A 72,089-nucleotide genomic window follows, 5' to 3' on the forward strand; every position below is an offset into this window, starting at 1 on the left:
GTCTTCCAGATGATCCTCAGGTTCTTTGGTCTTCACGACCATGTCATCTATGTATACCTCCACTGTTCTGCCTATTAGATGCCTGAACATCTTGGTCACCAGTCTCTGATAAGTTGCTTCTGCATTTTTCAACCCGAAAGGCATCATTTTGTAGCAATACAGGCCTTTTGGGGTAATAAATGCAGTCTTCTCCTCATCTGGGGGGTACATAGCTATCTGATGGTACCCCCTGTAAGCATCTAGGAAGCTCATCCTTCCATGTCCTGAGGTGGCATCCACCAATTGGTCAATTTTGGGGAGTGGGAAACTATCTTTGGGACAAGCTTTGCTCAGGTTGGTGAAGTCCACACAGACCCTCCACTTTCCATTCTTTTTCTTCACGATGACCGTGTTTGATAGCCATGTTGGGTAGTTCACCTCTCGAATGGCCCTGGTCTCTAGAAGTTTATCCACTTACTCTTTTACTGCCTCAACATGCATCAATATCGGCCTTCTTGCTCGCTGGGTGACAGGTTTAGCCGTCCTGTCCACATTCAGTTTATGGCAAGTGACCTCGGGGTCAATGCCAAACATCTCGTACGGCGTCCAGGCAAATACCTCAATGTTTGCTCTCAAGAACGCCTCTAGCTCTTTTTTCTCTTCCTTGGCCAAGCTCGAGCTGAGAAGGAAGAAACGCTCTTCATCTCTTTGCTGGACAATGATTTTCTTCAAGGCTTTCTTACTCTTTTTGGCTGGCTCTTTGCTGACGTCATCCAAGACTTCCATGTCCTCATCCTCGATCTTTGCTGCTTCTGTTTCTTGTATGTTGCAGGTGGATTTCATTACTGCCATGGAACAATTCTTCGTCTGCACCTAATCCCCTCTGACCTCCTTAATTCCATGTTCTGTTAGGAACCGCAACAGTTGGTGCAATGTTGAGGGAACAACCCCTATTGCATGCAGCTATGGCCTTCCCATGATAACATTGTAAAGGGAGGGAGTGTCAATTATTGTGAACTCAATTTTTACCTTCTTGGTGCCAGCCTGCACCTCCAAACTTACTGCTCCCAGGGGCCACGTCAGCGTTCCATTGAACCCGACCATTGGACCATTGGATTACTCCAGATCATCTTGGTGAAGGCCAAGCTCCTTGTAACACCTGACATACATGATGTCATAAGAGCTGCCTTGGTTAATTAAGATGCGCTTCACTTGGCATTCTCCAATCTGGAGGGATATTACCAAGGCATTGTTGTGTGGATGCTGCACCATCTCTAGGTCGTCTTCAGTAAAGGACACCACTGGTCCCTGGCACTCGTCTGCCCTAGGTCTTTTCTGTCGGACCTGGTACACATGCTGCAAGTGTTTTACTTTCTGAGTCTCCCCACGTATTTCATTCTCATTGACCTTCGAGTGAATCACATTGATCACTCGAGGTCTGCCTGCCTGTGGTTGTGGTGTTGGAGAAGGCGGTGTTGCCGGTGCCTGAGGTAGTCTTGCTTGCTCTTCCCTTGTCCTGGCCTCGTCTACAAGGTCTCTTAAATAACCTTGTCTTACCAGGTCTTCCAGATATGCCTTTAGGGTTCTGCACCCTTGAGTTAGATGCCCATCCTCGTTGTGGTAAGCACAATGCTAGCCAAGGCTTCTTCCCATAAATTCGCCCAGAACCCTTACTAGTGCTCTGTAATAGGGCTAATTTCGAATTTTCTCTAAGACTTTGTAAAACGAAATTCGGAATACGGTTGTGATTGCCTGGGCAACCCTTAGTCCTGTCTCTGGCTTATTGTGTCCGCCATTACCTCGACCTCGCTTCAACGAGCCGTTTCTCTTCTCTTGTTTTGACGCCTTTGTCCTCGATGTGTCCTCATCGGCTCTGGCATACTTCTCTATTATGGCCATTAATTCCTCCATACCTTTTGGCAGTGCCTTTGCGAATGATTTTCAAAGCAGACAATCATCGTTCTGGCCGTTCTTAAAAGACACAACCGCCACCTCTTGGTTGCACCCTGGTATTCGGTTGAACACCTCATAGTACCTCTTGGCATAGGCTCTAAGGCTTTCATCCTCACTGATTCTCAGAGCCATTAGGAAGTCCACCCTTAATAGCTGTAGTTTGTTTGTCACAAACCTGGCCACGAATATCTCGGCCAGGCCTTCCCAGCTTTTCACAGTTCCTTTCGGCAACTTGTGAAACCAGTCTTATGCAATTTCCCCAAAGGATGAGGGGAACACCTTGCAGAGCAACGGCTCGTTCTCGGTGTATAACGCCATTGAGTTCAGGTACAAGCTGAAGTGAAAGTTAGGGTTAGACTTACCGTCGTATATTTGGAATCTCGCCATGTGGAACCTTTTCGGGGCCTCAAATTTGCCCAATTCAACAGAGAACGGCATTCTCGGCTTGACTGGTGAGGTTACCTCGGCATCTTGTCGCTTCCTCTAGAGGTAATCCCTCAAATCCTCCTTGGTTTGTCCAGGAGCTCGGCTATCAATGGATTTCAGCCTTTTCGGCGCACTACTCCCAGTATCGTTATGGGTCCTCTTGGACCTCTCTCCATTAATTACATCGAAACAAAGTTCCTTTGCCTGAACATCCAGATGTTCTTTGATGTAGGCTTCTTTGGTTCGACGTGTGTTCTGGGATTCTCTCATCGTTGATTCTTCATGCCTGACCTCCTGTGAAGGCTGGTGAGAATATCCCTTAATCTTGTCGTGCTGAGGGACTGCAGGAACTGTTTTTTGCCCTCCCTTCTGGGCATTGTTCCTGGTCGCTGGAATCGACGTGTCTTGTAACGAAAATAGTGGCTGCATGACATTGCTCTGCATTATGAAATTGACGATTGATTGTAGGTCTGCCAATTTGTTCGCCATTCCCTTCATCTCGATGTCCCTCCGTAAGCATCTATCTTTCCATACTTAGAGGTCGTCCTCGTTATAATACCCGCCTCAGTCTGACTTCTTTGGTACGTAGTCTTCCTTGCCGACGTATTTCTCTCCGGGATTCTGATCCCGAGTTTCTTCGTTGCAATTATCCTCCTCCACGTTAGGGTCAATCTGCTTACCACTCCCAGTAGGGATGTCGTCCCCAATTTTTTCTTTCTGTCCGTCGTTGGCCATCTATTCTCCTTTTTTTCCTACAGATGGTGCCAAATTGTGTGTGTTGTTTTCTGATCACACTGCCAAACAGGTACTCAGCTGGAGAACACCGGCATAATAGATTGCGCCTAAACGACCTGCAACAGAAAGATGAGACTCCGGCGGTGGTTCGTCCACCCAGAGGCACTCCGACGATCAAGTCAGTTATCTCTCAAAGATAGCAAAAGTGCTTAACTCACTATTCAGAATACAAAAAGCGTACCTTAGACCCACGAGGGTGCCTCTCTTTTGTAGCCAACACTGACCGAACCCCAATAAAAGCCTAGCTTTAATGGACTTTGGCTCAATGCTAATCCTGGACTCTCAGTTAGATTGGGATAAACTCTCTAAGAGTCTTATCTTCATCCAAACTGTAGTCCTCTCTCATTCTAGGACTCTTGTCCCTTATCCGCTTATCCCAGATTCTGGCATCTCCGCAGATAACCTCGGCCTAGCCAAGATTACCTCAGCGTCATGTGCAGGACACGTGGCACCTCGGCTGGCACTTCGGTGCCACTTTGGCCACGTGTTGTCATTCAAAAATTATGTCCCCCCAGACAAAAAGATATAATATTTTCTTACCACAAAATATATTTCGTTTAATGGTACACACCACTAAATCAACCATCAAATATTTATTATAATCATATATAATAAATAATAACAACTCTCGAAGTGGTTATTACCAATCACATTTTAAAAGGACCAAACAGTTAAACGTGAGTCATTAAACAAACTCAATTTTAATAAGTCATGGGTCTCACCCATAAGTCAAATATGGTCCAATTATATACCAAAATAGACCTAACAAATTTATCTCAAATCATGGTCCGAGCACCCAAAACTCAATTTTAAATTCTGCTATAAATTAAACTGAACACCAATCAGTCCGTGAATTTTCATAAAATAAATACTTATCATTAAATTTTGAAATTTTTATCTAACGTGCTAGACTCATATGGAAACAACATATAACAATTTCACAATTTTCTGAGATCGGAAACTATTTTTAAAAAATACAAAACCGAATTATTTTCGCATAGAATTTACACGACAATCAAATTCAAAAATTTGTTCAATTAAATTATGCGCTGCCTATTTAAAAAAAAATTTGGGTCATTACAAAATTGTTAATATTAGCAAAATAATTACTCAAACTGATTACATTTAACTCATGATAAAAACTAATAATATTAAGGCATTACTCAACATTACATATCTATATCATCCTAATATCATTAAAATTACAAAAAACCAATTAATAAAAATAAAACTTGATATGATAATATTAAATATTATATATATATATATATCTTATTAAATAATACCTATGCATGGTTCAAGGACGTCTGCTATTTATTAAATATTATATATATATATCTTTTAAAATTTGGTTTGGTTCGGTTCGAACCGTGATTTTTTCATAAAATCCACTAACCGAACCGTTTTAATTGTTCTCAATATTTCTTGAACCGAAACCGAACTAGTTCTTAATAGAACCGAACCAAATCATACGATTCGGTCTAGATTACCAGTTTGAGCAGATTTTTGAACAGCCCTACTCCACACCACTTTCAAAACTCTATACTTAAATCGCAACCAAACACATAACAAACAAAAAATTAAAATATTTAAAAATATATTTATAAAAATTCAAAGCCACTTAAAATTTTCAACAATGGATATCTGGTTTTGCATCTCCAATTTATCCTCAACCCCCATTTTTTAGATATTTTGGGGAGTCTTCCTACATAAAACCAACAACAGCAGCTTCTCTACAGGGGCTACTATTATAGGAATTGCTACAGTTGCTCCTCAATTGTGGGGGGTAAAGCAGAACCCCTAAGAATATAAAACTATTTTTTTATTCAACTGCTCTCGGTCTCTTCACTAAACAACTCCAAATGATGAATGGAACAAACAACACAAGATTTTTTAACAGCTCTTTTATATTTTTTCAATTTTCATTTTTTATGATATGTATTCTCTCATATATATATATATACTAGGAATAACCCGTGCATGAAGGCACTGCAAATAAATTTTTTTTTGGATACCACACATGCTACGAAATTCAATTATAATAAATCAATTCAAAATGATAATATAAAGAGAACTAAAATAAATTTCAAATCTTTTATTTCCTAATGAATTTATCATGAATGTAAGCTTCCCACCTCATTCACATAATTAGGGTGGTGCCTTCAAGAGTTCCCACCTCATTCTCTAACATATTATCAAAATTAGCACTGTTTAAGGAATAGTTCAAATCAGTTTACTAAAACATCAAATATCAATAGGAATAGTTCAAATCCTCCCAACTTTTTCACAGTTTCAACTAACTACTTATAAATAAATGAAATAAAACTAACCCAAGTTACTTTGAAGGCTAACTTTATTGTTGATACCAGAATATCAGGGATGATACAACAAACCGAAGCTACTTTCACAACCAGCTGTGTTGGAATGTTAGAGGTCTTGAAAAGAGAAATGAATTCAGAAACAAACCATGAAAATAGTGCATCAAAATACATTGGTCTTTCTTAATCAAGAAACATAAAATTCATAACCATGATCAATTTTTGTTTTTTTTTTTTGGGGGGGGGGATGGAGGGGAATTGAAGTCTGGTATATAAAAATTAAGAGGCAACAATACTATAACATCCTCCTCCTTCAACCCACTAATAAATTATTCTTTTTTAATGTAACTTTAACATTCTGCACAACAGACACTAAATTTATACAAAAATCCATGTCAAGCATATGTGACTTCCACCAAAATATGCAAAGATACTAAATTAAATTGTTGCACTTAATTAAATTTAGTGAATTTTCAAGGGCACTTTACGGTCCACACTCAATAACCATTCATAAGATCCAATCTTTTATATTGATAAGAGACTTTACAGAAATATTAGAAATCCATTGAAGTACATATCAGTAGGAAGCTTTACAAAAGTACTTTTTGTCAACTTTACAAAATGTGTGCCATATAATGTCTTCAAACTTAGACGCCTCTACAAAATGTACTTGGACGCCTCTATAAAAACTTGGACGTCTTTTGAAAAAGTACTTGGACCCCTTCAAACTTGTTCTCCATCACATTTTGAAATGTCCATATATAAACTTCTGTGTACTTTTTCTAGTGAGGAGCATGCACAACAATCTAGTATTTAAAAAACAATAACATTAGCCTATTGAAACAATACGGAAAATAGATATTGAAACAATATGGACTAAGGATACCTTATTACAATTCCATCGGAGTAATGTAGTCTTATTTATTCTGTTGAGCTCCATAGCTTTTTCCACCTAATCCTACAAAAGTTTGACTTGATCATAATTTAAACAAAATTTTAATTAAAATACACTTTCAATTTATTTCCTTCTTTCATCATTTGTATTCTTTTTTAAACTTTAGTTACCTTCCTCTTCTATTTGGAAAATTTTATATATCTTTGTAAAAGATCCTTTATAATTTTTTCTAATGTATTGTTTTTTAAGGATGCATAGTTTAGTTTGGAAATTAGTAATATTATGGATTAAAAGCACCATGCCCATCTTCACAAACTTTACAGTAAAAAAAAAAAATTACATAGAAATTATGCATGCTTCAAAATATCATAGTCCCCGATGATTTTCTTTACACATGCTCCAAAACAAACTTGAAAAGAACCATACCACTTGTGTATTTTTTATTCCCTTTCTTGAGTAGTTTTCCTTTCCTTTTCCTTTAAGCTTCTCATTTTTCTTTGCCCTTACCTATGCCTTTGCCTTTCCAAAAATAAGCAAAAATTATTAAGAAAAAAATATGAGAAGTAAATAAATTTGATTAGTGGGCTTACCCCATGAACACAGAGGACATTGAAGTCCTGTTCATTATGGCGCACAACACTGGCATTTCTGTTTTGAAGAAACTGAAATTGTGTATATATAGAAATGCATTTGAAAGGTAAAAGAAAAATTATATTAAGGGATGATTAAATAAAAAAATGAGTACAGAGATCTAATATTACTGTTTCCTCTAACATATCATCCATCTGTAAAGAATAACACAAAAGCATTTGATTATGAGAAAAATTATAAATAATAAGTAAGAAATTAAGCCTCGATTCATAAACTATAAACTAAACATACATAACCAAAAAATATGAATGTTGTCCATAATTTGAATTAAAATGAACTCTAAGGTTGTTGAAGAGGTTAAAACACCACAGACCTGCAATGAGAAAATAACTCATTTATTAGTGCTATAAATAGAATGGGTTTAAATAACAATGGGCTGTACATGACTATTTGATTACTTAATTGTGCCATAAGTTAAGTAAAATCAAATAAAAGGAAACCCAATTCTAATTTTTAACAATCAAATAAAAGTAACGCCCTCAAAATAAGACATAATCCAACCATTCAATAAATCCATAAAGCATAATAGTAACATCATCTTTTCATTCATCAGAGTTTGTACTACAATAGATATTACATGTTAGCAACAGAATGAATGCCTTACGGGCTTACAGCTTTCCAAGTCATCTCTTGGTTACAACAAAAAGAGTCCTAGCTCTATACATAGAAAGCCCTAGGCTTGAATATACAGTTAACATCAAAATGAATAACAAAAGGGAGTCTTTAACTCCAAAACCTCCCAAGCTAAGATCTTGGAGGCAGTATGTCACCTGTACCTGAAAATGGTGTCCCAAGTACAGTGAGCCAATGCCCAGTAGAGATATGCTAAAACAACATATGAGAATTAACTAAAACATTAGCATCCGATAAATGTTTAACACTTAAGAACCCAGTTACACTCTTTTCATAACTAGTCAACATTGACATCCATATTTCAATCCACTTTCATTTATTTATCCAAAACAATTCATTAACATGGTTCATTTTCATCCAATCAATTCAAAATGAGACTACAACTCATATCACCAACACTTCAATCATCAACATCATTCAGATGTATATAAGGTTTCGAGACTTTCACCCTGGACACTCCGGCCAACTTAATTATTAATGGAGTCCATCCCCTATCTCCTCCCAAACAATGGAGTACATCCTCTTTCTTCTCCCAAACAAAGATACATATGCAATGTATTTAAGCATGTTGTCACATACAATGAGCAATTAAATCACATATTCAACGTATTAATCCAACCGTCATATTCAAGACATAATCCAATTGATTAGTTTCAATTTACCTAATCATCATGCATTTTCTACAACAATCATGGCTATCCTCCACCAATAGCCCAGAACAACTATTTCTAAACAGATAAATAAATCTATCAAACAGATAAATTATTAATTTTTCCATAGGTGAGTATAGATTCGACTTTCTTCACGTGCCCCCTTTCGGAGAGGCGCGAATTGGTTCTACAGTTCGGACTCTTCTCACGGTTTTGAATCTAATCTCACAAAGTGCAATATGAGACTGATAAGCATCAAAGCGTCCAATCTGGCAAATTATTTTTGAAAAATCAGATTTTAAATCAAATAATGCCAAAACTAGACTGCTTTGCCAGATTACAAAGTCGCCACCTAAATATTTTATTTTTAGAAAATTTAGGAAACCCTGACTCATGCCAAAGGCCACGTGTCCGTCATCACCAAAGTTGCCTCGGCTCGAGAACTTGGGTACGAGAGGGAAAGGTCCTTAAACGAGCACCCCCACTCGCCCGATCAAAAGATCGACCTTTACTAAGCATGATATGTTGTTTTATAAACACATGTGTTCTTATTTTGATTATTAGCTAACTTTGCTATGTGACTCACACATACAAGTATAGACTAAGTCACAAGACTTAGAACGAATTCAACTGATGTTTGTTTTCGAAAATGATTTGAAGGTGCCACTCGCAAGTGGGCTAAAGTACGGATTTGCCACCCTCAAGTGGACTTAAAACATGATAATTTGCCACTTTACAAAACTCGCATTTATTGAATTGTTCCAATTCAAGCAATAAAGCCTTCATCCACAGGCATTCATGCAGTTAAGCATTTAAGCAAATAGCCTCGTAGCAAGCATGCTATCATGGCAACACCCACACTCATGCAAGTATGCTAAAGCATAAAACTTACAGTGCACTCCAAGCCAAAACAGAAGTTAGTTAGAAATATGCATGATCCTAACTATATAAAATGCCTAATGCAACACATGCAATAATGTAACTAAATAGGCTTAACTACCTATGATGGCATATGAATGCGACAATTTGATACACATATTCAAAGAAGTGTATTGAAATACGATGCAGTTTGAATGATGCGCCGAGCCCTGTGCATGCAAGACAAACGAATGATGCAAACATGCAAGCATAAGGTATGCTAATCAAAACGTGCCCTAATCTAACCATCAAAAGTAGTTAAATAAAAGGGAGAAAGACGTGGGGTTGGAAGACATGCACACACATGCACACTTATTATAACATTGTGCCCTTTCGAAGGAGGGTCTGAATAAATAAGCTAAGCTATACTAAGCTAAGCTAATTATTACAAAACAAAACTAATTAACTATGCTAAGCTAATTAAAATATTACAAAATGGATTAAACTAATTAATTACAAAACATGTATTAATCAGCTACAACTAGCTAATAAAGCAATAAAGTGGCCTCGCGGGCGAGGGAGACACGCATGCTCGGTTGCGTTCTCCCGAAAATCCATCACTGTGGCACCAGTTGCCCCTGTTTACACTTGCTGTGATTTCTGAACATCGAACCAACATTCCAAACTGCTTCTACTCCAACACAGGAACAATTGGCACAAAAATGGACTGGTGGCCGGTCGGCCACAAAAGGTGGCTGTCGGCCACCTTAACTAGTCGGTCGGCTAGTCTAGGTGGCCGGTCGGCTACTTCATGTGGCCGGTTGGCCACTGCTTTTTCCAGGCTTCTGGTTTTGCTGCAACAGAGAGAAACTGAGGCAAAGCAATGTATTTGCAAGGAAATGTGTGTACTGCCACCCTCCTCATCATTTCTCAAGCTCAAAGGAGTATGGCATTTGGCTCTCAAGCCACCAATCAAGCATTTTCATACATGATGGCCAAAGAACCAAGCTTGTACAAGCTTAATGAATGCGCACATAAGACTCAAATGGCCACCACCCTATCATGCATGATCAAGGGTGACGATAATCAAGAAGCGTGACATGTTTCATCACTTTGAGTATGAAACGTCCCACATTTCTTGTGTTTGGATTAACGTCTGATCCAAACACATGCAATGCAACACACATGTTTATCTTGCTCAAGTTTTACTTGATTCAATTTTGTTTACTCATTTTAGCATTACCAAACCATTCTTTAATTGGTTAAGTTCAAGATGAGTATCCTCTAATGAGAGAGGGGTCAACCAAAGGATGGTTTAAGACATGAGAGAGATCATGCCTTTGGCTAGGAGGAGCCTTCAAAAGAGAGTTAAAGCCATTGAGCACAAGCTCTATCTCAAGCTTAAACACAATCATAAGGTTAACCACTCCTCAAAACAAATAGAAAAATGAAGAAATGAGGGAGGTTGCAGAATTTTTAGTGCTGAAATGGCATAAAAAATAATGCTAAAACATGCAAGCAACACATGCACAACATGTTAAAAGCCAAAAACATCAAAGCTAGTGAAGAGTATTACACTAGAGGCATGCAATACTAAGCTTAAATGACCAAACTAGCTCTAGACAGAGCTTAAACATGCCAAATCAGTAACCAAAACATGCTAAAATTTAGACACGAAAGGCAAGAAAAACATGCTCACATGTTGGATCACAAACAAAACATAAAGCACAACTCAAAAAAATGAAATAGTGGAACATGTGAGAGTGTGATAGAGCTACATGCATTGAAATTACATGTTAAATGATGCTATAGCATGCAATCATCTCAAGCAATGCATGTTAGAGGCCTTGAAACACAAAGCTAGTGAAGCTATTTACACTACAACTATGCAAGACTAAGCTCATATGACCAAGACCACCAAAAACAGAGCTAAAACATGCTAAATTAGTAGCTAAAACATGCTAAGATCAAGTCATAAAGAGGTAGAAAAACATGCTCACATCTTAGGCCATCTACACATGCAAACAAGATACAAGGAGGGGAGACCACCTCCTCCTATTTTGGACCTCAAAACCAACTTTTTACCACTGAAATTTCCCTGGAATTCAGTGGTAAAAAGGCCAAGAAAAGGGTGTTAGAAAAGCTTTAAAAGATGGCACAATACTTAGCAAACAAGCCACAAAAGAGGGTGAACCACCCCTAACTCCAAAAAGGCCTTAAACCACCATTTTTAAACCTTAAAAATAGAGGTTTTTGTAATTGAAAACTAGACCAAAAACAGCATGCAAAGGTGGCCAAACAAGTGTGCAAAAATAAGCTTAAAAGGGGTGAGCCTTATACCTTTGAAGCACAGCAACAAACAAACATTTTTTGAGCCAAAACCAGCTTTGAGAGCTCAAATAAGACCTCCAAGAACCTCAGTTCCAAGTAGGCCTGTCAACGGATCGGGTATAACCCGAATCCGATCTGAATCCGATCCGATTAATCCGGTCCATTTATGCAAATCCGAATCCGAATATCTGTTTAACCCGTATCTGTGTAGCCCGATTTTAAACGGGTCGGACTCGGATAAATCCGATCCAATCCGTTTGTTTGCCTAATCCGATTCCATTGAAATCAGATCTCTCATAAACAGATCTCTCTCATCGTCTGAAAAGTGCGTTCTGTTGTTGAAGTTCATCGTCTGAAGATCAAATCTCTCTCTCATCATCTGAAAATGCTCCGATTGATGACGATGAACCTAGCCAAATCGATCTCTCTGCTCCGATTGGATTCATAACGCTCAATTTCAAAGAACGAAGTCCAAATCTTGTCAGATCGGAGCTACGAACTGTAAGAGATCATCTCTCTGCTCCTTTTTATTTTTTATTTTTTTTGTTGGGTCTCTGTCCCGTTTCTGTTTTTGTTGCCGATCTGATGTTTTTGTTGCCGATCTGATGCTTGAAAGCAAATCTTGCCGATCTGATGCATTTTGTGTCTTTATCACAGACTATACTCATCTTTGTCTCTATCTTTTGTCATACGATTCTCTCTTCTCTCTCTCTCTGTCTACGACTCTCCCTTCTCTCTTCCTCCATCAAGGAGAGTTGGGTTTGGGCTTTCCCCTCTTCCTCTGTTATTCTATTCGTCGGCTTCCTCTCTTCCTCTGTCAATGAGAGTTGGGTTTTGTTACAATATTGAACAAGATCAAAGGAGACCGTGAATTTATTGTTTCTTTTTATGGATTTTTGCTAAATAGATTCATGATTAATTCTTCATTGATCAAAGTGAAGAACTTTTGGTTCAATTTTTTGAAGGATTTTAAAGTATTTTATTAGTTAAAATCAATTTTTTTTGCTGAATAATTTTTCAAAGTGAGCAATTTGAAGAGATATATATATATATATATATATATTTTGTGGACTTGCGCTTGTAAGACATCCCACTATCATCTCTTCACTTTTGTTGATTTGCAGAATAATTATTTACACTTGAATCTAATAACAAAATCAAACAAAAACCTTTTGATTTTCATCTCTGTTGTTTATTGTTTGTAATATATAAATGGTGACTTTTCCTTAATTTTCTTTATAAATTTATATATTTAATTTGTTTGTTGCTGGTGATTGAGGTGAAATCAGTAAACTCTTACATTGTTTAAACGTTTAAACGTTAAATTCAGGGGAGATTCTAATATACATACATTTGAAAAGGAGGTGCCATATGCACCTTTTAGTAATGCCATTTTTTTTTAATAAGGTTATTGATTTTAAATGTTTTATCAATATTTTTACCAAATATCTCACATGGATATCGGACCTACATGGGACCAATATGGTGTGGATTTCAAACTCATGTGAGATATTTAGTAGAAATATTAGTAAAACATTTGGAATTTCTATCGTTTTTCTCTTTTTTTAGTTATAATCAATTTTATATTTTAATCTATTTTCATAAATTCATCTTGATTCTGAAATTTCTCTTCTATGTTAGATTCATGGGATAGCTTATCTTTTCACTACAATCCTCTACAAACATGTCTGCTTATCTTTTCACTACAATCGTCTGCAAAGGCTTAGTAATGGGATAGCTGCTTATTAGTTTTTTTGTTTTTAAATGAATTCCACATGCCTTTATAGTAGATAGATCACATGCACACAAATCTATATAATTTCCAAATTGGTGCACACTATTTTTAAATGAACTCCTGCTCCTTTATGTTTGATTTCTTGTGTAGTGCATATTTGAGTTTTAGAACCAAAGATGTCTTCGGATTATAGCGAACCTATTACTGCTGATGATGCCGAGTTGGATGACGATGTATCTCAAGGACCCACAAAGAGGATTCCAAAACTAACTTCAAAGGTATGGGATGACTTTGTCAAATTTAAAGGACCTAATGGAAATGACATAGCTAGATGTAAGCATTGCAATAGGGAATTTGTTGGAGAGAGTAGGAAAGGGACTAGTCATTTAAAAAATCATTTGTCGAAGACATGTCCAGTACTTAAAGGGCCAAATGCCCCTAGGATTGCTAGTAAGGCTGCTTCTGAATCTACTCCTAAGGCTGCAAATTTTAAATTCGATCAAGAGAGAAGTCGTATGGATTTTTCTAGGATGGTAATCAAGCACAATTATCCTTTTAACATGGTTGAGCATGAATTTTTTGAAATATTTTGTAATAATCTTCAACCAATGTTCAAACTTGTTTCTCGTAACACTGTTAGGGCGGATGTCCTTGATGTTTATGAAATAGAAAAGGCCAAGTTATATCAATTTTTGGATGAACTCTCTTCTAAGATCACCTTGACAACTGATATATGGACTTCAGACCATCAGAATTTTGCCTATACATGTTTGACTGCTCATTATGTGACTAATGATTGGGAGTTGAAGAAGAAAATCCTTGCTTATAGACGCATTGATTACCCGCATGATGGAGACCATTTGTTTAGTTTTATCAAAGATCTAATTTTAGAGTGGAACATAGATAAGAAGTTATTTTCAATGGTAGTCGATAATGCAACGAGTAATGATGTCATGGTGAGACTCTTAAAGCGATGGCTACATGACCAAGGATTACTACATTTGGGTGGACAATTGTTTCATGTGCGTTGTAGCGCGCACATATTGAATTTAGTTGTTTAGGATGGTTTGAAGGTGATTGGTAGTCTTATTTCAAAAATCTGAGAAAGTGTGAGATATTTAGGGAGGTCTCCTTATGGAAAACAAAAATTTGATGTTGCAGTGAATCATGTTAAGTTACATCATAAAAAGAAAGTCCCCATGGATGTTCCTACCAGATGGAACTCCACTAATTCAATGCTTGAAGCTGCATTAGATTTGAAAAGTGCATTCCACCGCTTAGGGCAAATTGACAAACAATATAAGCACAATCCTTCTGAGGATGAGTGGAATGTAGCAAATGTGATTTGTGGGTGCTTGAAGATTTTTTTTGATGCTACATCTCACTTTAGTGGTACCACTTTTCCGACTTCAAATGTGTTTTTTCTCGATATTTGTCTTATTCAACTTGAAATGAAAAAATGGGAGCAAAGTGAGTATGATTGCATTCGATTGATGGCCGGTCCAATGAGAGTGAAATTTCAAAAATATTGGGAAGAATGTTCTTTGGTGTTAGCAATTGCAGTGGTTCTTGATCCGAGATTTAAAATGAACTTGGTGGAATACTACTTTGGGCTTATTTATGGTGTTGATGCTAATAAGCATATTCAGAGGGTCCGCAATGGTTTTGTTGATCTTTTTATGAGTATAGGAGTGATTCTTCTGATTCTATGAGTAGCATTGCACTTGTTTCTGAAAATAGTGGCTCAAGTGGTAGTCAGTTGCTTGTCGGTTCTTCGAAACAAGAAAGTTTGGCTGCTTTTCATGCGTGGTATGCCCAAGAACGTGCTTCTAACATTCATGCCTATCAAAAATCAGAGGTGGAGCAATACTTGGAGGAGTTGGTGTTTCCAAGTAATGAGAGCTTCAATATTCTACATTGGTGGAAAGTGAATAAAGCAAAATTTCCTACTTTGGCAAGGATAGCTCGTGATGTTTTAAGTGTTCCTGCTACTACAGTTGCATCAGAGGCGGCGTTTAGTGTAGGAGGTAGGGTGATTGATGAGACACGTGCTTCATTACTTCCAGATATTGTGGAGGCCTTGATCACTTGCAATGATTGGATTGAATCAACCAAAAATAGAAGTAAGTGAAATATTGAAATTTTTAAATAATTAGATGTTATTTAGTTTAGTTCTATGAATATCTTAATGTCACATTATTTTCAAATTGCAGATGTAGAAGAATGCAGACATGAGTAGATGGATTGAATTGAATCGAATCACTTGAAGTAGATGGGTAAATATGGTTCAGATTATGGGGCTTGTCCCATGCCTTTATAGTGATCTATGAAATTCGTATCTGACATAATTTGATAATCTGTTTGCATATTAAGGTAATAGCTTTCTTGATTTGCAGGTTTGATAATGAGCTTAACAAAGTGGTTGCTATTAAAGTTATTGACTTGGAAGAATCGTGAGTATATAGCTTTAATTATCTCTTACTAGAACTGCTTGTGGTGAAATGTGGTTACATAACTTTTATTCTTGGAGCTTGATATTCTTGGATTGAGCTGTGAATAAGTATTGGATGAGTGGCAAATTGATTGAGAATTTTAGAGGCCTATAAATTTGTAGGATTAATTATTGTTATCAAGATTTACATTGAAAAGTTTTTATGTTGAAAACAAGTCTATAAATTTGGATTAGCTTTCAAGCAATGTGCAATTTTTGTCTATAAATGGATAGTATACTTCTGCAGAGGTTTAAATATTAATAGTGCTTATGTGAACTGCTCTGGTTATTGGTACTTTTTACAATTACCATGTACATGTGTTGGATCGTCTGAATATATATTCTCTGTGATGCATCTCTTTAATCTTGTCGAAGATGTGGGCTCTGGCTTGGTACATAATTAGACTTTGTGGTTCTCTTTCAGTATGTATTTAGTAAAACAGACAATAAGAAAAAGAAGAATCATAGACTCTCTGAGCTTGAAAATGTGTTTGCTTCATCCTTTCTTTAGTTGTAAAATATTTTGTTAAGATGGTAGAGGGTTGTGCTGATTTTGCCTACTTCCAAATCTGTTGGGTGCCTGCATATTGAAGGTACAAGAGTCAAAATCTATACCCCATTTCAGTCGATTTCCTGTGATTTTGAAATGGAGTTATTTTTGTTATGCTTGGGTTCGAGTCTTACTGCTATGCAGCTTTCCCATTTCTATTCCCCTCCTACCAATTGTCAAAATATATATATATATATATAACAAAATAAGTCTCCTCCCTGATTGGTGACTTTACTTGGGTCCACTGCTCTTTATCAACAAAATTGTTTTCATTATTGTTTTTATCTTCTCTTACACTTGCTGATACATTGATAAAATTACTTTTGCAGATGTTTTGGTGGCTGATGTTATCGTAGTAGAAGCAAAGAACAAGAGAAGATACTGAAGAACTAATAGAGAAGACCAAAAGAGACACAAACATGTTTGAGAAACTATTGTTAGCTCTCAGATAGTATAGCATAGCTTGTTCTTCATAGGAGTCTTTCATGAGTTTTTTCTGGTTTTACTTTTGTGCCAAAAGTGTGTCATAAAATTCTGACCTCTTGTAAGTTAGAGAATGCAGTGGCAATGTTTTGGTGGCTGATGTTACTTTTTTTTTTTGTCAATGATGGAATTATTCTTTTTGAGTTGGATATGATTGGTGATAGTGAAACTGAATCACATCACCGTTTAATTTGCAACCGAGTGATTGGTTTGTTGCTTTGTAATGATGCTCCATTGTCTCTCAAAACCTGGTGACATCTTTTGAGTTGTTTTTACACCATGAATGCAACAGTGACTTTTGTACTCTATCTGGGATATGATCAGGTTGAGTTATTGAGCTGGGTTAGGCTTCTAAGCTTTGAATTAGACTGCTCAGCTTAGTATTGTTTGATTTGATTTGTATGTTCAAAATCCGAGAACATATGTTTAGTATGTGTAATGAAATAGACTTGTTTCCAATTTTGATGTTGCTAGTCAAACATGCTAGATATCTTTCAATTTCACTTTTAGTTTGCTGGAATTGAATATTTTTTTAAAAAAAGTTTTTCTTTGTTGTTACTTCATGCTACATTGTGAAAGCCCTCATTTATGTATTTTTGATTGTATCACAAGGGGAGAAATTGTGATGTTTTGTTTTGGAAAGATGCTTTGAAATGATGTTATGTTTTGCATTGGTGATGATTTGCCTAAATGTTTTGCCTTAGGAAAGTCAGAACATCAAGATGAACTTTTCATTATAAAAAGCTGCTATGTTTTTTTTATAATTGGTATTTTCTTGACTTTATGGCTGGCTTAAAAAAAAAAAACGGATCGGATCGGATTATTCAGATCGGATATCCGTGTAAAACGGATCGGATCGGATCACGTATAATCGGATTTTCAATAATCGGATTCGGATTCGGATTCGGATTAATAGTTAATCGGATCGGATTGGATTTTGGCAGATCCGACCCGGATCCGACCCGTTGACAGGCCTAGTTCCAAGGTAGTCTAATTTGGTTAAGGGGTTGTATGCAAATATGTAGAGAATTTCTACTTTCAAACACAAAATAGGAAGAGAGAGAGAGGATTCTAGAGAGAGAGGCAGAAATTTTGCTCACAAAACTTTTGTAAGCCTCAAAATGGGGGAGAGACCCCCCAATTATATAGAAAAACAAGCCAAAAGCTTGGCTTCATCCCTCTATGCACGTGTGTAGAGGATATATTCAGTGATCAACAGCTAGCACAGCTGGCAAAGAAAATATCTGAAAAAGGAGAAAAATGGCCGTCGGCCACTTCAGGTGGCCGGCCGGCCACCTCCCCTAGCCGACTGACCACTTCAAGTGGTTGACAAAAAGGAAAAGTGGCCGACAAGTGCCAAAAGTGGCCGACAAGGCCTTCTCCCCTCCCCTTCAAGCAAGAGGCACCAAGGTTTAGCCCAAAAACAAGGCCAAAACAAAGAGAGTTTAGAGGCTCAAAGACAAGGCACTCAGCCGAGAACTTCTGGCACTCAAAACGAGCACAAACATGCACAATCATTGAGTGCACAAATGATGACGTCTGAGTCTTAAGGTCGGTCAAAATGGGGTGTCTACAGTGAGTGATTTATCAATCCAACTACACCATTTAATCACAATTTTTCCCAATTTCATGATTCTCAAACCAATTTCATGTTTCCACAATGATTTCACTATTTAAACTTCACTATTTAAACAAATAACTTGTATAATACAAATTAGGGCATTCTCCCTCTTTTCTCAAACATTACACCGAAGGCCAAATTTTCCCCATTATACACAAACAACTCCATTTTCAAGGTCTCACATACATATAGAACCCCAAAATAGGAAACCCCTCTTTCAAATATCAAACCCTAACCTTAACTTTACCCAAATCTTCCACAAACCCACCATTTATACAAAATGACTAATACTTATGTTAAAACCCATATAGGAGAGTAGAATATCCCTAGCTCAAAAAGAGAAGATGAGCCAAGCAAGAGATGAGCTCCAAAGATGACGAAATCGACTTCTACTCGGATGAAAAGGTAGATCTTGAAGAGCTCAAACTTTTTATCAAAGGAATGAGGGTGAGAAGATCACTAGATCTCAGTCAAAATGTAGAGAGAGTGTATTTTAGAGAGAAAAGCTCTCAACTTAGGGTTTTGGAAAATTTTTGAGAGAGAAATGACAGAAAAAGTGATTTAAAAAGTCACTTTCGCGATCTGATATACGTACAGTCCGCTCGAGCGGATAGTTTGACGCTCAAGCGTCAGATACAAAAATTTGACCCACTCGAGCGCAAGAAAGGCCGCTCGAGCACCAAGACACAATAATAAAGCACTACCCGCTCGAGTGCAATGAGACCCGCTCGAGCATAGAATACACACTTCTAGTATTTTACAAACTTCAGACAGACGCTCGAGCGCCAGAGGGGCTGCTCGAGCTCAAACCCGCTCGAGTGTGAAAAACATTTTCGCAGTATTTTTGTAGGCGCACAAAGTATTGAATGATTGCAAACCCCGCTCGAGCGCAAGAAGGCCCGCTCGAGCGGAAGACCAAAATTCTGGGCAACAAGTTTCTAGACCAACTACTAGCCAACTTGTTCTAAACACGCCCAAGACATCTCAAAACTCAAATTCAAAAGGTAAGAAGAGGGAAAGACATAAACAACAACATTAAACCACGAGACCCGAGTCTGAAACACCATAAAGGTCGAGTTAGAAACCAGGATCGCTATACAAAAGATCATAGAACATTACTTTTCATGTTAAAAAATGAAACCCAATTCACACATTTATTTAAAGCACCCAAATCATTTATCAGAACACTAATCATATTTGAAACACTTAATTCTCATTTATGTTATCCAAGCCTATTGAAAGTTTATTTAGTAAAGTTGAGAGCTCCATCTACTATACAACAAGTTCTAGACGGTAGAGGATAACTTGTTTATATAAAACACATCTTTAGGAACTTAAATCTCATTATATTTGAGACCCATTATCATACACATATTAAATACATTATATTTGAAACGCATTATCATAAACTGAAATCCCGTTGTATCTCATAAACTTCAATCTCATCCCATTTAGACTATAAATCCATATAAATATAACAAATGGCTGAAAATTTTAGAGGTTGTTGCAGCTTAGTATTGCCAAAACCTGTAATACAAAAGTTAACTTCTCTAAATACATATTAATCGAAGCAATACAAAAGTTATTTTTGTTCGTGGAAAGGTAGCAATACATAGCAAACAATAGATACTTAACATATCGATGGCTCCTACATTATTGTTAGGAATCAAACATATCGATAACTTAAGCTTTCTTGAATTTTATTGAACTAAAAGAGGTTTAAATGAAATTGCAAATGTTATGAAGCTAATTCATATACCATGAATAAAATATCTCATTCAATGAATTAATAAAAAATCACATAGATATGCAGACACCAAACTAAGAACCTACCAATCATTTTCTGCCACCAAATTTTAATAAAATTAAACAATATATCAAAATGAGTCGTGTTTCCAACGGAATCTATCAATAGAACACATCAATCACTTAGGACTTTGCTTCCAAGAATCTATTTATTAAAATTAACAAATAACAAAAGATTTGCATGTCTACATAGTTTTAAAATAATAATTTGACTCCAAACATTAAATAAAAATAATGAATCAGTCTAATATGAGGAATTTTCAGGTATTGGTAACACAACCTTACTCCAAACAACATGAAAAGAAAATATTAATGAATCTTACCATTTTTCTTACAAATTAATAAATCCTAAAATTTTTAGATATGTCACATTACCCTAACCTAGCAAAGGGTGCAAATGAGTAGAAATATATATAGTAGTAAAGTCAACAAATATATACTTCTACACCTAAAGTGGACAAATCGATAGAAAAGCAACAAATATATACTTCTACTTCACACAGCCAACAAATAATTTCATCAAAAATAATTCATCCACCGGGTGGTCAACCGCTAAAACGTCTCCAAGATATAACTAAGCTATCCTTTTTTTTGACAAAAGATAGATATGATAAAGAAATATTATGAGAATTGAATTATAAACATTAAGTTTTTTTTTTTAAAATTTTTGGGAGGAAAAAAAAAAAGAAAAAAGAAAAAGAGGAGGAAAAGATTAAAAAAAATGTGGTTGAAGAGTAAGTACTTGTTTTAGGTGTATTATGTACAGACACTAAAAATTCTTAGCTCAAAAGATTGGTATTACTTAACTTATTTTTTTCTTCTATAAATTGGTTTTGCTTCCTCTTTTATCCCTAATATTCAAACTATCTGCCATTCAATTTAAGAAAAGTTATGATACACTGCTTTAGGCATTGATAAATTGCAAATAATGTCTTGGTCATTATGATCTTGTGTGAGAAACTAAACAGAAACAATTTAATTCTTTTAAACTTTGTTTGGATCATGAACTTGAATATGGATTTGAAAAAGAAAATAAAAATGAAAAAGAAGAAAAAATTTACATTATATTACATTTATATTTTACTCACTTTTTTTCTTTTATCTTTCCAAATCTCTACTTAAAACCATGATTCAATACCCTTAATAGATTCATAGAAAAGAACTATTGTACTGAACTTTAGATTACATTTTCAATACCCTTAATAGATCCTCATAGATTACATTTTCTTAAACAAAACCAAGAAAATATAGAGTAGGGATGAGGTTGCCAATTAAAATATTATTAAAGTCTAAGCATATGAAACCAAACAAACAAACAAACAAACAAAAGGAAGCTCATCATACTGCAAGGTTTTATCATAAGTTGAATTTTTTAATTTAGAAATTGTTGATCAATCATGCATTCAAATGCTTTGATTAAGGCAAGAAAAGTGATGTCCTCAACTTTGACTATGTTCACAGATTAAACCTGCAAATTAGTTATTGTTCAATCACTCGTCTTCGACAATAATGGATAAACAAAAATGATGACAGGTTATCTAAAAAGGATATACATAACAAAGAAAAGCACAAGAATGATGATTCTTAAATTTTTTAAATTCATTTAGTTTGGTTTGTAATGGGTAATAAATTATAAATACCACCTCATTACATAGGTTATCTACTCAATGCTCTATCTAATCAGCCATATTTGCTCTTGTTTCCATTGGCATTATGGCCAAAGCAGAGGAGAAGAATGGTGTTATCTATCCAACAAACTTGCTTTGCCATGTTCATACAATTTTATATAATGTTCCAGCTAATAGATTGTAGGTTAAATTCGTAAAGTTTTCTTAACATCTTTTCACTACTCTATAAGTTCACCAACTAGGCAACCTCATACGTATTTACATGGCAAGACATGATTTTCAGGGGAGAAGAGACGAGAGAGAGAGAGAGAGAGAGAGAGAGAGAGAGAGAGAGAGAAATCTGAGAAATATATAACTGAAGCTAAAGGAAGACAAAGATGAGGCAATTGAAACCATATAAATCACCAACGATATCTTATAGTTACCATAGGAAAACGTCTTAACCATGAACAACAATAAATAAAGCCATTCCCCAAAGATATCTTGTCTTTACCATGGGTATTAATGGTACTTCCAAACACAATCAGAAAATTGAGTGAATTCCTGTAACAAAGCTAATTAATTCTAAAACTTGACACATTTCAATCAAGCATCTTCTGAAAGCTAATTGAGATCCAACTTGCGTTATCTAAGACCTGGAACACACCAATAGAAACCAAACAAGATAGAAAATTTTTCAAACCAATATTGTGGATACAAACAATAGAAACCAATACGGTGGATACAAACTAAACGGGGAAAAAAATGTAGTGAAACTGTCTGATTTCTTGAGCTGATAAGTAAAATATAAAATAATAGATTTCCTGGGTTTCTTACCAAACTGGATAGAAAAAATTTCAAACCCTTAAAACCACAAACACAAACACATATGAAGGCCATTATTGGCCAAAAACAACCCTTTATTTGCCAAAAACTATCCGATTTCTTGATTAATCCCCAAAAACTGTCTGACCCAAAATGTCCGAGTTCTTGATTAATCCATTTCATGAGATGAGATAAAACAACAAATAAAATCAATCAATTTATAAAGAAAATTTCCATAATGATTTAAGAAACAAGAAGAAAGTGAGAGTGGGGAGGAAGATGGAGGGACTGAGACCTTGAGGGGAATGGAGAGGTGTTACCTGAAGGTGAACAATCTTGCTACTACCGACAACAACTACCGAAGCAATGAAGAGCCGATAAAGCAACGAAGAACCACCGAAGCAGTGATGATGAATGGGTTTGAATACAACCACTGTAGCAATGAAAGAGAGAGAAACAGTGATGATGAAATGGGTTTGAAATTTTGGCCGGTGAAAGGAGAGTACCACTGAAATGGGTTTGAAATGTTTTCAACTTTCAAGCTTATATCCAACGCTGAAGATAAAAAGACACAAAATCTCAAAATAATGTCAGCCTTTAAATCTATTGCCACCTAAGACACATGTGTCATCAGGATTCAAAAGCAATGCTATTTGGTTATGTATATGGTTCATCAATTTTTTTCTCTCTCTAACCCATTTTAGTCAAATCTATGAATTATACCGACTTCAATTTAAAATATCAAATTTAGTAAACACATAAAGCAATCCAATTAAACTAACCTAGAACAATGAAACTCTCAACAACCAATCAGAGAATTCTAAAAAAATGCAAAGACTTTTGCTAATGAGATTAATTAAAGCTTGAACAGTATAATACCACAAATTCAAACCAAAGTATGAATTTAAAAATCAATTACTTTAAAAAATTAACTCATGATTTCTATAATTATGTTAAGAGCCTATTCGTTGAAATAGAAAAGTGAAATGTGGTTTAGATTTAACTAACACAAAATGTAAAAAGAAAAAAAAAACATATAATGTAGTTAATTTCTTAAATCATTCATTCTTTCTTGCTCCCCCTACCTCGCCCACCCCAATTTGATTTTAATAAACCCAAATAATGATAATTGTAAGAAAAAATTAAAAAAAAACCGTACTTATAAATTTCCTACACAACCAACCAAAGAAATAATCACAGAATAACAATGATTAGTCATTGCTTAAGTAAGAACACAAATCAAATTCTTATCACAATGTTTCGATATGAAAGGTCTTTAAGGAAGTCCATAATGCTTCAGACATAATGTTTCAATTACAAGCTGTAAACATCAATGAAGCAATTAAATTGGACAACCTGTTGTCAATATTATTGAGTAACAAACTTGCTAAAAATTAAAGATTATTGAAACAAAAGATATCCACAAATTAGACTAAAGATTATTGAAAAATTATTGAAACAAAAGATATCCACAAATTAGACTAAAGATTATTGAAAAATTATTGAAACAAAAGATGCTGAAATAGGTGAGGTTTGAAGAGAGAGCAAGAGAGAAGTGGCATTACCTCGATGGTGGTCCGTTGAAGAGAAAGCAAGAGAGAAAAGGGAAGAGATGATGCTGCAGAGCTGCTAAAGTGGATTTCAAATAGGATGAGCTGCAACTTTGAGCAGTGTAGTTCATAGATCTAATCATTTGTTATTAAACTAAATTGTAAACTGAATCATCTGTGCAAGGGACAAACGTCTTGCTAAGCTATTTAAGCCAAAATCATCACCATCGAAAATGACATAGACAAATGTCCCTTCAAAATTAAAAAACGAAGCCTTAAATAATCAAACTCAAAACATGCTAACAAGATTTGGGTGATTCACAAAAGAAACCAAAACTCAACTTTTGAAACCAGAACTCCATTGCCATAAAGAAGTTAAATCCACTGCCATAATCACATTATTGAAATAAAAGCTCCAGACATGTCATGATCAATTCAAAAAAGGCAACACCCAACTCACAACAAAAATAAATAAAAGGATGTGATTCTAAGGTTTGAAAAAGGTATTTTAGGAGAACAAATAAACAGAGAAAAATGTATTTTAGGAGAACAAAAAAACTATGTGATCATTGAATACCCACTTCAGTAAATGATGCTGAGACATTCATTCTATTTAAATACCCACTGCTCTAACATCCACCAAAACCACTCATAGTAAAGCTGCTGAGACTTCCACAATACACTTTGGACAAAAAAGATAAAGAAAAACAATAAAAGAAGGCCAAACTTATGAAAAAAGTGACCAAACTTATGGAAGAAAGTGACCAGATGGTTGAAGCAAATCATAAAAAATAAAAATAAAAACAAAAAGTTCTAGTAGTACTATTTTTTGGCCACTGCTCCAAAGTTCCTTCCACTTCCAATTTTTCCATTACTTACCAGTCTTACTTTGCTTCATTGTTCATATTCTTTTTTATGCAAATGGAAAAGGGGATTTTTTTTTAATAAAAAATCAAGTGGCTAAAATAAAAATTGAAGAAAATAAAATACAACAGTGAATATATAAAATAGGGGTTGAAGATTGACAAAGAGTATATTAACATTAAACATTAACAAATTGAGATCACCTTAAAGATTGACAAAGAGTATAAAAAAAATTAAAAAAGAATAAATTAAAATACCTATTTAGGATCTCCTCCCCTCTTAGCCTCCACTATGGGATCTCCTTACACAGAACACCCATGGGACATTGTTCTCTGCCTAATTTTTGACCCGTTTCCCTCTTTGTCTTCCAGAAACGGTGAAAGCCCTAAAACAGCTTATGTAGGGAGGAGATTGTTGACACGATTAAGGGAGTTTTGCGAGCGAGAGGCTGAGAGGAAGAGAGAGTGAAGGTGAGATGAGAAGAGGCATTGAGAGGCCGATGTAGATGGAGTTTCAAAATTTGAAACTCTTTCTATCTTTGAGGCATCTGAACCGTTGGATTAGAATGTAAAATCTTAGCCTTTGATTCAATTTGTATTTCTAGCCCTTTGGTCCACATTTTGACACATAAGACAAAAGTCCCATCAGATTCAAAAAACCCCATTCCTTGTTGGATTACCACTTTATTTTAAAGCCAACTCACCATAGGAGGTGATTATTGGATTGTTCATGAATCAAGAGGATTAGACTGTTTGATATGTTTCAACAATAGGATTTCAGTTTGAGGTGGTTGCTAATTTTGCATATGAGACAGGAAAAACAAAAAGTGGAGAAAATAGAAGAATTATCCCTTATAGACCTAAATTATACATATCCCTCTACTAAGAAGGTAGATGATAATGTTGGACCCAAAAAACCAATCTCTACCTTTCTTTGACCCATTTACAAATGGATATGGTCATGGCTGTACAAAGAAATTACATAGTACATTTAAGTCAACAAAAAAAAAAAAAAAAAAACCACACACACAGAGGCAGCTCTATCAAGGCTTTAATGATCTTAAAAATAAAATAATCATGGGATTGTTGATAAAATGTTACTATTTGTCAATAAAAAAAAAACAAAGTGTTAAATGAATCAATGTAGAATTAAATTGATAAATAAATAAATAAAATTAATGTGAGCCTACCAAATTTTAGGCATTGAGAACACATAAATGTAATCAAATACCAATGACAATGTTTGGATGCAAAAGATTCTTAAGAAGTTTAACCTTTTTCTCAAGCTTTCTAATGTGAACCTATTAAGCAATTTGAAAGCAATGCTTCAGATACGAATGAAAAACAAAAGTTAGGTTTACAGATGAAAGCAAATTGAATCATCCATTACCATTTCCAGAAGTTAGGTTTGCAGATGAAAAACACTAAGATGTGAATCGCTTACCTATTATAGAATAACAGGAGAGAGAAGAGGGGCCAATCCACCTGATTGTGCCATAGCAACCAAAAAAAAGTTAATCAAAATCACACCACACCCATCAACATACTGTAGTTAAATCATAAAAAAGGCAAAAATAAAATTTTCCCCCAAAATGAGAGCAAAATAAGATCAAAATAAAGAAAACATTTACTATATTCTCTAATTAATTTATCTAATAGGAGAGAGAAGAGGGGCAAATCCACCTGATTGTGCCATAGCAACCTAAAAAAGTTAATCAAAATCACACCACACTCATCAACATACTGCAGTTAAATCAGAAAAAAGGGAAAATAAAATATTCCCCCAAAATGAGAGCAAAATAAGAAAGCAAAATAAGGAAAAATAAACATGAGAGAAAAATAAGATCAAAATAAAGAAAACATTTACTATATTCTATAATTAATTTATCTAAGTTTCTTAATCATCATCCATCATTCATGAGATGCAAAGCAAGTTCACCTTGATTTATCAGTAACTTGATTACCAACAAAAATAGAAAAGAAACAAAAGGAATATTAAACTTACATTTAGAACTTCAGGTTTAATGTTGAATGCCCGTCAAAAGACTCTGTTTTCCAAGCTAAAAACTTAATATTTCACAAATAATTTTTAAGAGTTTATTAAAATAAACGTTGAAAAATTCTTTGATTTGTGGTCTTACTTAAGAATTATGTGTACCATTTTGTGATGGTCAAATTTATGATGAACTTGGTTATTAGACTTTTTGTAGTGTTTATGGTTATAACCCATGGTGGTTTTGGTTATAAAATTTTGTGATGTTTAATTATAAATTTAAGTGGCCTTAATTATGAGGATTTATGATATTTTTTTAAGATTATGAACTATTATGATTAAAACTTTGGATGCATATCGTTAAAAAGGTTTTGGGGTGTATATAGTGACACTTCCAATGAGCATTTATTTGTGGTTGAACTGGAACAAATTTAATATGACTTATTGGATCATTCTATCAAACACTTGCAATACATGACTTGTTGCGTCATTCTATCAAACACATGTGTAATGATCATAATTGATTTGAGTCCAGTAAAACTCACACTAAAAAAAAAAAAAAAAACATGATTGGTTCGACAATCCTAAAATTTTGAAAAAAAATAATTAAAGCCAAAACTGTGCATTGATAGTTATAGTTGTGTGCCTATATATATTCCCCAAAATCAAAATAAAGAAAACTTATTGGGTCATTCTATCAAACACTTGCAATACATGACTTATTGGGTCATTCTATCAAACACATGTGTAATAATCGTATAAACAATCAACTGAGCAATATCAATAATTGATTTGAGTCTAGTAAAACTCACACCAAAAAAAACAAAAAAAAAAAAAACAAAAAAAAAAAACATGATTGGTTTAACAATCCTATAAATTTTGAAAAAAAATTAATTAAAGCCAAAACGGCACAATGATAGTTATAGTTGTGTGCCTATATATATTCCCCAAAATCAAAATAAAGAAATCTTCTACATACCAACAATGGTGATTAAACTTGAAGAGGGAGGGGTTGCAGTGGTGGTGAGACGAAGGGGGATCCTGATGGCTGAAGCGGTGGCTGCTCTGTTGAGAATGAGGGGTTGAGGTTGTTGAGAGAATTCAGATGAAATTTGAAAATTTGAAACCTCTGGAATTGAGAGAGAGAGAGAGAGGCTTGGTTAGGAAGTAAGAAAGACATTGTAAGAATGAAGAGAGAGAAAACATCCAACAATCTTAAAACCAAATCATCTCAGCCTTCTATTCTTAAAACCAAACAATCTTAGCCATCCGACAATCGGCCACCTAGACAAAAGTCCCATCAAAATTCAAAAAACCCCATTCCCTTGTTATATAGATTGGAATGAAAATGCATATACATATACATCCATAATCATATATATACATATATATTGGAATCACATATATACATATATATACACATCCATAAATGCATATATATACATAGATATTGGCTTGAGAGAGAGAGGGGGGGTAACCGTAGCTGGTGCAGGAACAGGCTTGGGTCCGGTTCTGGCAATAAGGACTTCCTTTTCACCTCCCATCTCTAAATCTCTCTGATCTGTTTTACTATTTTATTTCAACTCATTCGACAGTGGCTTTATTTGGTCTTCGTCAATATTGAAGAGGGTTTGGAGTTGTCACTGTTGATGAAGATTGGGATGGCAAAGAGAGGGATGGAGGAAGAGAGAAGATGAAGAGAGTAATAGGGGGTTTGGGGTTCGGTCGTCGGCAAGGGTTGGGCTTCGACAGGGAAGCGCGGAAATGGGCTCCGCTGGAGAGAGAGAGAGAGAGAGAGAGAGAGAGAGAGAGAGAGAGAGAGGTGTGCTCAAAATTTGGAATTAGAAAGCGATGAGAGGAGTAAGTGTGTGTGTGTGAGAGAGAGGATGTATGTTGAAAATGGTCCTGAGAGGGTGAATGACATATTTTCAGCCCTTAGATTGAATAAATCTAATGGTTCAAATTTTGACAAAAGGACAAAAATCGCATTCGGATTCAAAATCTGAGTTGTTTTGTTATATAAACAAAGGATAACCCGTGCCTAAAGGCACTGCGAATAATTTTTTTTTTGATACCATATGTGCTACTAAATTCAGTTATAATAAATCAATTCAAAATGATAATATCACTATAATTTAAAACTTCACATAGAAAGAGGAACAAAATATATAAAGAAAACTGAAATAAATAACTAATAAATTTCAAATCTTTTATCTCCTAATGAATTTATCATGAATGTAAGCTTCCCACCTCATTCACATAATTAGAGTGGTGCCTTTAAGAGTTCTGACCTCATTCTTTAACATATTTTCAAAATCAGCCCTATTTATGGAATAGTTCAAATCAGTCTACTAAAACATCAAATATCAATAGGAATAGTTCAAATCCTCCTAACTTTTTCATAGTTTCAACTAACTACTTATAAATAAATGAAATAAAGCTAACCCAAGTTACTTTGAAGACTAACCTTATTGTTGATACCAGAATATCATGGATGATACAACAAACCGAAACTACTTTCACAACGAGCTGTATTGGAATGTTAGATGTAACGCCCTCAAAAATAAACCCATCATAACATACATTCACGATAAATAGAAGAGATTTTATATTATAAACATCAGAGTATTCTTACAAAATGTATTACATGTTGACAACAAAAGTAAATGCCCTATAGGCTTACAACTTTCCAAGCCAACACTTGGTTACAAAAAGCAGAGTACTAACTCTACACAAATTAAGCCCTTGGCCTGTTATACATGTAATACAACAAAATAACAAAAAGGAATCAGACAGCCTCAAGCCTCCCAAGCTACGTCCTTGGAGGTGGCATAACACCTGTTCCTGAAAATGATGCCCCATATAGGGTGAGCCAACGCCCAGTAGAGATATGCTAAACATAATATGAGCAATAACTAAAACATTAGCACGTGATAAATGTCTAACTCATATAAACCAATCATACAGTACATTCCAGTTTCATAATCCTTCACTTAACAAAACTCAACATATGAACATGGCTCAGAACCTGGCCAAACAACTTAAGCGAGACTACATCTCAAGCCAACAATACTTCAAACTACCATTTCACGGAAATTGCGTCCGCGTGATTCGGCACCCATGTGTAATTATTTTCTCATGGCCATTTTACGAAAATTTCATCCGCGGGACTCGGCACCCATGTATAGATGTTTTCAGGTTTGCCATTTTACAGAAATTGCGTCCGCGGGATTTGGTACCCATGTATAGATATTTTTGAATTGCCATTTTACGGAAATTGCATCCGCGGGATTCGGCACCCATGTGTGATTATTTTCGAATGACCATTTTACGGAAATTTCATCTGTGGGATTCGGCACCCATGTATTCAAATACTCAACTTGATTAGTTTTAATTCACCTAATCATCATGTAGTGTCTACAACAATCAAGACTATCCTCTACCGATAGCAAAAAACCGTTATTTCTAAACAGATAATAAATGCACCAACAGATAAATTATCGATAATTCTCAAAGGTGAGTGATTATTAAATCCAACTCCACCATTTTACTACATACTGAGCCAATTTCATTATTCCCAACTCAATTTCATAATTCCATAACATTCCCAAGTCAATTATATAAATTAATTCATAGTAAAAATTAGGGCTTTCTTCCCCTTTTCTCTACAATGACCCAAAGGTCCCAAATATCCTTAACAACAACAACATCATTTTAGGACCCAAGATACACATTATGAGCCAAAACAACAAAACCCCACCTTATACAATTTGAAACCCTAACACCCAAAATCACCCAACATCAATAGTATATCAAAATGACTAAAAATTTATGTCAAAGACCATAAGAATAAGTAGTTATCCCTACCTCAAACTCGGAGCTCAAAAGGAGAAGATGAAGAATTTCAAGATGCTCCAAATCCCAAAATTTTCGGATCAAAACGTAGCCCACAACAAGATCAACACTTTTTACAAAGGCCCAAAGGTGGGAGATCACTCTAACTAGATCAATACCTAGAGAGAAGTTGGGTTTTAGAGAAAGGTGCTCTCCAATGGAGGTTTTGAAAAAGTAAGAGAGAGAAAGGAAATCAAAAAGTGATTTAAAATGGCTCAGCTACGATTTGATATATGTATGACCCGCTCAAGCAGAGAATAGGACGCTCGAGCGTCAAACACAAAAATTGGACTCGCTTGAGCGCAAGAATACCCGCTCGAGCGTCAAGACACAACTGCAAAACACACCCACTCGAGCGCAAAGGGAAACCCGCTCGAGCGTAGATTACACACGTCCAGTACTTTTACAGACATTGCACACTCGCTCGAGCGCCAAGAGGCCCGCTCGAGCGCAAGGAAATCCGCTCGAGCGTGAAAAACGCACTTGTAGAAGTTTTGCAGAGGCACAAAATGCTGAAGATGTGTAAACTCCGCTTGAGCACAAAGGGACCCGCTCGAGCGGACCGCCAAAAATCTAGGCAACAAGGAATGGGACTAAAGCTCAACCAACCTGTTCGAAGCACGCCCAACACAACCCAAGACTCAAATACAAAGAGTAAAGAATGGAAATGAGGTTGAACCAACAACACATCCACGGAACCGAGTCCGGAATACAATAAATAAAGAGAGGAAAAACCAAGATCGCTATATTAGAGGTCCTGAAAAGATAAATGTATTCAGAAACAAACCATGAAAATAGTGCATCAAAATACATTGGTCTTTTTTAATCAAGAAACATAAAATTCATAACTATGATCAAATTGGGGAAGGGGGGGGGGGAACTAAAGTCAAGTATATAAGAATTAAGAGGCAACAATACTATAACATCCTCCTCCTTCAACCTGCTAATAAATTATTCTTTTTCAATGTAACTTTAACATCCTTCACAATAGACACTAAATTTACACAAAACTTCATGTCAAGCATATATGACTTCTACCAAAATATGCAAAGATACTAAATTGAAATGTTGCACTTAAATTTAGTGAATTTTTAAGGGCACTTTACGGTCCACACTCAATAACCATCCATAAGGTCCAGTCTTTTACATTGATAAGAGACTTTACAAAAATATTAGAAATCCATTGAAGTACATATTAGTAGAAAGCTTTACAAAAGTGGTTAACATCAATGATACAAAAGTGGTTAACATCAAGCTTTACAAAAGTGCTTTACAGAAGTACTTTTTGTCAACTTTACAAAATGTATGCCATATAATGTCTTCAAACTTGGACGCCTCTACAAAAAGTACTTGGACGCCTCTACAAAAACTTGGACGTCTTTAGAAAAAGTATTTGGACGCCTCTAAAGCGCTTCGACGCGTTCAAACTTGTTCTCCAATACATTTTGAAATGCCCATGTATAAACTTCTGTATACTTTTTCCAGTGAAGAGCATGCACAACAATCTAATATTTAAAAAACAATAACATTAGCATATTGAAACAATACGAAAAATAAATATTGAAACAATAGGACTAAGGATACCTTATTACAATTCTATCAGAGTAATGTAGTCTTATTATCCTCTTGAGCTCCATAGTTTTTTCAACCCAATCCTACAAAAGTTTGACTTGATCATAATTTAATTTTTTTTTTAATTAAAATACTCTTTCGATTTGTTTCCTTCTTTCATCATTTGTATTCATTTTTAAACTTTACTTACTTCCTCTTCTATTTGGAAAATTTTATATGTCTTTGTAAAAGATCCTTTATAATTTTTTCTAGTGTATTATTTTTTAAGGATGCATAATTTAGTTTGGAAATTAGTAATATTACGGATTCAAAGCACCATGCCCATCTTCACAAACTTTACAGTAAAAAAAAGTTACACATAAATTATGCATACTTCAAAATATCACATTCCTCCATGATTTTCTTCACATGCTCCAAAACAAACTTGAAAAGAACCATACCACCTGTGTATTTTTTATTCCCTTTCTTGAGTAGTTTTCCTTTCCTTCTCCTTTAAGCTTCTCATTTTTCTTTGCCCTTACCTTTGCCTTTTCCTTTCAAAAAATAAGCAAAAATTATTAATAAAAAATATGAGAAGAAAATAAATTTGATTAGTGGGCTTACCCCACGAACACAGAGGACATTGAAGTCCCACTCATTATGGAGCACAACACTGACATTTCTATTTTGAAGAAATTGAACTTGTGTATATATGGAAATTCATTTAAAAGGTAAAAGAAAATTTATATTAAGGAATGTAAATAAAATAAAAAATGAGTATAGAGATCTAATATCACTGTTTCCTCTAACATATCATCCACTTGTAAAGAATAATACAAAAGCATTTGATTATGAGAAAAATTATAAATGATAAGTAAGAAATTAAGCCTCGATTCATAAACTATAATCTAAACATACATAACCAAAAATATGAATGTTGTCCATGATTTGAATTAAAATGAACTCCAAGGTTGTTGAAGAGGTTGAAACAGCACAGACCTACAGTGAAGAAATAACTCATTTAATAGTGCTATAAATAGATTGGATTTAAATAATAATGGGCTGAACAATGACTATTTGATTACTTAATTGTGCCATAAGTTAAGTACAATAAAATAAAAGGAAACCCAATTCCAATTTTTAACAATCAAATAAAAACAAAAGATCACAAAATATTACTTTTCATGTTAAAAAATGAAACCCAATTCACACATTTATCAAAAGCACCCAAATCATTTATTAGAACACTAATAATATTTAAAACACTTAATTCTCATTTATGATATCCAAACCCATTGAAAGTTTATTTAGCAAAGTTGAGAGCTTCATCCACTAAACATATAGTGATTCTGGTTTAGACTTGAACCATTTAATGTTTTGGATCTGGGTTTCATTGTCTTGTATAGTCATTTATGTCTTCTTTCCCTTATACCTCCTTGAGTTTGGCTATTGGGTTGTATTGGTTGTGTTTGGAACAGGTTGGTAGCTTGGTTTTCAAACTTTTGTTGCCCAGAATTTTACTCCTCTGCTCGAGCATCACTTTTTGCTCTCGAGCGGGTTTTGTGAACTCTTAGTACTTTTGCAGGTCTGCAAAACTACTAGGAAGTGATATTCTACGCTTGAACGTCCCTTCTTGTGCTCGAGCATTGGTCTTCTATCTGTAAAACGACTGGAAGTGTGTATTCTACGCTCGAGCATCACTTCTTGCGCTTGACCGGTGACGCCCTTTTTCATTGTGTGTTGGCACTCGAGCGTCATTTCTTGCTCTCGAGCGGTAATTATTTTTGTGTCTGGATGCTTGAGCGTCACTTCTTGCGTTTGAGCGGACTGTGCGTATATCAGTTCGTAAAAGTCATATTTTACATCACTTTTTCGTCATTTTCTCTCTCTAAACGTTTCAAAACCCTAAATCTAGAGCTCCTCTTTCTAGAACTTACTCTCTCTCTACAAATACACGAAGATCTACCCATTTCTCTACCCTTCTCTCTTTGTTAAAAAGGTAAAGTTCACCTAGAGCTTCATTTTCATCCGAATAGAGTTGGGTTTCAGCTTCATTCGAGTTTCATCCGTGCTTTTCTCGTCTTCTAACTTTGAGGTAGGGATCCTCTACACTCGTTTATGAGTTTTAACTTAACTATTTGTTTTTATAAAAACAATCTTGTGATTTTGGAGGATTTTGGACAAACCTATGGTTTTGTTTTAAAATCAAAAGAGGGGTTTTCAAACGGATGTATTGAAAATGGTTATGGTGTTGGAAATGAGGTTAAGTTGTAATCAAACTATTAATTTTGATACTTGGAATGGATTTTGGAGGAAAGAGGGATTTTATCCTAAATGGCTTAAATATTTATTTTGTATAAATAAATGGAATTGATGTTAAAAATGTAAAATTGGATGGATATTGAGATAGATGGTGGAGTTTGATATGTATTATCATTCGCCTTGAAATTTGGAAAGTTTATCTGTATTGGAGATTTTATATTTGTTTTGGGTTATCGGGGGAGGATAGCTATGATTGTTGTAGAAATTGCATGAGGACTAGGTGAATTGAAACTAATTTCTCATCTCTGTGTATTGAAAATTGTTGCTCATTTAATAAATTACATATGTGTAATAATTTGAGAAAATGGGTGAATGTTGGAATGGGGTGTGTATCACCAAATTAAGTTGGCTTGTGTGTCCTAGGTGAAAGTCTCGAAAAACACGCGTATACATGGATGCCGATTCCCGCAAATGAAATATTTGTAAAATGGCAATAGTAGTGCTTCTATAGGCTACGTTTACATGGGTGTCGTTTGACAGTTTCCCAACGGATGAAATATTCGTGAAAGCTTGTACTGGTTTGCGCATTTCCCCCTTGTTTCCTATGGTAAAGGTCATGATTTGAGAATTGTGATATAATTTAAGCGCGGCATGATTTTGAGAAAGAAATGTAAACCATTTTGACATGGGCATTTCATATGCATTTCACCCTTATATCTTTCTTAAGATTCATATATTGTGTTAGATTATTTCTACTGGGCTTTGTCTTACCTTATTTGGAAAAAAAAAAAAAAAAACGATTTTCAGGTGTTGGTGATATGCCTCCACTAAGGACTTAGCTTAGGAGAATTGTGGAGCTGAAGGCTCAGTGTTGTATTTTTTTTGTTATTTAATTTTGTACAAGCCTAGGGCTTTATATGTATTGAGCTTAAGACTTACTTTTGATGTACCCAAGCATTGACTTGGAAAAGTGTAAGCCTTTGGGGCATATGATTATCTGTTCAGTTTTTATTTCTTTTCTCAATCTTGTAACACACGATGTAGATTCAGGATGTATTGTTTATGAATGTATATCGCATATGCCACTTTTTGTATATCAAACTCTGATTAATGAAAGCTTATCAATTCATATATGTGGTCACTTATTGATTGTTATGAGAAGGGTACATTGTATTTATTTCAAGGCATTACAACTTAGTATTAGAGCATACTAGGCTTGAATACTTTGGGTATGTGGGAAGTGGTTATTACCACAATGGATTTATCTCGCTTAATGGAGATGTTTGTATTCATGATATACTATGTGATATGCTTACGTGATTGTATGGGTATGGGATTTAATTTTTAAGATATTGATTGGGTCTACGTGTTTCCAGAAGTCCTATTAGAAGAGCACTTAATCACTACTATTTCTAATTGGAACTTTGGTAACACCGCGGGGCGGTCATTATCTAGGAAGGAAATGCGTATGTGTTAATGTTACTATGTACTTATGTGGAATGAATTACTGTTGTCCACCGCAATAGGACGCGAGTAAGTTAGCTTCGGTACATTTGTAAATGTGCTAATCTCTTGGTTACCTTCATTAGGATGTCAGGACGTGAACGTCGTCGTGGTAGGCATGGTAGGCTTAGAAGGCATGAGGTGCCTTTGTCGGATGATATCCCAACACACGAAGAAGGGGTTGGTCAGGCCAATATGGCCGAACTAGTTGGTTAGCAGGCCATAGGCGCCTTAGCCAGCGAGATAGCCGGAGCATTGTGGGAATCTATGGGCATTATCAAGGTTGAAAATCAAGTCTAAGCCCAAGTAGCTGAGGCAGGGCCGTCATTCTTGAAGAGAGAGTTCTTCCAGTCCAACCAGGATGAGTTTTTAGGCGATCCCAAAGAGCCTTTGAAAGCGGATGAATGGATTGAACAAATGGTGAAGACGTTTGAGATGCTTGACATCAAAGATGGTGGTTTGAGAGTGACCTTGGCATCCTTCCAGCTGAAGGGAGATGCAAGTCAATGGTGGAAGTATGCACAGGGGCGCATTAGGGTGACTTGGGAGGCTTTCGTCGACACCCTCGAGGACAAGTTCTTACCTCCCATTGTTAAGGAGAAGTTGAGGGAGCAATTCTCGTAGCTCAAGTAGTTGAACACACCGGTAGCCGAGTTTGAGGCAGCCTTTACTGGCCTCTCTAGATTTACACTAGAGTTGGTGGCGACAGAGGAGCGCCATTATGTGGAGTTGGGCAAAAGGTTAAAGATCGTGTTTTTTTTCCTTTACTGGCCTCTCTAGATTTACACTAGAGTTGGTGGCGACAGAGGAGCGCCGTTGTGTGGAGTTCAACAAAAGATTAAAGATCATGCTTCTTTTTAAGGTAGCCGATTCGATGATTAGAAATTACGGGCGACTTGTAGAAGCAGGGCTCATCTCGAGACCGTGATGCAAATGGAGAAGGAGCAGATGAAGGGCTCCAGGAGGAGTCAGGAGATTCAGGGGGATAGTAAGAGGCAGAGAGGTTCTAACCCATAGTAGTCCCAGGGAGCTCAGTCAAGGTCCATTTTTCCAGTACCAAGTTTGGGTTTTGGAAGAGGTGGTTAGGGATAGTTTGTGGTCAATTGGGCCACAAGTCTGCATCATCTTCGGCTCGTCCTCATAGCCAGAGTCAAGAGAGAGGGCAGCCCCCTACTTGTTACCAGTGTGCGCAGGCAGGGCATATGAAAAAATTTTGCCCTCAGTTGGGTGGCACACTTAGTGCATCTGGTTTGAGACAGACACAGAGCCACCAGCCTGCACAGCCAGCATAGGCCTTGAGGGCCAATCAGGGAGCCTCTTCGGCTCAGTCAGTGCTTCAGGCTTATGCTCCGAGGGGTGAGCAGGTTGAGCAGAGACCTTCAGGGCGTGCATATGTTGTTACTGTGCCAGACCTAGTACCAGTGCCATTGGTAGTGAGAGGTACTTTCTTGTTATGCAATTCTATTGCTAATGTGTTAATTGATACGGGTGCATCTCATTCATTTATCTTTTCTGTATTTGCATCGGCTTTAGGGTTAGAATTGGCTTGGTTAGCATATCTTCTCACTGTAGAGTCATCTATTAGTGGTGAGATTGTTTTGGAACAGGGGTGTTGGGGTTGTGACATAGAGGTTGTTGGTCACCGACTTCTTTTTGCATTTGTGTTGATTGACATGTCGAGTTTTGACGCTATATTGGATATGGACTGGTTGTCATCATATCGGGCTATCATAGATTGCTACCGTTAGAGGGTTACTGTATGTACCTTGAGCGGTGATTGCTTTTATTTCTTGGGGAGCAGGGTTGATAAAGTCTTATCACCAACGTATGATCCGCGTAGGCAGAGTGAGCTTAGTTGTCTTCTTGCCAACTTCTTGGGTAATGAGAGTAACGAAGTCCTAGTTGAGTTGCCAAGGGGAGTTTGCAAATACCCGGATGTGTTTCTTGAGGATCTCACTAGTTTACCACCTCAACGAGAGATCGAGTTCTCTATTGACTTAGTACGTGACACGACACCGATTTCTATGGCTCCATATAGATTTGCACCCACCAAGCTGAGTGAGTTGAAGATTCAACAGCAAGAACTACTAGATAAAGGTTTTATCTGCCCTAGTACCTCACCTTGGGGAGCATCGACTCTTTTTGTCAAAAAGAAAGATAGTGCGTTACAACTTTATATTGATTATCGGAAGTTGAACTGGGTAATTGTTAAGAATAAGTACCAAATGCCTCATATAGATGATCTGTTTGACCAGTTGAAAGGGTCTTGTTGTTTTTCCAAGATAGACCTAAGATTGGGTTATCACTAGTTGAGAGTACGGGAGGAGGATATCCAGAAGACGACCTTTCGTACGCTGTATGGCCATTATGAGTTTCTTGTGATGCCTTTTGGGTTAACCAATGCACCAACCGTGTTTATGGATTTGATGAACCGGATCTTTCGTGAGTTCCTAGACTATTTTGTGGTCGTCTTTATTGATGGCATCTTGATTTACTCACCATCTGAGGAGGAACATGAGATTCATAGTTTCTTGGGATTGGCCGGATATTACCGGCAGTTTGTGAAAGATTTCTCTAGATTAGCCTCACCGTTGACTAGACTGATAGGGAAAGGAATTAAATTTGTGTGGAGTAAAATTTGTGAAAAGTGGTTCCAAGAGCTTAAGGCTAGACTTACCCCTGCTCCAGTATTGATTATTCCGGATAGGGGTTTGAGCTACTCGGTGTATTGCGATACTTCGCGAGAAGGTCTGGGTTGTGTATTGATGCAAGAGGGGAGGGTAGTGGCTTATGGTTCGCAGCAGTTGAAAACACATGAGAGGAACTACCCTATTCATGACCTAGAGTTAGCGGCGGAGATCTTTGCCTTAAAGATTTGGAGGCATTATTTGTATGGTGAGAAGTTTGAAGTGTTTTTTGATCATAAGAGTCTAAAATATCTATTTATGTAGAAAGACATGAATCTGAGGTAGAGGAGATGGATGGAGTTTATAGAAGATTATGATTTTGAGTTGCATTATCATCTGGGGAAGGCCAATGTTGTGGCCGATGCCTTAAGTAGAAAATCTATCAACAGTATAGCTAGTATTGCCATTCGGGAATAGGAGATGTTGGGTACTATTGGTGAATTTGACTTGCATCTTGGCGAGTCTGTTGAGTATGCAATTTTGTTTTCGGTGGTTGCACAACCTATACTTGTAAGCCGGGTGATAGAAGCGCATAAGAGCGACCTTGAGGTAGAATCTCTCCAGGAGAAGATCTCTAGTAGGAAGGTAGAGAAAGGCTTGAATGTGTATCCCAATTCAAGTGTTAGATACCGTGACCGTCTTTTTGTGTCAGAGTCTTGTCAAGAGGAAGTATTCTGAGAGTTTCACCATTCACGCATTGCGGTGCAATCGGGAGACACAAAGATGTATCTCAACCTTAGTCGCCAGTTTTGGTGGAAGGGAATAAAGAAGGATGTGGCCGTGTTTATATCGAGGTGCCTTACTTGTCAACAAGTGAAGGCCAAACATCAGAGTTCAGCGGGTTTGTTGTAACCATTGCCTATAGCCGAGTGGAAATGGGAGCATGTCACGATGGACTTTGTTGTGGGTCTTCTTAGGACTCAGCGGGGTAGTGATGCGATTTGGGTGGTAGTTGACCGGTTAACCAAGTCAGCGCACTTTGTACCTATGGGCGTGAATGACTCAGTAGATTATCTAGTCGACCTTTATATTAGGAACATAGTGAGGTTGCACGAGGTCCTAGTAACGATTGTTTTATTTAGAGATTTGCATTTTACAACTTGATTGTGGCAGAGCCTACAAAGTGCCTTGGGCACGAGATTGACTTTTAGCACCACATATCATCCGCAGAATGACGGGAATCTGAGCGTACTATTCAAATCCTTGAGGATATGCTTCGAGGTTGTGTCCTTGACTTTAAGGGGTCGTAGGAGAGGTACGTGCCCTTAGTAGAGTTTGCCTATAATAATAGCTTCTAGTCGAGTATTGGCATGGCACCATTTGAGGCCTTGTATGGTCGATCGTATAAATCTCTTGTGTGTTGGGTTGAGGTGGATGAAGCACCAATGTTTGGCGTAGAGTTAGTCCGGGAAATGACGGAGAAGGTTGCACTTATCCGTAAGATGTTGGTTACGGTCCAAAGCCGCTAAAAAAGTTATGCCGACCATAGGAGGAGACCTTTGTCTTTTGAGGTAGGAGATCATGTCTTCTTAAAGATATCAACTAGGCAGGGTTCGATGAGGTTTGGGAAGAGTGGGAAGTTGTCCCCTAGATTTATTGAAACTTTTGAGATCCTCGAGTGGATTGGGGAGGTAGCTTATCGTTTGGCCTTGCCGCCACAGCTTTTCGGAGTACATAACGTGTTCCATATCTGTATGCTTCGGAAGTATGAGCCGAATCCATTGCACGTGTTGGATTGGACCGACTTCGAGGTAGATGAGGATGCCTCGTATGAGGAGAGACCGGTGAGAGTCTTGGATACACGAGATCAAGTCTTGCGGGGCAAGATGATTCCTTTGGTGAAAGTGTTATGGAAACATCACGGAGTGGAGGAAGAAACATAGGAACGCGAGTTAGAAGTCTATGAGAAGTATTCGGACTTATTTGTTAATGTTTGAGCATGTATTGAAACTTTTGTTATATTGATTTAATATAAACATTGTATATGTTTTGGAAATGTGAATTGTATATTAAGTATTGAGAACTTGTTTATCATGTTGATGAGAATGAATGACCGGTGGATGGGTCATGGTATTGGAGTTGATTGATTATCATTATTGTAATTGGTTTAAACTTGGTTTTACGTATTTGGTTTTAATTTTGGGAACGAAATTCTTTAAGGGATGAGAGATTATAGCGATTCTAGTTTAGACCCGAACCATTTTATGTTTTGGATCCGGGTTTCATCGTCTTGTATAGTCATTTATGTATTCTTTCCCTTATACCTCCTTGAGTTTGGCTATTGGGTTGTGTTGGTTGCGTTTGGAACAGGTTGGTAGCTTGGTTTTCAAATTTTTGTTGCCCATAATTTTACTCCTCCGCTCGAGCGTCACTTTTTGTGCTCGAGCGGGTTTTATGAACTCTCAGTACTTTTGCAGGTCTGCAAAACTACTGGGAAGTGATATTTTATGCTCGAGCAAAGCTTTTTGTGCTCGAGCGGCATTGCGCTCGAGCATTGGTCTTCTTTTTGTAAAACTATTGGAAGTCTATATTTTATGCTCGAGCGTCACTTCCTGCACTCGAGCAGTGACACCCTAGTGGTAATTATTTTTGTGCCTGGACACACGAGCGTCACTTCATGTGCTCGAGCAGACTGTGCATATATCAGTTCGTAAAAGTCACTTTTTACATCACTTTTTCATCACTTTCTCTCTCTGAACATTTCAAAACCCTAAATCTAGAACTTTTCTCTCTAGAACTTACTCTCTCTCTACAAATACACCAAGATCTACCTATTTCTCCACCCTTCTCCCTTTGTTAAAAGGGTAGAGTTCACCTAGAGCTTCATTTTCATCTGAATAGAGTTGGGTTTCAGCTTCATCCGAGTTTCATCCGTGCTTTTCTCATCTTCTAGCTTTAAGATCGGGATCCTCTACACTCTTTTATGAGTTTTAATTTAGTTATTTGTTTTTATAAAACAATCTTGTGATTTTGGACAAACCTAGGGTTTTGGTTTAAAATCAAAAAAGAGATTTTCAAATGGATGTATTGAAAATGGTTATGGGGTTGGAAATCAAGTTGAGTTGTGATCAAACTATTAATTTTGATACTTGCAATGGATTTTGGAAGAAAAATGGGTTTTATCCTAAATGGCTCAAATATTTATTTTGTATAAATAAATGGAATTGATGTTGAAAATGTACAATTGGATGGATATTGACATAGGTGGTAGAGTTTGATATGTATTATCACTTATCTTGAAATTTGGGAAGTCTATCTATATTGGAGACTTTATATCTATTTTAGGCTGTCGGTGAAAGATATCTATGTTTGTTGTAGAAATTGCATGAGGATTAGGTGAATTGAAACTAATTTCTCATCCATGTACGTTGACCATTGTTGCTCATTTAATACATTGCATATGTATATTAATTTGAGAAAATGGGTGAATGTTGGAAAGGGGTGTGTATCACCAAATTAAGTTGGCTTGTGTGTCCTGAGTGAAAGTCCCAAAAAACATGCCTTTACATGGGTGCCGATTCCCACAGACAAAATATTCGTAAAATGGTAATAGCAACGCTTGTATAGGCTACGTTTACATAGGTGCCGTTTGACAGTTTTCCGCGGATGAAATATCCATGAAATGTTGTATCGATTTGCGAATTTCCCCCTTATTTTCTATGGTAAAGGTCATGATTTGATAATTGTGATATAATTTGAGAATGGCATGATTTTGAGAAAAAAAATGTAAACCATTTAGACATGGGCATTTCATATGTATTTCATCCTTATATCTTTGTTAAGATTCATATATTGTGTTAGATTATTTCTATTGGGCTTTGGCTCACCCTATTTGGGAAAAAAAAAAAAAAAAAAAAAACCCATTTTCAGATGTTGGTGATATGCCTCCACCAAGGACTTAGCTTGGGAGGACTGTGGAGCTGAAGGCTCAGTGTTATATTTTTTTGTTATTTAATTTTGTACAAGCCTAGGGCTTTATATGTATTGAGCTTAAGACTTACTTTTGATGTACCCAAGCATTGACTTGGAAAGGTGTAAGCCTTTAGGACATACGATTATCTGTTTAGCTTTTATTTCTTTTCTTAATCTTGTAACGCATGTTGTAGATTCAGGATGTACTGTTTATGAATAAGGCCGGCCCTAGGCATAGGCCCACCAGGCCATGCTTAGGGCCTCTCAAAATAGACTAAAAAAATGGGGCCCTTCATATTATAGTTTAGTGTAATATATTAAGTATGTTTTAAGTTCAAAAAAAATTAAAGAAGACCCAAACTAACTTAAAATAAATTGATCCATTAAAAAATTAAAAGGCCCGTTCAAAATTAAAAGGGTCCATTCTCTTTCCCTATCTAAATCTTAATTCAATTTTCCCAAAAATTTGAGAGAAGAGGCACAACATAACACTAACGAATTTCTCAAGAATTCAGAGTAGCAGTACAACACAGGTAAGTCTTTTTTTTCTATTCAATTAATTAAATATTTGTCTTGTCTTTTGCTCAATTGTTATTATGATATTAGTATTTATACAATTTTGCATCATCAAGAAGAATTAATTTCTTGCTACCTATGCTAAATTTTTCGTTGAATGAAAAAAAAAATATGGAAAGGGGCCCAAATGATCTAATGATATTTACTAGTTGATTATTGGCTTTGGGCCCAAAAAATCTCAGGGCTGGGCTTGTTTATGAATGTATATCGTATATGTCACTTTTTGTATATCAAACTCTGATTAATGAAAGCTTATCAATTCATATATGTGGCCACTTATCGATTGTTATGAGATGGGTACATTGTATTTATTTCAAGGCATTACAAAGTAGCAAGTTCTAGACGGTAAAGGATAACTCATTTATATAAAACACATTATTAGGAACTTAAATCTCATTATATTTGAGACCCATTATCATACATGTAACGCCTCAAAAATGCATACCATTTAAATACATAATTAATCAAGGCTCATAAGAGATGCCGGAAATATATCTGACGTATTCCATTACTTAATTCAAATGTTTCTTTTTTACAAAGTGATCTGACATGCGGTTATACATTCAAGGAAAACTAGTACATGAATCTATAGCATGTAAAATCATCCAACCAAAATGAATAAATACCCTTAAGGGCTTACAAGTTCCAAGGCATAAGCCCAGTTACACAAAAATGGTCTTTCGGACCCATACATGTTTAGCCCTTGGCTTACAAAAATTTACAGTCATAACAAAAGAGAGTCATTTACTCTTCACAAAAATATGTCCACGCCCTCAACTCGGCGGGATCACCACATCCTTTCCTACACCAAAATCCCATAGGGGTGAGCATAAAGCCCAGTAGAGAATCCTTACAAAGTATATACAGTTATGCAAAATTTCCAATATTAAATGCAAATGCCATGCAATGCCAATTTAAAGATAATTTCATTTACATGCTTTTTTTGAAAATCACCATGTTCAACAACAGTTTGAAATCTCAACAATTCCGAAACTCACAATTTATTCAATAGGGGCGGTATATACGACTCAGGTAATCCCTAGGTTGGTGTCTGCAATTAGGCTACTCTAGCACTACCAAAAACCCCACTTTACCGGTTGTTAACCAGAAGGGAAGTGGTACCTCCTCCACGCGTGTTTTCGTTCTTTCACCCTGGACACTCAGGCCAACTTATCATTTTCCTCTACATCTCCTATCCGGACTTACCAACGTATTTACCTCTTAAACATTTCCATAGTTCTCATTTCAATATATTCCTTTCTTAATGTAAATGTTTCCAATCTCAATTCAAAATGCATAATAATCAAGTGAATGAGTATGTAATGCAACAATTATCCATGCCTCATAGCATTTCTCTATTTTCAAGCATCTCAACAATAATACCATAACAATTACATTTCCCATTTCCCTCTCTTCAATGTTATTTCACAAAATAACCACATGTTCAACTAAATTATCAACAAGTAACAACATTTCCCCATCTTGTACAATTCTCAACGACTTAGTCATTTCATAACTATATTACATTTTGGCCAATAACCTCCCAAAATCCCCAATTGTCATAGTCCAAAAAGCAATCACCCTTTTGCCAAATAAAAGCAAAAAATGTTCCAATCATTCTTTTATTTTAACATGATGATGCAAAAATACCCACATATTTCCAACATCTTTCACAAAGTCTCAAATTTCTAGGTTTTTGCTCAAAAACCAAACATTTGTTCATTTCTCACAAGAAATCTTCTCCTAAAGTCCCCATTTCCATAATATAGTCAAGTTTTCTAGTATGGCAAGAAAAACAAGAGGTAAACCCATTTTTTGTAAAAAGAAGAACCCTACGTTCTTGAGCCAAAATCAACTCTCATAATATCAACAAAGCAAACCCAAAACCCTCATCAATACTTGCAAAACATATATATATATATATATAGATAACTCAAGGAGTCCCTACCTAAAGTTTGAAGAGGGAGAACAGATGAAGCCCTAGAAATCAAGGATGCCAAAGCCCAGTTTCCACCGTACACAATGTAGCTCTTGAGGAGTTCTCTAACTTTGATGAAGAAGCTATGGATAAATTTCAAATGGATGGAAGAAGATCAAGGATTTTGATCTTGTTTTGAGGTAGAAATGTAGAGAGAAGGGAGAGAAATGTGTTTTTAGAGAGAGAGAGAGAGATATAAAAAAAGTGATGTACAATCAGCCCCAAAAGAAAGAAAAGCTGAAAATTTCGGGCTGTCCAGAATCCCGCACGTATGGCGCCCTCTCCCGCACGTGCGGAGTGTCTCCTCCGTACGTACGACCTTCACCCCTGTGCGTTCAGTGGTCTCTTCCCGCACCTCACTCCACACCTGCCTATTAGGCAGTGTGCAACCTTCCAAAGCTCACCCTTCCCGCACATGCGACCTCACTCCCTGCATGTGCGGCCCCATCCCACACATGTGGCCCTAGCCCAGCAGCCCCGAATATTTCCTGGTTCGCTCCCAGGCACTCCGGACTTGACCGTGCACCCTCCGAAACAAATGACGCTCAACCCGGAGTTAGACAAGAACCGGAGTTTGAAAAAAAGCTCTCGAACACCACAAACTCAAAGAGGACAAAAATGAATCGACACGCAATGAAATCGGTCATCACAACTTCCCCACCATAGGAAATTTCGTCCTCAGAATTTAAACAAACCAACCAAACTAAAGGGTTCTAGCAATTATAACTACACTATCAAAATTTCAAATCGCAACATCGATGTTCAACTAAAATTTACCATTCTCATTATCATCATTTCATCAAAACGACAATTGCTTATACTAGGCATTTGAAACTAAGAATTTTTAACAAAATATCATTCCTTCACAATATCATGCTTAGATTAACAATACATATAACAACATGTGATTAACAATTTTAACACTATTTCTCTCGACACTAGGGAATATTACAAATCAAAACAACTAAGCATTTTTAAAAAAATCTGGATACTTGGAGCGAACCTCCGCTTCCCGTTCCCAAGTTGCCTCGTCAACCCCATGGTGCCTCCACAACACCTTCACTAATGGTATAGTGTTACCCTTTAATACTTGCTCTCGGGGTATCTAGTATTTGAACCGGTCACTTTTCGTAAGAGGCATCCTCATCCACTTCCAAATCAACCTAATCTAGCACATAAAAAGGGTTGGGTTCATACTTCCTAAGCATTGACACAAAATACATTGTGAACCCCTGAAAGTTGTGGCGGTAAAACTAACCGGTATGCCATTTCCCCAATTTTCTCTAATATCTTGAAAGGCCCAATAAATCTCGGAGACAACTTTCCACTCTTACTGAATCTCATTAAACCCCGCCTAGGTGAGATCTTGAGGAATACATGATCACCTACTTCAAAAGACAAAGGTCGTCTCCTCTTATCGGCATGACTTTTCTGTCGGCTTTGGGCCGTAGCTAATCTCTTCCGAATGAGAGCCACTTTTTCAGTTGTCTCCCTAATAATTTTCGAACCCAACAACGATGCATCCCCCACCTCGGCCCAACAAATTGGTGATCTACAAGGTTGGCCATACAAGACCTCAAACGGTGCCATCTTGATGCTAGTTTGGTAACTATTGTTATCAGCAAACTCAATCAACGGTAAGTGCCTCTCCGAAGACCCCTTAAAATGCAGGACACAAGTTATAAGCATGTCCTTCAAAATCTGAATGGTACGTTCCGACTGTCCATCGGTTTGAGGGTGGTAAACGGTGCTAAAGGTCAACTTAGTCCCCAATGCCTCTTGAAGGCTTTGCCACAACCGAGCGGTAAAGCGAGGGTCTCTATTTGATACGATGGTTACAGGAACTCCGTGAAGTCGAACTATCTCTGTAATGTATAACTGTACCAAGTGCTCAACTGAGTCGCCGATACGCATCGGAATGAAATGCGTAGACTTAGTCGACCTATCAACGATCATCCAAATGGCATCATTGCCCCATTGTGTTCTAGGAAGCCCAACTACGAAATCCATGGTAACGTGCTCCCATTTCCACTTGGCTATTGGTAAGGGTTGTAACAAACCCGCTGGTCTTTGATGTTCGGCCTTCACTTGTCGACAAGTAAGGCATTTCGACACAAAGGATGCGACATCCCGCTTCGTACCCCTCCACCAAAACTGGTGGCTAAGATCATGATACATTTTGGTGCCTCCAGGATGTATCGCAAGGCGTGAGTGATGGAACTCTAGAAACACTTCCTCTCTACAAGATTCAGGTACAAATAAACGGTCTAGGTAACATATAATATGATCCGAGCGAATATTCAAACCCTTCTATTCCTTCTCGTTGAAGATTCTATCTCGAATTGACTCTACTTCACGGTCTCCTTGTTGTGCCTCTACAACTTTGCTAATCAAGGTAGGTTGAGCACTCAAAGTAAATAATGTTGCACCCTCTTTGGACTCACCCAAGTGCAATTCAAACTTGCCGATGTCACCTAACATAACCCACTCCCGAATGGTCACACTCGCCAAACTACTCACGGATTTCTGACTTAAGGAGTCGGCCACTACATTGGCCTTCCCCGGATGATAGTGTAACTCAAAGTCATAATCCTCCAAAAACTCCATTCACCTCGGTTGACGTAAATTCAAGTCTTTTTGGGAAAACAAATACTTTAGACTCTTATGTTTGGAGAAAATCTCAAACTTCTCGCCATACAAATAATGCCTCCAAATTTTCAAGGCAAACACTACTGCTGCTAACTCCAAGTCATGGATAGGGTAATTCTTCTCATGAGTTTTCAATTGTCGTGAACCGTAAGCTACAACCTTTCCCCCTTGCATCAAAACACAACCAAGCCCATCCCGAGACACATCACAATAAACGGTGTAACCCAAACCTCTTTCCGGAATTATCAACATCGGGGCAGTAGTCAGCCTAGTCTTAAGCTGTTGGAATGACTTTTCATAAGCCTCACTCCACACAAACTTAACCCCCTTTCTAGTTAATCTAGTCACAGGCGCGGCTAGTCTAGAAAAGTTCCTCATAAAACGCCGATAGTACCCTGCCAATCCCAAGAAACTCCGGATCTCAAAAATATTTTTAGGTTGCTCCCAATCTTGTACAGAGTCTATCTTTGAAGAATCTACAGTTACTCCCTCTTTTGACATTACATGGCCCAAAAACTTCACCTTGGTGAGCCAAAACTCACATTTCTCAAACTTAGCATACAACTGGTGCTCCCTAAGTAAATCAAGCACTACTCGCAAGTGAGCTTTGTGTTCCTCCTCGAAAGTTGAATAAATTAGGATGTCGTCCACAAAGACGACCACAAAATGATCCAAGTATTCTCTAAAAATTTGGTTCATCACGTCCATAAAGGAAGCCGGTGCATTAGTTAACCCAAATGACATTACAAGGAACTCATAGTGGCCATAACGCGTACAAAAGGCCGTTTTTTGGATGTCCACTTCCCGGACTCTCAACTGATGGTACCCCAACCTCAGGTCTATCTTCGAAAAGCAACAAGACTCTCTAAGTTGGTCAAACAAATCATCTATTCGAGGTAAGGGGTACTTGTTCTTGATGGTAACCTGATTCAACTTATGGTAATCAATCCACAACCGTAACGACCCATCCATCTTCTTCGCAAAGAGGGTCAACACTCTCCAAGGCGATGTGCTAGGGCGAATGAAACCCTTGTCTAAAAGCTCTTGGATTTAAATCTTCAACTCATGCAACTCCGCGGGAGCAAATTTATACGGCGCCATGGAAATTGGTGTTGTTCTAGGCACTAAGTCAATGGTGAACTCGATCTCCTGGCAAGGTGGCAAACTAGTAAGATCCTCGGGAAATACATCCGGGTATTCGCAAACTACCCTTGGCAACTCGACACAAGTCCCGTCACTCTCACTATCCAAGAGAGTAGCAAGAAGGCCACTAAGCTCGTTCCTATTACGAGGGTCAAATACTGGTGATAAGACCCTATCGACCCAGTCCCCCAGAAAGTAAAAACACTCATCACCCGAGGTGCACACTGTGACCCTCTGACGAAAACAATCAATCACTGCTCAATACGAAGACAACCAATCCATGCCTAGAATGACATCGAAACTCGACATGTCTAGCAACACAAAAGAAAACAGGAGTCGACGCCCAACAACCTCTATCTCACAACCATAACGCCCCCGATCTAAGTCAACTGTACCCCCAATTGGTGACTTTACTCTGAGCGGAGACGCTAACTGTGCCACCTCTAATCCCAATGCAGACGTAAATGCAGTAGATATGAATGAATGAGACGCACCCATATTTATTAACACATTAGCCAAAGAATTACACACAACGAAAATAACTCTCGCAGTTGAGGATCCCAGCAACTGCTTTGGCACGGTAATAGCATACACGCGCCCCTATGGCCTCTGATCGACCTGCTCATCTCTCGGAGCATAGGCTTGTGCACTGACTGAGTCGAAGCAGCTCCCTGATTAGCTTGCTAAGTCTGTATTGAGTGAGCCTGCTGGTGGCTCTGAGTCTGCCTCGACCTTGATACGCCAGATGCACCCCCTAACTGCAGGCAAGCCCTCTTCATGTGCCCTGACTGACCGCACTGATAGCAAGCAGGAAGCTCATCATATTGCAAGGTTGCCAAATATTGCAAGCTCATCAAGTAGGAAGTGCACTGATAGCAAGTAGATATATATATATAATATAATATAGTTGATTTCTTAAATCATTCATTCTTTCTTGCTCCCCCTACCCCACCCACCCCAATTTGATTTTAATAAACCCAAATAATGAAAATTGTAAAGAAAAAAAAAAACCCATACTTATAAATTTCCTACACAACCAACCAAAGAAATAATCACAGAATAACAATGATCAATCATTGCTTAAGTAAGAACACAAATCAAGTTCTTACCACAATGTTTCGATATGAAAGGTCTTAAGGAAGTCCACAATGCTTCAGACACAATGTTTTAATCACAAACTGTAAACATTAATAAAGCAATTAAATTGGACAATCTGTTGTCAATATTATTGAGTAACAAACTTGCTGGAAATTAAAGATTATTGAAACAAAAGATATCCACAAATTAGAGTAAAGATTATTGAAAAATTATTGAAACAAAAGATGCTGAAATAGGTGAGGTTTGAAGAGAGAGCAAGAGAGAAGTGGCATTACCTCGATGGTGGTCCGTTGAAGAGAGAGCAAGAGAGAAACGGGAAGCGATGATGCTGCAGAGCCGCTGAAATGGATTTCAAATGGGATGAGCTGCAACTTTGAGCAGTGCAGTTCACAAATCTAATCATTCGTTATTAAACTGAATCATCTGTGCAAGGGGCAAATGTCTTGTCAAAGCTATCTAAGCTAGAATCATCACCATCAAAAATGACATAGACAAATGTCCTTTCAAAATTAAAAAAACAGAGCTTTAAATAATCAAACTCCTCAAAAAATGCTAACAAGATGTGGGTGTTTCACAAAAGAAACCAAAACTCAACATTTGAAACCAAAACTCCACTGCCATAATCACATTGTTGAAATAAAAGCTCCAAACATGTCATGATCAATTCAAAAAAGGCAACACCCAACTCACAACAAAAATAAATAAAAGGATATGATTCGAAGGTTTGAAAAATGTGTTTTAGGAGAACAAATAAATAGAGAAAAAGGTATTTTAGGAGAACAAAAAAACTTTGTGATCATTGAATACCAACTTCACTAAATCATGCTGAAACATTCATTCTATTTAAATACCCACCTCTAACATCCACCGAAACTACTCATAGTAAAGCTACTGAAACTTCCGCAATACACTTTGGACAAAAAAGGTAAAGAACACCAATAAAAGAAGGCCAAACTTATGGAAGAAAGTGACAAGATGGTTGAAGCAAATCATAAAAAAATAAAAATAAAATAAAAAGTTCTAGCAGTACTATTTTTTGGCCACTGCTCCAAAGTTCCTTCCACTCCTAATTTTTCCACTACTTACCAACCCTATTTTGCTTCAGTGCTCATATTCTCTTTTATGCAAATGGAAAGGGGGGAATTTTTTTAATAAAAAATCAAGTGGCTAAAAAAAATAAAATGAAATAAAGATAAAAAAATACAACAGTGAATATATAAAAGAGGGGTTGAAGATTGACAAAGAGTATAAAAAAATTAAAAAAGAATAAATTAAAACACCTATTTGGGATCTCCTCCCCTCTTAGCCTCCACTATGGGATCTCCTTACATAGAACACCCATGGGACATTGTTCTTTGCCTCATTTTTGACTCGTTTCCCTCTTTGTCTTCCAAAAATGGTGAAAGCCCTAAAACAGCTTATGCGGGGAAGAGATGGTTGACGTGATGAAGGGAGTCTTGTGAGCGAGAGGCTGAGAAGATGGCTGAGAGGAAGAGAGAGTGAAGGTGAGATGAGAAAAGGCGCTGAGAGGCCGATGTAGATGGAGTTTCAAAATTTGAAACTCTTTCTATCTTTGAGGCATTTGAGCCGTTGGATTAGAATATAAAATCTTAGCCTTTGATTCAATTTATATTTCTAACCCTTTGGTCCACATTTTGACACATAAGACAAAAGTCCCATCAGATTCAAAAAACCACCTTCCTTGTTGGATTACCACTTCATTTTAAAGCCAATTCACCACATGAGGTGATTATTGGATTGTTCATAAATCAGGAGGATTGGAATGTATGATATGTTTCAACAATAGGATTTCAGTTTGAGGTGGTTGTTGATTTTGCATATGAGATGGGAAAAACAAAAAGTGGAGAAAGTAGAAGAATTATCCCTTTACTAAAAAATATACAAAATATAGACCTAAGTTATACATATCCCTCTGCTAAGAAAGTAGATGATAATGTTGGACCCAAAAAACCAATCTCTACCTTTCTTTGACCCATTTACAAATGGATATGGTCATGGCTGTAAAAAGAAATTACATAGTACATTTAAGTCAACCAAAAAAATAAAATAAAAATCACACACATAGAGGCAGCTCTATCATGGTTTTAATGGTCTTAAAAATAAAAGAATCATGGGATTGTTGATAAAATGTTCCTATTTGCCAATTAAAAAAAAAGTGTTAAATGAATCAATGTAGAATTAAATTGATAAAAAAATAAAATAAAATTAATGTGAGCTTACCAAATTTTTAGGCAATGAGAACACATAAATGTAATCAAATACCAACGACAATGTTAGGATGCAAAAGATTCTTAAGAAGTTTCACTTTTTTCTCAAGCTCTCTAATGTGAGCCTATTGAGCAAATTGAAAGCAATGCTTTGGATATGAATGAAAAACAAAAGTTAGGTTTGTGGATGAAAGCAAATTGAATCATCCATTGCCATTTTCAAAAGTTAGGTTTGCGGATGAAAAACACTAAGATGTGAATCATTTACCTGTTATAGAATAAGAGGAGAGTGAAAAGGGGCCAATCCACCTGATTGTGCCATAGCAACCTAAAAAAGTTAATGAAAATCACACCACACCCATCAACATAACGTAGTCAAATCAGAAAAAAGGAAAAATAAAAATTTTGCCCAAAATGAGAGCAAAATAAGAAAGTAAAATAAGGAAAAAGGAAAAATAAATATGAGAGCAAAATAAAGAAAACATTTACTGTATTCTCTAATTGATTTATCTAATTGGAGAGAGAAGAGGGGCCAATCCACCTAATTGTGCCATAGCAACCTAAAAAAGTTAATCAAAATCACACCACACCCATCAACATATTGCGGTTAAATCAGAAAAAAGGAAAAATAAACATGAGAGAAGAATAAGATCAAAATAAAGAAAACATTTACTATATTCTATAATTAATTTATCTAAGTTTGTTAATCATCATCCATCCTTCATGAGATGCAAAGCAAGTTCACCTTGATTTATCAGTAACTTGATTACCAACAAAAGTAGAATAGAAACAAAAGGAATGTTAAACTTACATTCAGAACTGCAAGTTTAATGTTGAATGCTCGTCAAAAGACTCTGTTTTCCAAGCTAAAAACTTACTATATCACAAATAATTTTTAAGAGTTAATTAAAATAAATGTTGAATTTTTTTTTTTTTGATTTGGGGTCTTACTTAAGAATTATGTGTACCATTTTGTGATGGTCAAATTTATGATGAACTTGGTTATTAGACTTTTTGTAGTGTTTATGGTTATAACCTATGGTGGTTTTCATTATAAAATTTTGTGATGTTTAATTATAAATTTAAGTGGCCTTAGTTATGAGGATTTATGATATTTTTTTAAAATTATGAACTACTGTGATTAAAACTTTGGATGCATATTGTTAAAAAGCTTTTGGGGTGTATATAGTGGCACTTCCAATGAGCATTTATTTATGGTTGAACTAGAAAAAATTTAATATGACTTATGGGGTCATTCTATCATACACTTGCAATACATAAAACTCACACAAAAACAAAAAAAAAACATGATTGGGTCAACAATCCTATAAATTTTGAAAAAAATAATTAAAGCCAAAACAGTGCATTGATAGTTATAGTTGTGTGCCTTTATACATTCCCCAAAATCAAAATAAAGAAAACTTATTAGGTCATTCTATCAAACACTTGCAATACATGACTTATTGGGTCATTCTATTAGACACATGTGTAATGATCGTATAAACAATCAATTGAGCAATATCACTAATTGATTTGAGTCCAGTAAAACTCACACCCAAAAAAAAAAAAAAAGATCATGATTGGTTCAACAATCGTATAAATTTTGAAAAAAAATAATTAAAGCCAAAGCGGTGCATTGAAAGTTATAGTTGTGTGCCTATATATATATTCTCCAAAATAAAAAAAAAAAGAAATCTTCTACATACCAACAATGGTGATTAGACTTGAAGAGGGAGGGATTGCAGTGGTGGTGAGACAAAGGGGGATCTTGATAGCTGAAGCAGTGGCTGCTCGGTTGAAAATGAGGGGCTGAGACTATTGAGAGAATTTAGATGAAATTTGAAAACTTGAAACCTCTGGAATTGAGAGAGAGAGAGACAGAGAGAGAGAGAGAGAGAGGGGCTTGGGTGGGAAGTAAGAAAGGCTCAGTAAGAGTGAAGAGAAAGAGAAGACATCCAACAATCTTAAAACCAATTCATCTCAGCCTTCTATTCTTAAAACCAAACAATCTTAGCCATCCAACAATCTGCCACCTAGACAAAAGTCCCATCAAAATTCAAAAAGTCCCCCTTCCCTTGTTATATAGATTGTGATGAAAATGCATACATCCATAATGCACATATATATATACGTATACATCCATAATCATATATATACATACATATTGGAATCATATATATACATCCATAAATGCATATATATATATATATATATATAGATATTGGTTTAAGAGAGAGAGAGAGAGAGAGAGAGGTAACCGTAGCCGGTGCAGGGACAGGCTTAGGTCTTGTTCCAGCTGTGAAGATTTCCTTTTCGACTTCCATCTCTGAATCTCTCTAATCAGTTTTACTATTTTATTTCAGCTCATTCGACAGCGGCTCCATTCGGTCTTCGTCAATATTGAAGGGGGTTTGGGGCTGCCACTGTTGATGACGATTGGGATGGCGAAGAAAAGGAGAGAGGAAGGCAGAAGATGGAGAGAGTAATAAGGGGTTTGGCGTTCGGTCGCCGGCAAGGGTTGGGCTCTGACAGGGAAGCACGAGAATGGGCTTCGATGAAGGTAGAGAGAGAGAGAGAGAGAAGGGTGTGTGCTCAAAATTTGAAATCAGAAAGAGATGAAAGGAGTGTGTGACAGAGAGAGATACGATGTGTGTTGAAAATGATCTAGAGAGGGTGAATGAGATATTTTTGGCCCTTAGATTGAATCAATCTAATGGTTCAAATTTTGACAAACGGACAAAAGTTCCATTTGGATTCACAATTTGAGATGTTTTGTTATATAGATATATAAGTTTTGTTCTTTCTTTTTTGTTGTTGCAAACCCAATTTATAAAGTGCAAGTGGCACTGGACTACACAATGTTTTAGATTGTTTTTGGAATGTTAGTTGAAATAGCTCGGAAGTGAGAGAATCGATGGAACGATGAAGTTTTAGATGGAAAAGGTTGCGTCGACGTAGGCGGAAGAATGGTAGAGTCTAGGGTCGCGGAGGCAGCCGACGATGACAAAGGAGTTTGGAGAGGGAATGAGAGAGTCTGGAGAGAGAGGAGAATGAAGATGAGAGAGAGAGAGAGAGAGAGAGAGAGAGAGAGAGATTTAGATAGGGGTGCAACTTGGGCGGGCTTAACCCGAACAACCTGAGCCCAGCCCGAATTTTTTTAGGGCTTGGACAAAATATTTTCAAATTTGGTACAGGCTTAGGCAAAAATTCAGAAGCTCAAATTAAATTTGGGCGGGCTTGAGCAAAGACGTCAAACAACTCGAGCAATCCGAAGCCCGAATTATATATATATATATATATATAAATATTAAATATACATAAAAATTATTAACCATTACATAATATTAAAGTAATTTATATTATTAAATCATATTGAATATATATTATATATACACATAACATAAAATCTACTTTTTCTCTTTTTATTTTCACTCATAAATTATAAGGACTACTATAGTGGTATCTCTCTTACATTATATAAATTATTTGTTTTGATGGTATTAATGATTTTCTATTAAAAATAAATAAAAATAAATTGTAAATAGAGTCAAATTTTAATAATTTAATAATGTAGCTGCAAAAAAAAAAGTTAAAATTCATTTACAATTCGGGCAACTCGGGTAATTCGGGTTTAACTCGGGTCGGGCTTGGACAGACAACTTCGGGTTACAATTCGGGCTTGGGTAGGTCTCGGCACAATTTGGGCTGGGCTTGGACAACCTCCCAACTCAACCGAACCCGCCCGAGTTGCACCCCTAGATTTAGGCTCGTTTGGTTTAATTTTGGAATTATGATTTGCATGGGCAGTTGTCATTTAAATGTGAAATTATGAGTTGAGTTTTGAAAAGAAAAAGTTTATTTAGTTATGAGTTTTGAAAACAGTTTTTAAATTTTGAAAAGAGTTTTGTGTTTTGAAAAAGTTTTGAATTGTAATTTGAGCTTTGAGTTTTTTAATTTTGAGTTGTATTTTAAATTTTTTGGATTTATTTTTTTTTAAATATTAAAAAAAATTTAAGAAAATTTTAATTTTTCTATTTTAAATTTTTTTATTTTAAATATTTTCTTTTATTTTGTAAATTTTTTAATTTTAATATTATAAACTCAAAACATAACTCTACACTCAAATCGTAACCAAATACATAACTTAAAATTCAATTCAAAAATTATTTTCAAAACTCATAACCAAACATATAACTCAAAACTCCACATTAGTTTCAAAACTCTACACTCAAATCGTATCCAAACACATAAAAAAAAATTAAAATATTTAAAAATGTATTTATAAAATAAAATAAAATATTTAAAATAAAAAATAAAAATATTTAAAATAAAAAATAAAAAATATTTTTAAAATAAAAAATATTTACCTTAAAAAAATAAAATTAAGAAAATTTTTAAATTTGTAAAAAAAATAAATCCAAAAAAATTCAAAATACAATTCAAAACTCAAAATACAACTCAAAACTTTTTTCAAAACTCATAACCAAATAAATTTTCTCTTTTCAAAACTTAATTCAAAATTCATAACTCAAAATACGACTCCACACTCAAATCATGATTTTAAAAATAATTTTTTAAAAATGAAATAAAAAAATATTTTTTTGAATTTTTTATTTTAAAATAGAGTTTTGAAAAGAGTTTGGTTTTGAGTTGTGAAAAAAAAAATTAAATTGAGTTTTGAGTTGTGTGTTTGGTTCTGAGTTTTGAAAATAATTTTTGAATTGAGTTTTGAATTGTATGTTTGGTTATGAGTTTTGAAAATTTTTGATTAAAATTGTAATTCCAAAAGAGAACCAAACATAGCCTTAGGGCTTCTACATGGGAGAAAGAGAATGAAACCCTAGCTATTGTGAACTGATAAGTAAATAGAGAGTAAGAGAGAGAGATAGAAAAATTTTGGATTAGTAAGCGTGACTTCACTAATGGGGTAGTTTAGCCATTTTATAGAATGTTGTCTATATGAGCAGAATGAAAAAGCGCATGGACCTATAGACCCAAAAAAATTCAAAATTTGATTATTGGACTGAACACCTTTTTTATTATTCAAAATTTGAAATCTAAAATAAGAATAGAGCTTATCATTATGTGCATCTCTAATCGTCCATCAAATCTTTTTATCAAGTTTGAGTAAAAATCTAATAAAAAGTTTGATCTAATGTGATGCACTCCAATGGTGAATTAAGATTTTCATCAAATCCAGCCGGTTGTTCGGTCTAGAGTAAATTTTCGTTCATAAGGCCGAAATTCAGTCGTCCACCAATGGTTATATGCAAAATTTGATGAAAGGATAAACGCTTCCTTGATTTGATGAAAAAATATACCTCTCCCTTCATTTGATATCAATTTGATAAAACGATTGGAATACTATTTTCACTAAATTTTTGTCAAATTTAAATTTGATGAAACATATGAGTCTGATTGGAGATGGCTAAGTGCATCTCTAACATTTTCTCATTTATTTCATCAAATTTGAGTAAAAACTCCATCTGATATTGCGTGCTCTAACGGAGAATTATGAACTTTCATTAAATCACCGGTCGACTGAGCGAACGACTAGGCGAATGTCCAACCGGTCAACTGGCCAATGTAAATTGCAAACAAGTGGTTGTTCGGGGGGACAACTATCCAAACAACCGGCTAGTCATCCAGTACTTCTACACTAACAGCTATCTACAGCAATTTGATGAAAGGTTATAGACATCTCCAATTTGATGAAAAATTTTAGATATCCTCAATTTGATACCAAACTGATGAAAACGTTATAGCATCATTTTCATCAATTTCTGATGACATAAAAGGTGAAATGTTAGAGATGGTTCTAGTGATGAAACTTTCTACAATTTATTATTTTGTTTGTATAATAGAGTACATCATTCTAGTTAAACAAAATCTTTAAATTGCACTAAAATTTCAAACTTTGTAAAATCTTTAGTGATGCAAAAATCATTTAAAATCGAATTCTATCAATTTTATTATTATTATTATTATGGGGGATGCACCAATAAATTCCAAATTAATAACTTATACACTGTTTAGTCCTAAAAGTTTTTTTATAGACTGAAAGGTCCCATTACAATGTTTCGAACATCAGATTAATGTTTCGAACATTAGATTTCGAACATCAGATTAATGTTTCGAACATTAGATTGATGTGCAAATGGGACTAAATGGAGCATAAGAAAATTTTTAGGACTAAATGGTTTAACTTTTCAGAAACTAGGACTTATGGGTAAATTTTCCTATTATTATTATATGTATAATGCAGGCGTGTCATTGAGCTTAATGGCTTCATTTTTATAATTTAAACTGACAATTTTAGGTTGGGAATGAAAAAGTATAAAAAGATAAAAATAGGCTAAATAAGTTAATAAGACAAAATGTCTCATTCAAGTAATAATTATTTTACTTTTTTTCTCACAAAAACTTAAAAAAGTCAAAAAATTATTCTTTAACAGAGCTAATTTAGCAAAAAGTCAAAAAGTCAAACTATTTTTTTTTTTTTTTCAAACAAACCCTTACAAGGCTCGAGTTGAACATCTATATGAAAAATAAAATTAACGGCCAAAATAGTCATGTAATTTAGGGTTGTTTTGGGAAGTACCACTAAGCTATCTTATTGAACTTATTTGAGTCACATTATCTATCAATTTTTTTGCATATCTTTTCGTAATAAGCAAAAAAATCAGCTTATTTGGCACTTCTCAAAACAACTCTAATATTGTATTTGGTTGGGGGATTTAAGAAGGGATTTGGAAAGGGAAATGGAAAATGTAAGTAAAATGTGAATAAAATATACTTATATTTCACTTAGTTTCATACACCTTTTTCCTTTTCCCTTTCCAAATCCCTTCCTAAATCCTCTAACCAAACACAGCGTAAGGGGGGCGTTTGGGAAGAGGGTTGAGCTAAAATAGCTCATTAAAAGACAAAATAAGCTTAAATAGTTAATAAGACAAAATGACACATCCAGTTTATAATCATTTCATTTTTTCTCTCACAACCATCAAATTAACTGCAAAAAAAGCCAATCAACTTCTTAAACACAACTTTTTTAGTCAGGCTAAAATAGTTAAAAAGTCAAATAGCCAACTAAAATAGTCAACTTCTCAAACAAGGCTTAAATAAGTTGATTCTTTTACTTATTACAAAAAAACGTGTAAAAAAGTAAAGAGATGATGTGATATGAACAAAAGAGCCAATAAACTGACTTATAAGTCACTACTTAAAAAAAAGACCTCCATAACATTTGTCTTTAAAACTAAAATAGCGAGAAAAGGAAGGTTAATGTCATGTTGGTGTGAATCAATTTAGGGAACAAATTCCCTCTAACTCCAAATCTATAAGAATCTTTTTGTATATTATTCACATTAAAAACAAAGTCGATTCTATAATCATAACATGTTTAATCTATTATTTTTGTTTCCAAAATAATTGTAACGCCCTCAAAATAACAACAATAAACCCATCAGATAAGACATACATTTACATATAAACTAACCACACTCTTTAATTCATCAGAGTTCCATTACATAAGTATTACATGTTAACATCATAACAAAATGCCCTACGGGCTTACAGCTTTCCAAGTTAACACTTGGTTACAACAAAGAGTACTAACTCGTTTACACATTAAGCCCTAGGCTTGAAGTTACATGTAATACATCAAAAGTTAAGCGACAAAAGTATGTCCGCCACTAGCCTCCCAGCTATGTCCTTGGAGGTGGCATGCTTCCTGCACCTGAAAATGATATTCCCATATAGGGTGAGCCACAGCCCAGTAGAAATACACTAAACCAACCATGGACAACGTCTAAAATATTAGCAATTGATAGATGGTCAACACTGATACAATCACATAAATCACATATTTATGTCTTACAACTTATGATTCTAAGTTACCTTTCATTTTCTCTTTTTCAACAGATAAGCATGCTAGCTCTATCATCATTACCACAGATATGTATAAAAACTATATCTCACATTCAGATAAGCATAAAAGCTATATCCACATTCTCAACAGATATGTATAACAACAATATCCCACATTCACAGATAAGCATATAAGCTGTATCCACACTTCACAAAGATAAGCATATGAGCTCTATCTTCACTTCTCTAGACAAGCATATGAGCTGTGTCTACGGAGTTCATCCCCTATCTCCTCCCAATTCCTATCCGGTTTAGAGGTACATCCCCTATCTTCCCCTAAACCGCGGAGTACATCCCCTATCTCCTCCTCTACACATAACGTATACAAACACGATGGTTCTATATACAATCACCCAATACATACAGTTAATGTATTCTATCAACCGTCAAGTTCCATGACACATTTCATTGATTAGTTTCAGTTTGCCTAATCATCATGCATTGTCTACAACAATCACGACTATCCTCCACCGATAGCCCAAAGCAGTTATTTCTAAACAGAAAATAAATGCACAAATGGATATTCAATCAACATTTCATTTCCTTATTTCTCCCAATTAATTATCCCAATTAATTAAACAATGTAATTAGGCCATTATCCATAATTACCATTTCAACCCTTAGGTCCCATTTCCATCAATGAATTAACATCTATTCCATTTTTTTCATGCCAAACATGCATCTAGGTTTATTATGAATAAAACCCCAACTTTTGTAAAATTACACAAAGCCCCAAACTTTCACAAAATTACCAAACCAAGCCCAACATCTCAAAATACCAAAATTTAAAGACAAAACCCATAGAGAGGAGTAGGATATCCCTACCTCAAATTCGGAGTCCCAAAGGAGAAGACGACAAAACCCAACGTGCTCCAAAACCCGAGATTTTCAGATTAAAATGAAGCTCTCGACGATCAACAACTTTTTTGTAAAGGCCAAAGGTGAGTAAATCACTCCTACTAGATCAAAACCTAGAGAGAAGGTAGAGTCTAGAGTGAGAGGCTCAACAATGGTGATTTTGGAAAAGTAAGAGAGAGAAGAGAAAGTGAAAAAGTGATTTGAAAAGTCACAATTTCGGGACTTAAACCCAGTCTCCCGCTCGAGCGTAAAACACCCCGCTCGAGCGGCCACTCACAAACTTCCGCTCGAGCGGCCAACCGCCCGCTCGAGCGCAGAATGCACTCGCCCAGCACTTTTGCAGAACCAGGCCTCCGCTCGAGCTCCCAACCCTACGCTCGAGCGGCCACTCACACAGATCCGCTCGAGCGGCCAACTCCACGCTCGAGCGTACAACACTGCACAACAAATACTGGATGGGTGTATTACCCGCTCGAGCGCCAACACCTCCACTCGAGCGTACAGGCCAAAAATCTGGGCAACTAGTTTTGGTTTCTAAACTCAACCAACCTGAAACAAATCCGCCCAACACATCCTATAACTCAAATACGTTGTAAAAAGGATGTAAACAAAATAATAATCAACTACCAACATCCACGGACACATGTCCGGATCACTATACAACAAGGGTAAACCCGGGATCGCTATAACCTCCCCCCCTTAAAGAATTTCGTCCCCGAAATTAAAGACAAGTTTTCAAAAACAAGTTTTCCTCCATTTTAAACAATGTTACATTTTAACATTCAACAATTCGACCCATTACCGGTCATCCCATCCCTTTAACAAGAGACATATCACAATATGTAAACAACATATGTATTGCCAACATGCATCAACATTATGCACTATCTTTCCAATTTCAACAATATAATCAACATATATAGTGTCACATTCAACTTCCATATAAGGCAAGTTCCAAAACATACTTCCAATAATCAAAACATTTTCAATGTTTCACAACTTAAGACATATATAAAAGTTCTTAAGTTCAACAAAATGTAAAATTTAAATACAAGATTACATATCAACAAACAAGTCCGGATATTTCTCTCGGACTTCCAACTCACGTTCCCAAGTGGCTTCCTCCACTCCGTGATGTTTCCACAAGACTTTCACCAAAGAAATGGTCTTGCCACGCAGGATCTGATCCCGTCTATCCAAGACCCGAACCGGTCTCTCCTCATACGAGGCATCCTCATCTACCTCTAAATCAGTCCAATCCAACACATGTGATGGATCTGGCTCATACTTCCGAAGCATACTCACATGAAACACGTCATGCACTCCGGACAACTGCGGTGGTAAGGCTAATCGATAAGCAACCTCACCTATCCTCTCAAGGATCTCAAAAGGACCAATAAACCGAGGGGATAACTTCCCACTCTTCCCAAATCTCATCAGACCCCGCCTAGGTGATATCTTCAGAAAGACATGATCACCTACCTCAAACGCCAAAGGCCTCTTCCTACGGTCAGCATAAGATTTCTGCCGACTCTGGGCTGTAACAAGCCTCCTACGGATAAGCTCAACTTTCTCCGTCGTCTCCCTAACCAACTCCGGACCCAACAAAGGTGCATCACCCACCTCGGCCCAACACACTGGAGACCTACACGGTCGGCCATACAAGGCCTCAAACGGTGCCATACCGATGCTAGACTGAAAACTGTTGTTGTAGGCAAACTCTACCAATGGCAAGTGCCTCTCCCACGTCCCACTGAAATCCAGGACACAACCCCGAAGCATATCCTCGAGGATCTGAATAGTACGCTCGGACTGCCCGTCAGTCTGAGGATGATAAGCCGTACTAAAGGTCAACTTAGTGCCCAAAGCACTCTGCAAACTCTGCCACAACCTAGCAGTAAAACGAGGATCTCTATCTGAGACGATCGTCACTGGGACCCCGTGCAATCTCACTACGTCCCGAATATACAAGTCGGCAAGATGATCTACCGAATCTCTCACGCGCATAGGAATGAAGTGCGCCGACTTAGTCAACCGGTCTACAACCACCCAAATAGCATTACTACCCCGTTGAGTCCTCGGAAGACCTACAACGAAGTCCATAGTGACATGCTCCCACTTCCACTCGGCAATAGGCAAGGGTTGCAACAAACCCGCTGGCCTCTGATGCTCGGCCTTCACTTGCTGGCAAGTAAGACATTTCGATACGAAAACAGCCACATCTCTCTTCATACCCCGCCACCAAAATTGGCGACCCAAATCCTGATACATCTTAGTACCTCCCGGATGCACCGCAAGGCGCGAATGGTGAAACTCTCGGAGTACTTCCTCTCGGCAAGGCTCCGGTACAAACAAACGGTCTCGGTATCTCACACTCAGGTCGGGATACACCGTCAAACCCTTCTCAACTTTCCCACTGGAGATCTTCTCTCGGAGAGATTCTACCTCAAAGTCACCTCTCTGTGCCTCTAACACTCTAATCACAAGTGTAGGCTGCACAACAACAGAAAACAAGGCCGCAGCCTCAACAGATTCGCCCAGTAGCAAATCAAACTCGCCAAGTGCTCCCAACATCTCCCATTCCCGGATGGCTATACTAGCTACATCACTAATGGTCTTCCTACTAAGGGCATCGGCCACAACATTGGCCTTTCTCGGATGATAGTACAACTCAAAATCATAATCCTCGATGAACTCCATCCACCTTCTCTGCCTCAAATTCAAGTCTCTCTGTGTAAACAGATACTTCAAACTCTTATGATCCGAGAATACCTCGAACTTCTCACCATAAAGGTAGTGCCTTCAGATTTTCAAGGCAAAGATCACTGCTGCTAACTCTAGGTCGTGTGTGGGGTAATTCTTCTCGTGTATTTTCAACTGACGTGAGCCATAAGCTACCACTTTCCCTTCTTGCATCAACACACAACCCAAACCCTCTCGTGAGGCATCACAATAAACCGCATAACCCAACCCTCTCTCCGGAATAATCAACACCGGAGCGGTGGTCAATCTAACTTTCAACTCTTGGAACGACTTTTCACAAGTCTCACTCCACACAAACTTGACTCCCTTTCGAGTCAGTCTAGTCAACGGTGACGCTAACCTGGAGAAATCTTTCACAAACCGACGGTAATACCCAGCCAATCCCAGAAAACTGCGGATCTCAAACACACTCTTAGGCTGTGCCCAATCCTGCACTGCCTCAACCTTGGATGTATCAACAGACACCCCTTCCCCGGATACCACGTGGCCTAAGAATTTGACTTCCCTCAGCCAGAACTCACACTTCCCAAACTTGGCATACAGCCTATGGGCTCTAAGTAACTCAAGCACCACTCTCAAGTGTTCCTCGTGCTCCTCCTCTGAAGGCGAATAGATAAGGATGTCGTCCACGAAGACGACCACAAATCGGTCTAAGAACTCTCGGAAAATCCGGTTCATCAAGTCCATAAAGACTGCCGGTGCATTGGTAAGCCCAAATGGCATCACCAGAAACTCATAATGGCCATACCGCGTACGGAATGCCGTTTTCGGAATATCCTCATCCCTGACCCTCAACTGGTGGTAACCCGATCTCAAGTCTATCTTAGAGAAACAACGGGAACCCTTCAATTGGTCAAACAAATCATCTATACGGGGCATAGGATACTTATTCTTAACCGTAGCCCGATTCAACTTCCGATAGTCAATACACAATCTCAAGGCACCATCTTTCTTTTTAACAAAGAGGGCCGGTGCTCCCCACGGTGAAACACTAGGGCGAACAAAGCCCTTATTGAGCAATTCCTGGAGCTGAACTTTCAACTTAACTAACTCTGTTGGAGCAAAACGGTAAGGTGCCATAGAAATCGGCGCCGTGCCGGGCACTAAATCAATAGAGAACTCTATCTCTCGGTGAGGTGGCAAACTAACAAGATCTTCGGGAAAGACATCCGAATACTCACAAACCACCCTCGGCAATATAACCTGGGTCTCACCACTCTCACCACTCTCAAAGCTAGCAAGTAGACTACTAAGCTCACTTCGCCCTCGCGAATCATACCCCAGTGGCAAAACACTACCAACCCGGTCTCCCAAGAAATGGAACCACTCCCCGCTCAAGGTACATAACGTAACCCTCTGGCGGTAGCAATCAATAACAGCCCGGTATGACGATAGCCAGTCCATACCCAAAATAACATCAAAACCCTTCATGGGCATGACAACAAACGGAAAAGGAAGCCTATAGTCGGCGACCTCTATATCACATCCTCTAACACCCTGTTTCAGGATTAACTCACCACCCAAAGGCGATATCACACAAATAGGAGATGCTAACTGTGCTAACTCCAATTCCAAAACCGATGCAAATGCAGCAGATACAAAAGAATGAGATGCACCCGTGTCTATCAACACACTAGCAACTGAGTTGCAAAACAGAAAAGTACCTCTCACTACTGATGGAGCCGGTACCAAATCCTGCGCGGTAACAGCATACACGCGCCCCGTAGGCCCCTGGTCTACCTGCTCACCTCTCGGAGCAAAAGACTGCTGCACAGACTGGGATGACGAAACTCCTGGATTGGCCCTCGAGGCCTGCACAGACTGAGCTGGTTGAAAACCCTGCGTCTGCCTAGAACCAGACGCTCCCGAAGTGGCACTCAACTGTGGGCAAAACCTCTTCATGTGCCCAGGTTGTCCACACTGATAACAAGTCAAGAGCTGCCCCCTGCCCAAACTCTGACTCTGCGGTCTAGCTGAAGAAGAAGCAGCTTTCTGACCCCCACCCTTCTGCGGGCAAACTGAAACCTTGTGACCCAGCTGGCCACACTTGTAACAAGTGAATTCCCCCTGACTGCCTCTCCCCGAGCCTACACTCGGCACTGGAAAGGTCGATCTAGAGACTGCACCCTGAGACTGCTGAAGGTTATAACCCTTCTGTCTCCTGCCATCACTCTGACTATCCTGGCTCCTCTTGGAGCCCCTCTGTTCTTCCTCCTCCTCCTGCATCATAATCTCCATATGAGCAGCAGCATCAACCAGGTGTCTATACTCTCGAATGTAAGACCCACCAACTCTCAACTTGAGGCCCCGCCTCAACTTCCGCTCAAACTCATAGCAACGGCGTTCCTCAGACGCCACCAGTTCCGGTGCAAACCTGGACAGACTGGTAAAAGTAGCCTCAAACTCGGCCACTGACAAGCCCTGCTGTTTAAGCCGGCTAAACTGATCCCTCAGCTTCTCCCTAGCTGCTGCAGACAAAAACCTCTCCTGAAAAGCATTTATAAACGCCTCCCAAGTACTGCCCACACGAGCCTTCTCGTACTTCCACCATTGACCCGCATCTCCCTTCAGCTGGAAGGATGCCAAGGTCACTTTCAGTGCTCCGTCCTCAATGCCAAGCATCTCGAACGTCTTACTCATCTGTTCTAACCACTCATCAGCCTTCAGTGGCTCCTTCGGATCCCCAATAAACTCATCAGGATTAGACCGGAAAAACTCCCTCTTCAAGAAAGAAGGCCCTGTCTCAGCTGCCTGATTCCCAGCTCTAAGAATACCCAAAGCTCCTGCTATCTCTCTGGCCAAGGCACCCATAGCCTGCTGACCTACTGGCTCGGCCATAGTGGCCTGCCCAACCCCCTCCTGTACTGCCGGAATCTCACCAGGTAACGGTACTTCCTGCCTCGCAGGTCTACCACGCCTAGCACCTCTTCCTCGTCCTGACATCCTAATAAAGGCAACACAGATCGTTAGCACATTCATAAATGTGCCGAAACTAAACACTCACGTCCTAATGCATGGACAACTGTAATTCACTCCACATAAGCACATAAACACATAAGCACTTACGAATTTCATTTCCGGATAATGATAGTCCCGAGGCGTTACTAGAGTTCCGGTTAGAAACAACATTGATCAAGTGCTTTTCCAACAAGACTCTCAGAAACCCAAGGATCCAATCAACATCCTAGAAATTAAATTCCATACCCACATAGTCACATAAGCATGTTATCAAATAAGCACATAGCATATGGTACTACATCTAAGTCTCTATCAAGCGAGACAAACCCATTGTGATACTAATCACTTCCCACGTACCCAAAGTATTCGAACCCGGTACGCTCTGATACCAAGTTGTAACGCCCTCAAAATAACAACAATAAACCCATCAGATAAGACATACATTTACATATAAACTAACCACACTCTTTAATTCATCAGAGTTCCATTACATAAGTATTACATGTTAACATCATAACAAAATGCCCTACGGGCTTACAGCTTTCCAAGTTAACACTTGGTTACAACAAAGAGTACTAACTCGTTTACACATTAAGCCCTAGGCTTGAAGTTACATGTAATACATCAAAAGTTAAGCGACAAAAGTATGTCCGCCACTAGCCTCCCAGCTATGTCCTTGGAGGTGGCATGCTTCCTGCACCTGAAAATGATATTCCCATATAGGGTGAGCCACAGCCCAGTAGAAATACACTAAACCAACCATGGACAACGTCTAAAATATTAGCAATTGATAGATGGTCAACACTGATACAATCACATAAATCACATATTTATGTCTTACAACTTATGATTCTAAGTTACCTTTCATTTTCTCTTTTTCAACAGATAAGCATGCTAGCTCTATCATCATTACCACAGATATGTATAAAAACTATATCTCACATTCAGATAAGCATAAAAGCTATATCCACATTCTCAACAGATATGTATAACAACAATATCCCACATTCACAGATAAGCATATAAGCTGTATCCACACTTCACAAAGATAAGCATATGAGCTCTATCTTCACTTCTCTAGACAAGCATATGAGCTGTGTCTACGGAGTTCATCCCCTATCTCCTCCCAATTCCTATCCGGTTTAGAGGTACATCCCCTATCTTCCCCTAAACCGCGGAGTACATCCCCTATCTCCTCCTCTACACATAACGTATACAAACACAATGGTTCTATATACAATCACCCAATACATACAGTTAATGTATTCTATCAACCGTCAAGTTCCATGACACATTTCATTTATTAGTTTCAGTTTGCCTAATCATCATGCATTGTCTACAACAATCACGACTATCCTCCACCGATAGCCCAAAGCAGTTATTTCTAAACAGAAAATAAATGCACAAATGGATATTCAATCAACATTTCATTTCCTCATTTCTCCCAATTAATTATCCCAATTAATTAAACAATGTAATTAGGCCATTATCCATAATTACCATTTCAACCCTTAGGTCCCATTTCCATCAATGAATTAACATCTATTCCATTTTTTTCATGCCAAACATGCATCTAGGTTTATTATGAATAAAACCCTAACTTTTGTAAAATTACACAAAAGCCCCAAACTTTCACAAAATTACCAAACCAAGCCCAACATCTCAAAATACCAAAATTTAAAGACAAAACCCATAGAGAGAAGTAGGATATCCCTACCTCAAATTCGGAGTCCCAAAGGAGAAGACGACAAAACCCAACGTGCTCCAAAACCCGAGATTTTCAGATTAAAATGAAGCTCTCGACGATCAACAACTTTTTTGTAAAGGCCAAAGGTGAGTAAATCACTCCTACTAGATCAAAACCTAGAGAGAAGGTAGAGTCTAGAGTGAGAGGCTCAACAATGGTGATTTTGGAAAAGTAAGAGAGAGAAGAGAAAGTGAAAAAGTGATTTGAAAAGTCACAATTTCGGGACTTAAACCCAGTCTCCCGCTCGAGCGTAAAACACCCCGCTCGAGCGGCCACTCACAGACTTCCGCTCGAGCGGCCAACCGCCCGCTTGAGCGCAGAATGCACTCGCCCAGCACTTTTGCAGAACCAGGCCTCCGCTCGAGCTCCCAACCCTACGCTCGAGTGGCCACTCACACAGATCCGCTCGAGCGGCCAACTCCACGCTCGAGCGTACAACACTGCACAACAAATACTGGATGGGTGTATTACCCGCTCGAGCGCCAACACCTCCGCTCGAGCGTACAGGCCAAAAATCTGGGCAACTAGTTTTGGTTTCTAAACTCAACCAACCTGAAACAAATCCGCCCAACACATCCTATAACTCAAATACGTTGTAAAAAGGATGTAAACAAAATAATAATCAACTACCAACATCCACGGACACATGTCCGGATCATTATACAACAAGGGTAAACCCGGGATCGCTATAATAATAGCTGGTGAGCGTTTTTACAATAGGTTATTCATTTTTTTTTAGGGTAAATTAAACTGACACCCCCTGAGGTTTATATTTACTACAGTTTCGCCCTTCATCTTTTGAAAATTGCATCTCCCTCCCTGAGATTTAAAGTTTTATTAAAGATTCCCCCCTCAACAATTTAACTGAGGGCAAATTACATATACCCCCCTCGAGATTTGGCTAAATTACAAATACCCCCTTGAGGTTTGAGAAATTACAAATTCTCCCTGAATGCTATATTTGCATAACAAATTAGAGGCTAATTTGTTATGAAATATAAACCTTAAGGGGCAAATTGTTATGAAAATACAAACCTCAGGGGGCGGGATGTAATTTTCGAAACCTCAGGGGGTATATGTAATTTAGCTAAACCTTGAGGGAGGTATATGTAATTTGCCCTTAATTTTTTTAAATACCAATTTTGCCCTCACTGGGTAAATTACATTAACACCCCTCACATTTTAGAAATTACAATTCCCTCCATACGATTTAAAGTAGCATTACCAATTGCCCCCTCGGTTAATATTAGTTGGAAAAAAAATTAATTGAAAAAAAAAAATTTTTTAGTAAAATTTTTAAATTTCTGTTTAAAAATCAACGTAAACTCATTTTTTGAATTTACGTTTTTTTTTTCAAATTTACAAACTGAGATAACAATTTATAAACCAAAAAAATTATCAAATAAGTTTTTATGATAGTTTTTTAAAATTTTGTAAATATAAATTGAAAACTAAAAACGAAATGGTTACCAAACAGGCCTTAGATGGTAAAATTGTCGTAAAATTAACAAATAATTAAACAAGTTACCAACATAAGAAATAACTTATTAAAAGATTCTTAGGCTATGTATGATTTGATTTTTAGAAAAAAAAATTTAAAAATTAAAAATTAATTTGGTTAAGAAATAAAAAATAAAAAATAATTATCATTTAAGGGTAAAAAATAATTATCATTTTAACTTTTGGGCAAGTTATAGACATACGTATAGCTGTTTCAATTTAATTTGTAAAAAATTATTTCTAACCACTCGAAAGATAAAAATTATATAAAAATGATAATTATTTTTTATTTTTTATTTCTTAACCAAATTAATTTTTAATTTTTAAATTTTCTTTTCTAAAAATCAAACCATACATAGCCTAAGAAACTTTTGATAAGTCATTTCTTACGTTGGTAACTTATTTAATTATTTGTTAATTTTACGACATTTTTACCATCTGATGCCTGTTTGGTAACCATTTCATTTTTAGTTTTCAATTTATATTTACAAAAATTTAAAAAACTGTCATAAAAACTTATTTGATAATTTTTTTGGTTTATAAATGGTTATTTCAGTTTGTAAATTTAAGAAAAAAACGTAAATTCAAAAAATGAGTTTACGTTAGTTTTTAAACAGAAATTTAAAAATTTTACTAACAAAATTTTTTTTCAATTAATTTTTTTCCCAATTAATTTTTTTTTTCAATGAATTTTTTTTCCAACTAATATTAACCGAGGGGGTAATTTGTAATGCTACTTTAAACCTTAGGGAGGGGATTATAATTTCTAAAATGTGAAGAGTGTCAAAGTAATTTACCAAGTGAGGGCAAAATTGGTATTTAAAAAAAATTAAATTACTGATGGAGGAATCTGTAATGAAACTTTAAACCTCAGCGAAGGAGATGTAATTTCCAAAAGTTGAGAAGAGAAACTATAATAAATACAAATCTCAGGGGGTGCCAGTGTAATTTATCCTTTTTTTAAACAAACGCAATAAACTAAATACCCTATAATTATCGAATAAACCTATTTTTTTTTTTATGAATAATATTTGAAAAATCTTATAAAATGAACAGTTTAAATCCTGTACTTATGGTAAGCCTCACAGGCTCACAACACCAGCCAATCCAAATTTGAACCAAAGTGAAACCCAACCCTAAATTTAAGTTTATATTTTAAAAGTCTCAGACATCACTCATTGCCGAAAATCTAGTTAATAATTATCCCTGTCATAATTGAAACAAATTTACTCGACCTACAAACAAGCATTGGATATCCCAAGTGGGAGTTCAAAATCTCAAGGCTGAGTTCAAGCCCAACAAAGTTTTTCCTTTGGATGAAATTAATTGCAACAACTCTTTTCTATGGTTACAGGGTTCAAATTTTTTGGATAACAAACCTAAAAACAGAGAACATCCAAGCAATCACAACTTACCAAACACACCACAATAATAATAATAATAATACATCTTCACCACCTACACTAAATTGGCATTTTTTTGGCTCAATTTCTAAATAGCAGATCTGATTAGGAAGAAGCTTTCACTGCTAGAACAACCTTTTTCTAAGCTTCCAAAATAATTGTTCATACTACTTCAAACCTATAAAAAGAAAAAAAACTTCCCCTTCTTTCAAAACCTCTGCTTAAATGCAGGGTGCATAATGCTTCAAAAAAAAAAATTAGAAAGAAAAAGAAGCTATGGTATTATATACAAACCCCGACAACCAATGCAGAGTCTATTGTATAGCTTTGCGCTTCCTGCTTCTATATCAGAATTACGATTGGTCTTTTAAGCGTTCACTGACCAATCATAGTTCTGGTAAGCAATATTAATGGGGCCACCATCTCCCAAAAGATGT

General features: G+C 36.8%; 2 protein-coding genes and 1 long non-coding RNA gene across 3 annotated transcripts in view; 2 read left to right on the forward strand and 1 right to left on the reverse strand.

The window, feature by feature from the left end:
• The first annotated feature begins 13,486 nt into the window (after nucleotides 1-13,486).
• LOC114316898 (uncharacterized) lies at nucleotides 13,487-17,111 on the forward strand. Its single transcript, XR_014343517.1, has 3 exons — nucleotides 13,487-13,502; nucleotides 15,621-15,677; nucleotides 16,595-17,111. It is a non-coding gene; the product is annotated as an uncharacterized LOC114316898 (long non-coding RNA).
• On the forward strand, nucleotides 14,900-16,325 carry LOC145801852 (zinc finger BED domain-containing protein RICESLEEPER 2-like). Its single transcript, XM_082893578.1, has 2 exons — nucleotides 14,900-15,347; nucleotides 15,438-16,325. The coding sequence occupies exons 1-2, from the start codon at nucleotides 14,933-14,935 to the stop codon at nucleotides 15,461-15,463; spliced, it is 441 nt and encodes a 146-aa protein (XP_082749704.1). The 5' UTR covers nucleotides 14,900-14,932; the 3' UTR covers nucleotides 15,464-16,325.
• A 54,549-nt stretch (nucleotides 17,112-71,660) lies between the features above and the next one.
• Nucleotides 71,661-72,089, reverse strand: part of LOC114296233 (uncharacterized) — an 8,109-nt gene continuing 7,680 nt past the window's right edge. Inside the window, exon 6 of the mRNA XM_028240521.2 lies at nucleotides 71,661-72,089. This exon is cut by the window's right edge and continues 84 nt beyond it. Coding sequence (XP_028096322.2) covers nucleotides 72,020-72,089 — 70 coding nt within the window. The 3' untranslated portion in view covers nucleotides 71,661-72,019.

Source organism: Camellia sinensis, chromosome 11 (genome assembly GCF_055761805.1).
Source record: "Camellia sinensis isolate YWXY chromosome 11, ASM5576180v1, whole genome shotgun sequence".
NCBI classification, from domain to species: domain Eukaryota; kingdom Viridiplantae; phylum Streptophyta; class Magnoliopsida; order Ericales; family Theaceae; genus Camellia; species Camellia sinensis.

Coding starts and splice junctions, on each gene's coding strand:
- LOC145801852 (XM_082893578.1), top strand. CDS start 14,933: ATGAGTAGCATTGCACTTGTTTCTGAAAATAGTGGCTCAAGTGGTAGT. Junction 15,348..15,437: donor TGAATCAACCAAAAATAGAA/GTAAGTGAAATA, acceptor TTCAAATTGCAG/ATGTAGAAGAATGCAGACAT.